Below are 72,089 nucleotides of genomic sequence, written 5' to 3'. Positions count from 1 at the left end.
GATGATAGAATCCAATCCACTTGTTATTTTATAACATAATATGGAAACAGAAGATACATAATGAGTATATAAAGGTTACAACTATTGCAAGACAACTGTTCGTAATAAAAAGCATTATCCCAACATAAGAGGATATGAAGCAAAAGTCATGTAAGTAATACTTAAAGGTTTCACAAATCTGATTTATCATGGCACTGATACAAGACTCTCACAGCAAATATGCGGATTGATCCTAAAAGTATCGTTACTTTCCAATGTATTATACAATGAATTAATCAACTGACCACTATTTAAGTTATATAGGACAAATTGGGTAGTATGTTTGTTCATTAGAAGAACAACATCATTTTCTGAAATGTACATGGGTAAATACGGTTGCTTGTTGAACATGTCATAAGAGATGCTCATGAGTTTAGTCCATGACTCAACAACTCCATACTCTATCATCATCCATGCAACCCAACTAGTTTTGTTAGACACATGACACACACCAAGGCAATTATTTAAAACATAAAGAAGATGTCCATGTACTTCGTCGTCACCATCATCTCGAGGAAGCAACATTTCCTTGTAGGTCTCCTTCTCGAGATCAAAGGAAAGAATCGCACTTTGATTAGAGCTAACATCTCTTTTCTTAACAATCCAATTTAAAGTGCCACTCACAAATTTCCCAGGAAAACGAAGGGGCCTAATGGGTGTATGGTGGAAATTCTGAATGGTTTTCCAAGAATCATCACCAAATGTATAAATTTTGGTGAAAATATGACATGGATCATTCAAATTTTGCATAACAAATAATACTTTGTACTTGTCATTTACTTGATCATATCCAAAGCCACTATGCTTACTTATCAAATTAAGCGCTCTTGGAGATTTTTTGGATTTGAACATGATTGAAGGGTTCCACAGTCTGACACTATTTTGAAATCTATCATAAAGACACAACAACCCATTGCATGAACCTATAACATTATATTCAGGCTCCTTCACGTGGCTGAAGCTAACCGGAGGTGATTGGTTTTCAAATAATGGTTTTAAAGGGTAATAAAAGAGTTTGTGGGGTTCGTTGAAAAAAGAAAAGAACAACCGTTGGTTGGTTAAGCTTGGTTTAGCTTTTGAGATTTGAAGGTGGCGCTTTATGAACTGTGGATTTGAGACTAGGGTATTCCATGATTTGCAAATGCATTTGAATTGATGGAGGGATCTTACCGGAAGTCTCAGTAGGATCTCGAGAATGAGTTCTTCCGGTAGATGACACCATAATACATCCCCATCTGGAGAGAAAAATTTAGCCCCTGAATAGATCAAAGCTACACAACTTTTATAACTCTGGACAAACGTAATGACAAAGGTGTGTAGAAAATTTAGTTCCATTGATTTTTAACCCGAACTTCTTTTTCAATCTATTTTATAATAGGTATAAATTATCAACTGTCCCCAAAAAATATGCAAATAATTGTTGAAAAAGTAAAAGGCCAACAAAAAACACTTGCGCGTCTGACACTTGTTGTTTCCTTAAAAATTAAAATATAATAATTAATATATATTAACTTCTTTTTCAATCTATTTTATAATAGGTATAAATTATCAACTGTCCCCAAAAAATATGCAAAAATTGTTGAAAAAATAAAAGGCCAACAAAAAACACTTGCGCGTCTGACACTTGTTGTTTTCTTAAAAATTAAAATATAATTAATATTTTTTATATATATATATATATATATATATATATATATATATATATATATATATATATATATATATATATTATAAAATAGAATTTGTTAATATTGTTGCATGTCAAATTTAAATGACCTAATATTTTGTAAAGCAGTAAGTACGGATGCATTTGCTAACATGAGAAGAGAACACATATCCCATATATTTTATTATTTTATAAATTTTTAACCAAATATAATTTATTTCATTAAAAATATTTGGTTGGTTTTAAATTTATATTCTTAACTAGTAACAAATCCGTGCGTACGTACGGGTTCTAGTCTGGTACGCACGTTTGTTAACATAATATATTTATTTTAAATAGAAAATTAAAAAAGAAAAAATATTTAAATCAATAATAAATTTTTTTATATAAAAATATGAGTTAAAAGGTAGTGCACTGACAGTGTAAAATAGTTTTACACTGTCATTCAATAGAGAGTCATCAATCTGCCATGTCATTAAAGTTTTTTTCAAATAAAAGAATGCTTTAATTGGATGCATGGTGGTGATTGGTTGACAGTGTAAAAATATTTTACACGGTCAGTGCATGATCCCTTTTCATTTAAATCAATAATATATTTATTACCGTATATAATTTTTGAACAATTTTTTTGATAATAAATACTATTTTTCGTATATAAAAATATTTAAATCAATAACAATTTTGTTCCTGTATATCATTTTTGGATCATAAATATCATCTTTCGTATATAAAAATATTTAGATCAATAAAAGATTTTTTCTCGTCTACAAATATTATTTATGTTTATGTATCATTTACAAAAATATCTGGATCAATAGAATATTTTCATATATAAAAATATTTATATCAATAATAGATTTTTTCCTATATACAAACATTATTGTTGTTTATGTATCATTTACAAAAAATATCTAGATCAATAGTAAATTTTTGTAGATAAAAATCTTTAGATCAATAATAATAAAAAAATAATAATAAAAAAATTCGTATTAAAATTTTTAATAAATAAAAATTGAATCATAAATTTTTTTATTTAATATTATTTTCCCCCTGTTTGGAAAATCATACATTGTTTATAAGTATATTTACTTTTTTTTCTAAGTGATAATTATTGTATTAATGACCTATAGTATAAACTATACAAAATGATATTAACATTGTATCCTAAAATTAAAATTTAATTCAAATTATTATGTTTTAATGACTTTTTTCATTATAGATACTATTATGTGATATAATATTTTTAATTCTATGTGATATATTATTTTTTTTAAAAAAATTTAAATAAACAAATACCAAACGATAGTAAACTATTCTAAGATAGTTAAATAGGTTATAGATAAATTTTTTATAAAATTTTAATATATTATAAAATAATACAATTATTTAGATAATAATGAAAGAGCTTAAAGGTAGTGCACTGTCACTGTAAATTTTTTTACACAGTCAGTATATTACAACCCTTAAAAATAAATACTTTATATTTGATTTAAGGAAAAAGTCAAACATTTATAAAAATTAACAGTTTAGATTTCACTGACAGTGTAAAACTGCCTTACACTGTCAGTGTATTTCCATTAAATCCATAATAAAATATAGATTATAGATTTAAAGATAGACTAATTATTAAAATATAAAGTCTTATTTTCTTAAGATAAAAGAGATATAAAATAAAATCAACTCTTCATATCTTTTATATCACTTCATGAGATCTTAACTCTCATTCAATCGTTGAAAAAAAATAGAATCATATTATTCAACTCACTTGTTTCAAAGGGTGTTAATTTGTTTCAAAGGGTGTTAATTTGTTTCTTTTAAAATTATATTGAATAACAATGAATATTTGAGAAATTTAGAAAAGTAAGAGCATTAAATGATCATTATGCCCATATCTACGTATGTGCCTATGTCATGCAGAAAAGCAATAAATTAATTGATAATAGTTAGAATTTTCGAATCAATCCATTTGTACGGTGAGTGTCAAAAAGTGAAGTAAGAAAAGGTTGGAAAAGCATGTACATGAAACTTAAGAAAGATATTATTGTACTAAAATTCATACACAATTATCTACTGAATTGCCTTAAGCAAATTTTGTTACATATCTTTTAATAAACATTGAACTATATTTGCATGCAACTCAGAGTGTATTATTTTTTCATATATACAAGTATTTTTTTCGTATATAATTTTTTTGTTTTGACATTACTTATAATAATAGAGATTTTTCATATATACAATTAATTGTCTCATATATATAATAAATTCACAATCAAAACTAAATTAGTATTTTATAAAAAAGGACAATCAATATTGTAACTCGGTTTTTCGCGAACTGACTCCTTGCTCTTTTTTGTTTTTTAATTTTTTTTTGCAAGAGTCGCCACCGACTTTTATTTTGTCCAAATAGGAAAGGCATAAAAGAACTGGAAAGACCTTTTGACAGATTTTGGGTTCGGGGGTTGGTTATACAAAGGGAAGGTTTTAAGCACCCTTTGTATCCATGGTTATCCATGGGCTCTTAATTGCTTAGATCACTTTTGTCTTGTTTGATTTTATTTGCTTGAAAATAGGTGTGGGTGTGTATTGGAAAATGTTTTGACTTTGTAATAATCCTTGGCGGATGTATACAAACATCATTTTTTGAATGGTTGTTTTGACAACGAGGTATGAAAAGTATTTGAACTTTTGATTTGAAAAAAACATTGTAATGATCCTTGGCGGATACTTACAAAGTTTTATCTTTTGAAATTTGTTTTGTGAAAACAGTGATTGAAAATTTGGTTGAAAACCGTTTTGAAATTGATTTGAAAATAGAAGAAGTGAAGATGGACACTAAGTCACATAGGTCTTTGAAGAGTTTCACCGGGAATAATGCCCTTCAAATACCAGATGAAAGTTTTTGGAAATAGATGAGAAGTTTTGAAAACACGTTGTTTGTAAATGAAAGGTGTTTGAGCAAGCAATTAGGAGTTACCTACTCTCAATTTATAAGATCTTTCCTATGCATTTAATACTTTTCTTAAATGATGGTATGATTAAAAAAAAGTAATAAGAGGGAAAACCATAGAGGTGCAAGTGTGCAAAGTGCTTTTTTTTTTTTTAAAGTTTTATCTTGATTATTAATGTTTTAGCTCAAAGGTAAAAATATGGTCCAAGTGGACAAAAGGAAGATGACGGAAACATAAACAATGCGTCCAAATGGACAAAGAAAAAAATAGCCGAAGCATAAATAATATGTCCAAATGGACAAAGAGAAAATAGAGGAAACATAAATAATATGTCCAAATGGAAAAAGAGAAAATAGCGGAAACATAAATAATATGTCCAAATGGACAAAGAGAAAATAGCGGAAACATAAATAATATGTCCAAATGGACAAAGAGAAAATAGCGGAAACATAAATAATATGCACAAATGGACAAAGAAAAAATAGCAGAAATATAAATATTATGTTCAAATGGACAAAGAAAAAATAGCAGAAATATAAATAATATGTCCAAATGGACAAAGAAAAAATAGTAGAAATATAAATAATATGTCCTAATGGACAAAGAGAAAATAACATAAACATAAATATGATGAATGATAAAATAAAGTATAAAGCAAGAAATATAAAGAACAATATAATAAAATGCGGAATTTAAAGTTAATTGTTAGTATGTTAGCACGCGAATCATCTTGAAGCTAGTCAAGTATATCCACGATGTTAGTGAAGATCGATGGTGAGTGAATGATGATCTCGGATTTAAAGTTAATGAAAATTTATCAGAAGCTTGATAGAATCATAGCGACTACACGATAAATTTCCAAAAGTCTTAAATCAACTGCATACAATCTCTGCCATATTTGATCTTTTATTCCAATTCAGGACAAAGAAAAAGATAAGAAATAATATCAAATAATATACAAAAATAAATATAAAACAAATTAAACTTAATTCAATTTGTTTTGTGATTTTTTTTGGAATTGATTTTAAGTTAATTAACAAACTAATTAAACAAATAATTATACAAATAATTAAACTTAACAAGAAAAATATTCTTTTTATGTCAAAAATTAGATTATAAAAATATAAACCTAAATCTAAAGGAAAAATATTTTTTGGTTTTTTAGGTATTTTTAATTAATTATGCAAAGAAAATAAATTGATTAAAAGATATTGAACAAAAGGATCTTGTGTGGTGAGTTTATGATGGATCATGGTGAGCTTGATCAATGGCAAAGGAGTATTTCAATATTTAACATCATCAAGTAAAAAAGGAAACAAGAATGAATACTTAGATAAATAAATCAAAGTATATTTGGAAAATAAAAGAAACTATTGAATTAAAATGAAATATAAATGATGCATATTTTATAGAGTTTCAAAGTGAGGAAACTTACCTTCAAATGATGCTTGGTTTGAGTGGAGGTTTCTTGGTTTTGCAATTCCAAATTCTTACTCCCTTTGAAACTTAAAACTTGGAAGAGAGAAAAGAAAAGAGAAAACAAAGACTTGGCAATGTTTTTTTTTTTGGTGTCCCCCCTCTTTTTTCTCTCCTTGAATGAAGAAAAATGAAGCTCTATTAATAGGCAAAGAGATATGATCATAAAGCCTTGCAAGTGGAAATTGTCATGATTGATTTTGTGGAAAAAGAATGGAATATTCTTTTATGCTAGGTTAAAAAACTTAACCATAGTTTAATCACTCAAGTATTATTCTCTTCAATCTTGCAATAATATCTTTAAGCATCTTGAATTGGTCTTGATTGGCAACCATAAGCATCTTTGATAATATCTTTGAATTATCTCACTTTAATTAAACTTTAAATGAATAAAATTTAATTAAAATGAAATAAAAATGTCATGAATCATGGATATGTTGTGAATATCTTTAAACATATGAGAATCAAGATTGAATCACAAAAGAATTGTCCTTTTTGAAAAAAAATCAAATTTTGGTCATTACTTGTTTCATGCATTTTTCCAAAAAAGGTCAACTTCATCAAGGCATATCTCCCTCAATTTTGATCCTATGAAAGTGTTCTTTTACTTTTTGGAAAGCCCAAGATGTCCTCTACAAGCCGCTTTGGAAGCGTTTTTGCATTTGGAGAAGTTATTTTGATGATATGGGCTTTGACAAAAAACTGCTTTTTGTTGACTTTCAAAATGACCCGTAATGTTTTGGCTTATATCTCTTAGGCGGAAGCATTTCTTGACCACGGTCCCAACATCAAAGTTGTAGAGAATTCAATTTCCTTGAGAATGAGCTTTGGTTGGAATTTTTCTGATAAATTATGAGAGAGTTATGGTCGGTCAAAGTTCAGTTGACTTTTTAGGTAAAAAACTCTAATTTTGCAATTTTGAGTTTTGTTGATTTCTGAACTTTTCTTGATGAATTATGATAAATCCTTGATCAATTTATGAATATTACTTCCAATGATTGATGTTGACCAAAAATCTTGATTTTTGACTGCAGTTGACTTTTTTTCGATGAACCGCGGTTTTGAGATCTTTCAATGAATCAAGGTCTTCTCCTCCATTAAATGACATGAATTGAATATAATGTTGATTTGAAGGCCTTTGAATCATGAGAGAATGATGAACCTCTTGTGGGCCTCAAAACCCTAATTTCTTCAGCTTTCTTTTGATCATTCTTCTGTTTTTGACACACAAGCAACAAACTTTTTTTCTTTTTATATTTTTTTGTTAGTAAATAAAAATATGCATGATGATAAATGATAATGATAATGATCACGATACTTAGAAAAATGATGGGATCTCAGAGGTCAAAAATTGGGGTGCAACAGATGCCCCTATTTAAGTTTCCTCTATCCGGAGATGTGAAGATTGGAAATGTTCGTTTCGACGTGATTGAAGAGACTTAAATATATAAAAAAACACAATTTTTGAACCTGAGATGCAATGTAATGCTTATGATTATGAATGCATATGATTTCCACGAGATGGAAACAGGACACCACAGGGGAGAAGTAAACAGACTCCGTTGGGGAAAAGGTATGCGTCATCCAGGAATAGAATCGGACTTCACAAAAGAAAGAAACAGTCAACAGAAGCTTTCAAGAGTAAAACGTGAAAGGAACTTTGGACAGGAAATCAACAAAGACGTTCAGAAAGAAAAATCTCTAGAACCCACATCAGAAATAAGTCAAGAGTAAAACATGAATGAATTTGGAAAGGAGTATAAATTGACAGAGGCATTCAAGAGTAAAACATGATTGAACATCATCACAGGCAATCAAGACTAAAACATGATTGAATAGTATCAAAAGCAATCAAGAGTAAACCATGATTGGATAACATCATAGGCAATCAAGACTAAAACATGATTGAACATCATCAAAGACAATCAAGAGTAAAACATGATTGGACAATATCAAAGGTCATCAAGAGTAAAACATGATTGAACAACATCAAGGGTAAAACATGATGGAATATAAATAAAGATCAATCAAGAGTAAAGCGTGATTGAATAATATTAAAGGTCAATGTCAAGTAAGTTGGACTTTGATCTCAAGGTAAGATGTTGAAAACAACAACACTTGTAAAAATATAAATGAGCATGAATTTGTTTCTATGCATGATGTTGAATTTTTTTCTATGCATGATGAATGCTCAATGCAATGTAGTTATTTATGACAACTGGGATTGACTCTTTTGTGAGGCAAGATTGGAGCTTTGATTCCTCAACACGGAAATTCTACCAACTCTGCTTCAGAAGATGCTTTAACAAACTTCTTGTCACACTGATAACTGTATTAAACAAATGATCCTTTGACAAGGACTGATAAACTGTGGTTGGGGATTGCTGAAGAAGATTGCCCCTGATTGAATAATTGTTGCAAGTTAACTGATCATGGCTTCAGTTGAACTATGTTGGGGATGAACTGATCATGGATTCAACTCTTGAAATGAATGTTGGGAAGACTTGCCATAGTATACATCTTGAATAGGATATTCTGATCAACAAATCTTGATTAAACATATGAACAACAGGATCTTGAAGTAACGTGCCCCTGATAGGATCACTGACCAAGTTTCTCGACTGTTTGAACTTCCTAGAAGATAAGTGCTTACTTGCAAATAAAATGTTCATTCAAGAATGGTAATTTTAATGCAATGCTCAAAACATATTTTTGAAATCAAAGTCACTTTGTAAAGAAAATGGAATCACTGGTCAAAACATAAAGGTTAAGACAATCAACGTGAAAGATAAAGCAAAGATATGGTATCAACATAAATGATTGGTAAATCTCTTGGGAGTCAGCTTACGCAACCTTGTTGTAGTATGCTTTCAAAATAAACCTTGCTTCAATTAGGGCTTTTGAAGGTTGTAACGTGGTCAGGTTCACGGTTTAAAAAACAAAAGGTATAAGGCTCAAAAATTTTGTAACCCACCCCATCTTCGTGATGATCTTCAGTCCTAAACCCAGTTAATTCAAAATATGCATTCAGGTTCTAAGAGACTTCTGGAATTTTACCTATTGTAATGATGAAAGTTCACAAGCCAAGAAAACTTAGAGATGGCAGTCACTTCTTCCTTTTGATAGTCACGTCATTTTGTGGTTCAAGAATTTATTGACTTATCTCTCCTTTTTTTCCTTCTTTTGATATCCCTAACTTTTGCCTGAACTGTTTATTTTGAACTTACAGTCAGCGGGATGCCTTAATTTTTGCCTAAGTCATTTTTTATTTTGACTTATCAGGCTTTTCGTCGATTTTCTTTTTTGATACTTTTTTTTCCTGAAAGATAGTGACTATCCTGCTTAATGATTATAATGACCCATCATTGGCTTTTGATTGGCATCTTCGATACTTCTTTGATGTATGTGGAGGAAAGCTTGTGATTGAAACACTTGTTGGAAGGAGTACTGAATGATTCTCTTGAAAGTGAATGCACATCCAAATTAACTAAGAACTACCCTACCCCAGGTCAAAATATGGGTTATTTCGTACAGAAAGAAACACTAACTTCTAGGCTCAAAGGGGTTGACAAGGGATTAACTTCCTTATTTCTCCAGTGTTTGGGAATTGAAACAATGCCTGTACATCGTCAGCAAAGTTTTATTTGAAAGCATACATTTCAACAACCTGGGTATTTCGTTGTCATCATCCTCCCTTCAATCTTTGCATAAAACACAAGTTTGATAGAGAAAGCAAAATAGTTTTTTTTTTGTTGTAAAAGAAGCATAAACATAGACATAGTAGATGAAAATGAATTCAAACATACGATGCTCATTTCATTAAAACTAACATTCAGGAATAAACAAAGTTTAAAAGCAAACAAATACAACTGAGGAAATGCAAACAGAAGGGAAACATGGCCTAGTGACTAATCAGTGACGAGGATGAGCTGTCCTGTCTTGATACACTGGCTTTAGGGAGATAATTGTCTTTGACCCGTTTTCAGCCATTCTGATTCGGCAAAGGATTAGTGACAACATTGGGACCAACATTCTTAAAAGATAACAACTTTGATCTAACCAACTCTTGAACTCTGGCCTTCGAAGGGAAACATCTTTCTAAATCATGGCCCGCTGCCCCTTGATGGAAAGGACAGTGAAGATCAGACCTAAAACCTTCTGGAAGAGGATTCCGAGGAGGAGGCATAGATCTTGTTGTGATCAACCCTTTATGAACCAATGCAGGATACAATTCAGTATAAGTCATAGGGATGGGATCAAAGTCAACCCTATTACGAATCTGATTTTGGTTAGCAACCTCAGGTCGAGGAGCTTGAACTCGCACAGGAGCAACAACAGCCACATAAGGTTGATCATCATTATGAGGTCTATGACGAGATCTTCTGTCTTCCGACACAACGTTTTCAGCCATTCTGATTCGGCAAAGGATTAGTGACAACATTGGGACCAACATTCTTAAAAGATAACAACTTTGATCTAACCAACTCTTGAACTCTGGCCTTCGAAGGGAAACATCTTTCTAAATCATGGCCCGCTGCCCCTTGATGGAAAGGACAGTGAAGATCAGACCTAAAACCTTCTGGAAGAGGATTCCGAGGAGGAGGCATAGATCTTGTTGTGATCAACCCTTTATGAACTAATGCAGGATACAATTCCGTATAAGTCATAAGGATGGGATCAAAGTCAACCCTATTACGAATCTGATTTTGGTTAGCAACCTCAGGTCGAGGAGCTTGAACTCGCACAGGAGCAACAACAGCCACATAAGGTTGATCATCATTATGAGGTCTATGACGAGATCTTCTGTCTTCCGACACAACATTCGTCTCATTTTTCTTCTGGAAGTTTCCATAAGGCTTCCTCGCCCCACTAGAGGATTCAACAACATGAGTAACTTTCCCATTCTTGATTCCTTGTTCAAGTCTCTGACCAATGGTTACTAAGTCTATGAAGTTGAAGATACACTACCGATCATCTTCTCCCAGAAGAAAGGTGAGAGAGTATCCATAAACATGCCTGTTAGTTCCTTTTCACCTAAAGGTGGCTCCACTTGAGAAGCAAGCTCTCTCCAGCGTTGAGCGTATTCCTTGAAAGACTCTTTCTCTTTCTGGGACATGCTTTGTAGTTGTCGGCGATCAGGTGCCATGTCCAAATTATACTTATATTGCTTAATGAAAGCATCAGTTAGGTCTTGGAAACATTGAATACGTCTCCTCTCGAGTCCCATATACCATTTTAGCGAAACTCCACTCAAACTATCTTGAAAACAATGGATGAGCAGTTTGTCATTTTGAGTGTAAGCAGCCATTTTGCGATGGTACATGATCAAATGACTTTTTGGACAGGTGTTTCCTTTGTATTTCTCAAATTCAGGAGTCTTGAATTTTGCAGGCATGACGACATCAGAAACCAAACACATATTCTTAGCAGCAACCCCAAAGTAATTATTGCCTTCCATGGCTCTCAATCGCTTTTCCAAAGTCTGATACTGTTCTTTGACATCTTCAATATCTCCAGCATCCCCTTGGCTTCCATTCTGGGAATTGGCAGTTTGGTATTCAAATAGAGGATTCTCATGAGCATGTTGAGCAACAGTATGCACAATGGGCTGAGATTCAGTCATGATAGGAGCACGAATAACTGGGTTTGAAGTTTGACCCATCACAGGTCGTGATGATTGACCAATACCAGGAGTCTTCTCATAGGGAGGAGTAAAATCAGGTGGCAAACCAAACTCAGGCCATGTTGAAGGTGGTTGTTGAGTGGGTTGAGGGTCAACATCAGCACTTGGGACTTCAACAATGACAGTCTTCTGAGGCGGTTCCCCTCTAGCGATCAAAACTTGCAGCATTTCAGTGAGCTTGGTCATACTTGACTTTAAATCCTCTATTTCCATTCTGACCTCTACGTTATGTTGCTCTTGATACTCCATTCTTAATCTGACGTTGGCTCTAGCTCCGTACTTGTGTAAGGGAATCAGCTTGACGGTAGACAGACAACTCTGAGGATGGAGACAGACAAGGATAAGTTTCATGGGTAACCTGGATGTATGTATGCAAATGATGCAATTGTTGTTTATATTATTTGAGTTTCAAAGAACTTAAGATATTAATTTGCAAACATTCAAGCATTGGATTAAAGCATTGATCAAGTTATCATCAAAATCAATCATCCATTTTGGTGGATTAGAGTTTTCACCCCATCAACACCCAAGATCCATTGAGTTTGATGAAACTTACGATGTTTACAAAAAAAGACCTCTGAGTTCATTGGAAATCAAAGGAAAAGATTTTTATGAATGTATGAATGCATGAATGCCACATATACAGAAATGGTAACACAAACATGGTGCACATAAGGTAGGTTCCAAAGTTCAATGTCACGAGCATGAGGTTAAAGAACCAAACATGGGATAGTACTAAGGGTTAATCACCTGCACAACATGTTCTACTGATACGTCAGAGTCCACATTCTTCTTTCGGATATTATCGGCTTGCACAATTGAACTTGTGAGCCAATAATATTCTCAAGAAAAACTCGTCTGCATGTGATTCTCCGCATGACAACTAATCCAAGTCTACACCTGAATAGTTTCTGCATCACAACCTAAAAAGGCCAAGATGGGATAATGGGTTCTACGGCCAACTCAGCTTCTACAGTTCAATGAAAGTAATAATGTTTTCGCAACTGAACTTGCTAAACATATACTACCAGCAAGGAACCTCCACTGAGCGGAAGGATTCTCATGACAACTTGTTAAGGACTGAACTCCTTGTATGCCATACATGACTATACCCTCCACCTAATTCTTATGTGTACTTAATCCGGGTTAGGATTTGTCCATAATGTATCTCAAGTGACGGAACCACACATATATCAAGAATAGCATGAAATAACAAGTATGTACAAAATAACCAAATATTAAAGTGATCTAAAACTCTAAGGTAACCCCTCTTTAAAAAGATTTTTTCAGTCCCTATCAGAGTCGTCAGTTCTGTAACTCGGTTTTTCGCGAACTGACTCCTTGCTCTTTTTTGTTTTTTAATTTTTTTTTGCAAGAGTCGCCACCGACTTTTATTTTGTCCAAATAGGAAAGGTATAAAAGAACTGGAAAGACCTTTTGACAGATTTTGGGTTTGGGGGGTTGGTTATACAAAGGGAAGGTTTTAAGCACCCTTTGTATCCATGGTTATCCATGGGCTCTTAATTGCTTAGATCACTTTTGTCTTGTTTGATTTTGTTTGCTTGAAAATAGGTGTGGGTGTGTATTGGAAAATGTTTTGACTTTGTAATAATCCTTGGCGGATGTATACAAACATCATTTTTTGAATGGTTGTTTTGACAACGAGGTATGAAAAGTATTTGAACTTTTGATTTGAAAAAAACATTGTAATGATCCTTGGCGGATGCTTACAAAGTTTTATCTTTTGAAATTTGTTTTGTGAAAACAGTGATTGAAAATTTGGTTGAAAACCGTTTTGAAATTGATTTGAAAATAGAAGAAGTGAAGATGGACACTAAGTCACATAGGTCTTTGAAGAGTTTCACCGGGAATAATGCCCTTCAAATACCAGATGAAAGTTTTTGGAAATAGATGAGAAGTTTTGAAAACACGTTGTTTGTAAATGAAAGGTGTTTGAGCAAGCAATTAGGAGTTACCTACTCTCAATTTATAAGATCTTTCCTATGCATTTAATACTTTTCTTAAATGATGGTATGATTAAAAAAAAGTAATAAGAGGGAAAACCATAGAGGTGCAAGTGTGCAAAGTGCTTTTTTTTAAAGTTTTATCTTGATTATTAATGTTTTAGCTCAAAGGTAAAAATATGGTCCAAGTGGACAAAAGGAAGATGACGGAAACATAAACAATGCATCCAAATGGACAAAGAAAAAAATAGCGGAAGCATAAATAATATGTCCAAATGGACAAAGAGAAAATAGCGGAAACATAAATAATATGTCCAAATGGACAAAGAGAAAATAGCGGAAACATAAATAATATGTCCAAATGGACAAAGAGAAAATAGCGGAAACATAAATAATATGTACAAATGGACAAAGAAAAAATAGCAGAAATATAAATATTATGTCCAAATGGACAAAGAAAAGATAGCAGAAATATAAATAAGGGTTAATAGTCATTTGCCCCCCTGCAATAGTAGCGATATTCGGTTTACCCCCCTTTTAAAAAAAAATTTTGTTTTACCCCCCTATAATATTAAAATTGTAAGTCTTTTGCCCCCTAAGAGGGAAAATTACCCCCCTGTAAAATATATTTTTTTGATTTTACTCCCTGGTTTTTACACGTTTAGGGGGGTAACCAAATATTACAGGGGGTAAAACAATTTTTTTTTTAAAAGGGGGGTAAACCGAATATCGCTACTATTGCAGGGGGGCAAATGACTATTAACCCTATAAATAATATGTCCAAATGGACAAAGAAAAAATAGCAGAAATATAAATAATATGTCCAAATGGACAAAGAGAAAATAACATAAACATAAATATGATGAATGATAAAATAAAGTATAAAGCAAGAAATATAAAGAACAATATAATAAAATGCGGAATTTAAAGTTAATTGTTAGTATGTTAGCACGCGAATCATCTTGAAGCTAGTCAAGTATATCCACGATGTTAGTGAAGATCGATGGTGAGTGAATGATGATCTCGGATTTAAAGTTAATGAAAATTTATCAGAAGCTTGATAGAATCATAGCGACTACACGATAAATTTCCAAAAGTCTTAAATCAACTGCATACAATCTCTGCCATATTTGATCTTTTATTCCAATTCAGGACAAAGAAAAAGATAAGAAATAATATCAAATAATATACAAAAATAAATATAAAACAAATTAAACTTAATTCAATTTTTTTTGTGATTTTTTTTTGAATTGATTTTAAGTTAATTAACAAACTAATTAAACAAATAATTATACAAATAATTAAACTTAACAAGAAAAATATTCTTTTTATGTCAAAAATTAGATTATAAAAATATAAACCTAAATCTAAAGGAAAAATATTTTTTGGTTTTTTAGGTATTTTTAATTAATTATGCAAAGAAAATAAATTGATTAAAAGATATTGAATAAAAGGATCTTGTGTGGTGAGTTTATGATGGATCATGGTGAGCTTGATCAATGACAAAGGAGTATTTCAATATTTAACATCATCAAGTAAAAAAGGAAACAAGGATGAATACTTAGATAAATAAATCAAAGTATATTTGGAAAATAAAAGAAACTATTGAATTAAAATGAAATATAAATGATGCATATTTTATAGAGTTTCAAAGTGAGGAAACTTACCTTCAAATGATGCTTGGTTTGAGTGGAGGTTTCTTGGTTTTGCAATTCCAAATTCTTACTCCCTTTGAAACTTAAACCTTGGAAGAGAGAAAAGAAAAGAGAAAACAAAGACTTGGCAATTTTTTTTTTTTTGTGCTTTTTTCCCTCCTTGAATGAAGAAAAATGAAGCTCTATTTATAGGCAAAGAGATATGATCATAAAGCCTTGCAAGTGGAAATTGTCATGATTGATTTTGTGGAAAAAGAATGGAATATTCTTTTATGCTAGGTTAAAAAACTTAACCATAGTTTAATCACTCAAGTATTATTCTCTTCAATCTTGCAATAATATCTTTAAGCATCTTGAATTGGTCTTGATTGGCAACCATAAGCATCTTTGATAATATCTTTGAATTATCTCACTTTAATTAAATTTTAAATGAATAAAATTTAATTAAAATGAAATAAAAATGTCATGGATCATGAATATGTTGTGAATATCTTTAAACATATGAGAATCAAGATTGAATCACAAAAGAATTGTCCTTTTTGAAAAAAAAATCAAATTTTGGTCATTACTTATTTCATGCATTTTTCCAAAAAAGGTCAACTTCATCAAGGCATATCTCCCTCAGTTTTGATCCTATGAAAGTGTTCTTTTACTTTTTGGAAAGCCCAAGATGTCCTCTACAAGCCACTTTGGAAGCGTTTTTGCATTTGGAGAAGTTATTTTGATGATATGGGCTTTGACAAAAAACTGCTTTTTGTTGACTTTCAAAATGACCCGTAATGTTTTGGTTATATCTCTTAGGCGGAAGCATTTCTTGACCTCGGTCCCAACATCAAAGTTGTAGAGAATTTAATTTCCTTGAGAATGAGCTTTGGTTGGAATTTTTTTGATAAATTATGAGAGAGTTATGGTCGGTCAAAGTTTAGTTGACTTTTTAGGTAAAAAACTCTAAATTTGCAATTTTGAGTTTTTGTTGATTTCTGAACTTTTCTTGATGAATTATGATAAATCCTTGATCAATTGATGAATATTACTTCCAATGATTGATGTTGACCAAAAATCTTGATTTTTGACTGCAGTTGACTTTTTTTCGATGAACCGCGGTTTTGAGATCTTTCAATGAATCAAGGTCTTCTCCTCCATTAAATGACATGAATTGAATATAATGTTGATTTGAAGGCCTTTGAATCATGAGAGAATGATGAACCTCTTGTGGGCCTCAAAACCCTAATTTCTTCAGCTTTCTTTTGATCATTCTCTTGTTTTTGACACACAAGCAACAAACTTTTTTCTTTTTATATTTTTTTGTTAGTAAATAAAAATATGCATGATGATAAATGATAATGATAATGATCACGATACTTAGAAAAATGATGGGATCTCAGAGGTCAAAAATTGGGGTGCAACAAATATCAACAAATTAAAATTAAACAACAATTTTAAAAAGTCTAAAGAAATATAATAATAGAGATTTTGAGTAAAGAAAATTAAATATTTTATAAATAAAACAATCAATATCAAGGGTAATATAGAAAGAAGAGATAGAAGAGATAAATAAAACAAACAATTTGTGATGTTTGATAGAAAAGAGAATAGAGTAGTATAGAAAAAAGAGATAGATGTTGAGGGAGAAAGATAATATAATGATAAGAGTGAATAGTAAAAGCGATGGGAACATTATTTAACTGCTGCCTTGGTTACCACCCGTGCTGCCTTGGTTACCACCTTTTGGTACTCTGAAGTCTGAATAGTTTGCTTTATGTCACATAGTCTTGGTTCAAATGCAACTCTGAATACGTTTTTGTAAAGATAAATTTTTTCTTATATCATTTAATAATTATTTCATAACATTATTTAAATATATAATCTCATATAAATTATAAATAATGTTATTAATAACATCATTTCATAATCTCATATCAATTATAACTAGTATTCTTGAGTAGAATTAATATTATTCTTATATCATTAATAATCATTTCATAACATCATTTCATACAACACATTCACCATTTCTCTTAAAAATTACAATAAAAAATATGATATCTCTACTAATAAAAGAGTATTATTTAATATAAGATTGAAACTCTTAAACACAAAAATAAAAAAAATTTATTAAATTTAATAATATTTAAATATTTTATCAATAACATTTCTAAAAAATATTTAAAACATCAAACACATTAAAACCCATTATACATTACAACCCATTTACATTATACATCACAACCCATTATATTTTAATATGTATCAATATATTTCATTGTAATTATATATTATATTATATATTAATAAAAAAGACCATTAAATACACAAATATTACGAATATAGGCTTAAAAAATAGTAATAAAATATATTAAGTAATAAAATATTTGAGTATCAATATATTTTTCAATATTTAGTAATAAAATATTTAAGTATCAATATTTTTTTTAATATTTGAGTATCAATATTTTTTCAATATTTAGTAATAAAATATTTGAGTACCAAATTTTTTTTTAAAAAAAAATTAGAGCCATGAATAACAAAAATTGTTATACTTAAAATATATTAAGTATATTTAATTTTATAATTTAATGTTATTAAATCATAAATGAAAACTAAAAATAACTATTCATATAGTTCATTATAAATTAACTATTATTTAAATGTAAAAAGAATAACAAAGGAAACAAATTAAATGCATATAATCTATATTTAAAAACTTACATAAAAATCAAATTAAAGGCAAATTAACTACTACTTAAATATAAAAAAACAACAACTTAAATACATATAATTTATAAGGTCCATTAAGAACACGATAACATAAATAGTATTAAAGTTTTTTAAAGAGTAATAAAATTTCATAATATTTCTTAATATTTAATTACAGGAACATAGTAACATTGCATAAAGATATTTAGTTGAAAACTTAATATCCCCTCCCTGTGTAGGGAAAGAAAAGTAATTCTGACGGGAGTATGAATTATTCATCAAAATGGCATCTCAAATGCTCTTTTTTTATGTTGAAAACCGTGTATAAAAGTGCAGCAGAAATTTTGTAGTTTTAGCAGGTGTGGACAAGTGAGGAAAATAGCCATCATTAGTGTGTCTTTTTAACTGTTGTAGAGTGTATAAAATATCACATATATATGTGTACTACTTTGGTGTACCATTAATCCCACGCCACTGTTACTGTGTACTGTCTGCATTAGGTATACTGTGCGAAGGTAAATCTACCCAAAAAAGTAGATAATGCATCCTGTCATCTGCAACACAAATTAAATAATCATAATTTTCACTGTGCAGCAAAGTGGTTCCCTATACAAATAATAATTCAACTGTGTTTCTCTCTTGACCCTTAGATTCAACAGAACCCTCTCCCCATTCAACAGATTACACACCTATCCATTACTATCCCCTTTCAAAATGTTTTCACCTTTCTCGGATAAGCACATTTACTTATTTGTTTAACACTCATCTAATTTGTTGAAGAGAATCATAGACACTTATGAAGTTGAAAAACTCACACAATTTAAAATCAAACCAGACCCACAATCATTTTTAGATCTGAATAATAAAATAAAAAATAAAAAAATAAAAACTTTATTATATGAAACATCAAAATAGAATTAGGGTGTCTTAAAAAAATAGAACTTACAAAATACTTTTTCTCAACAAATTAAAATGTCTTACTCATTCAAGTTGCTAAGCATAAAAAAAAACTATACACAGTATAATGAAAACCAAATAAAACCCTAAGATCTGAATCAGAAAAAGTTTAACCACAAATCATAGACAGGATGAAACATAAATGATGATCCATATATTATAAAGAGAATCTAAACTTAAAGCAGTTTCCACATGAATGATAAAACAAAATAAAAACACAAAATATTTTTTATTAAAACATTACATAAAGGATGCCTAAAAAAGTCCGTTTATAAAAAAAAAAACCAGTTTTCAGATTAATGATGCTACAAAGTATAAACGCATGTGATTCACAAAACCATTAACACATATCACATTCAACAAAGAACATAAGATTTTTTATTAAAAGATTACATAAAGGATGGCTGAAATAGTTCGTTTATAAACCAGTTACCAGATAAATGAAAACTTTGTTAATAAACCAACACAAACAACCATGGTTGTCAAACTCGCGGGTAGACTCGTAAACTCGTACGAGTTTACGAGTCTAGGAAGCGTAAGCGAGTAGACTCGCATATAGAATCATTTTTTGATAGACTCAAATAGACTCGGGTAGACTCGCATAAACTCGTATAGACTCGCGAGTCTATCACGAGTTTACGAGTCTATAAGTTTTTTTAATTTTGTTTTATTAAACCAATAAAGGTCCAAACTCCCCAAGAGATTTTATTTTTATTTTTTAAAAAACCTTTTTTTACAAGAATTAGACTCTCTCTCTCTCTCTCTCTCTCTTAATATGAAAAAGATCAATAATTTGGTTTATGTAATATGCAATTTGAAGTAGAAAATAAAAAAGGAAAAGTAAAGAGTGTTGTTCTTTCGTTTTAAGATATTCATTCAGATGATGAATGAATCATTGAAGATCCTGATGAAGATAATGTGCAAACTACAGTTATTGTTGAGCAAAATGATGTTACTCTTAACAATATTGTCTAAGATGGTGTTGTTGTTATTAAAGTTATGATGTGGTGGGATGACAATGTTGAGTTAGGTGGAAGTAGAACTTGAAGTAATTCAACAATGATTAATGATGAAGAAGTTGATTCATCTGGGGTAGAGTTTGATGGTGATGATAATTGTGGTGATAATTTCACTGGAATTTTTTATGATTGAAGCCATTAGCATATATGTTTTATGTTTTTTTTTGCTTTATGTAGTAGCCAATTAAGAATATATTAGTACTTTAAGTCTTTAACTACATGCTATGCTATTTTATTTGTTTTATTTTCGAGTTTTTTTGCTAAGAAGTTTTTTATAGAGTATGAAATTTAAATTTTAATGTTAATTTATGTATTATTATTTATATTTGTGTCATATATGAGGTATTTACAAGTGTAAAAATTTGGGAGTGTGTCATATATGTGTCACTTATAGGTTTTTGAAAGTCATTTTTTATTTTCCATAGACTCGTACGAGTTTACGAGTCGATTCTACGAGTCGAGTCTATGGACCCTTTACGAGTCTGAGTAGACTCGCGAGTTTGACAACTTTGCAAACAACATAAGAAATCATTAAAAACATAGTAAAAAAAAACCAGTTTCCCTTAAATGATGAAACCAAGTAGAAACACATGTGATTCACACAGTTAATGAACAATCAGTTTCCCTACACACAAAGTTTGCATTAACTTTGTTTATAGAAAATCAGTTTCCATTAAATCCAAAGTTTTGATTCACAAAATCATTAACACATATCACATATCACATACAACAAAGAAGATAAACGATGAAATGAACAAAAAATGATGACAACCAGGTTTACATGCTTACATCTTTATCAACGACGATCATCTCAAAAGGTTTACATGATAACAACCACTTTCTAAAGCTCCTTTGAATCATTGATGTTCTTCAGCAGCTCAAACGGATCTCAAAAACCAGAGAAAATATAAAAAAAATTAGAGGAAGAACAATAGAGAAGGGAAATGTTGGTGGTAGGTTGAATCCAAAGAGAGGATAAGAGAGGTTAAAGGAAGGTGGAATGGTGTAAACAATATGGTCAATGGGAACACCATATTTGTCTCCGGCTACTGTTCTGCAGAAGATGCTTTATGTCACTTCTTGGTTCAAATGCAACTAAAATGTATCCAAGTAATATTAAAATAACATTTTCAAGCATAAACCGTGTAACATATAGCAATTATGTAACTAAAACCAGCAAATTATCTGACAAATAATTACTTTAGACACAATTTACCCCCAAATGTGGGATTTGTCACAAAATTAAGCAAGGGTTAAGTTGTCTTAACCAGAACAACTTCCCTTCTTATATTATAGATTTCTAAAATTTAAATAACTTTAATTTCCATTTTTAAATAGTAATAGTGATGTGGATTGTTTTATTAAAGTATTATGATTACTAAATTAGTTTAGCTTGGACCACCGTAAGAGAATCTGTTTCTATTCATATATTAGACCAAAGTTTCCTTGAAGCTATTTTGATTGCTCTAATTACTGCTTGAATTCATCTTGAATGGAAAATATAATATTGAGATTTTCCGAGAAGGCAATGATGGAGTATCTTCTCCATGGTTGTTTTTGAAAATATCACAACAACCCGAGTTGTGAGATTCATGGTAGTAAGCACCATCACAATTACACTTTAACAAATTTAAGTGAGGTGGTTGCCTTATCACTTCCTTAATGATCTGGGCTCTAGGGTAGTGAATCTTGATGTCAAAGGCTTTGAGAAAAGTGATGTTCCCCATGGAGGAGTTGGCAGTTGCAGAGGAATTATTACCAGAGATGGTGGCTTGAGCTTTTAAACTTACAATTGTGTTGTTGTTAGAGATAAATGTGTGCATGTATCAGACCTTGTTCCTAGCAAACCAGATACCATTGAGAATCCCTATCAAAGAAGACTTGAGGATATGAGAAGATTGTGGGGACTCAGTAGAACAAATATTTTATAGCTCCTCTAATTGAGTAGGTTAATTATAGATTATAGCAATCTTGCAAAACTGCAATTGAAGAATAAATGTTCCATAGATTTTATGCTTGATTTGCACAATAAACAACAATATGCCAATGAGCACCCTCTAGATATAAGAGCATCATAAATAGCAATTTTGAATGACATCAATCTCCAAACAAACATTGACTTAGATGGTGGAATGTTCTTTCTCTAAATACTATTGACTCAAGGAATTATGTGTTGGAACTCTTGGAATGATGTCAACTTAGAGTGGGAGTTGGAATGATTTATTGATATTAAATGGGCAATAAATGAGCACAAGTGAGAACTAGTACGGAAATGAATTTGAAAGGATTCATTTTAGTCCCACATTGGAGGAAATACAAATATTAGTAGTGTATACATATTCCAACTTGGACAATTGTTGTTGGGCCCAAGGGCACCAACAATTTTGGAGGGAGGACACACCCATAAGCCATCAAGACACACACGCGTGCGCGCCGCCGTACAGCCGGCTCGGTTTGGTCCGATTGAAAAAATAGCTAGTTTGACTGGCCCGGTTCCACTCTCCCACGATTTTTTCCACTCGGTTGGATCTGTTGCATATAAATAGAGTTCTTTCGTTCATTTGCAACTTACTCTAGAATTCACATTTGAATTCTTTCTTCTCTCTCCCTATTCTGCTTCATTTAAATATTTCTTTTCTGTTTTTCCAACTGGATTTATTCTAGATACTATGACTGGTTGTTATACCATCTGAAGGTGTATTACTTCAACCGATTCATCAAAAGTGCAAGTGAGAATCGTATTTCTTGAACGAGCTATTTTATCCTAGAGGCGTCGTGGGTTTTAAGAGCTGTTTTGCATAATTTTGGCAGTACCGTGAAATATCTTAAAGAAGGCGTACCGATCCTCAAATTAGTTGATAATTTTCTTCGTGGCAATATTTTCAAAACCGAAAAAGCAACAATTTTAAGACGTTCTCTGTAACTGCCATGTCTAGTGAGGAAAATATCGGTACTACTGTGGTCGTTACTGTCCATTCAAGTTTGAGGGTTCTAATTTCAAATGTTGGCAAGCTAAGATGAAATTTTTCTTAACTTTGAAAAAGGTTACCCACGTTCTGACTGAGGATATCCCTGTTGCTCCTTCTGGATTTGTTAGTGTTTTCATGTTGGTTGCATTTGTGGTAAAACATACCTGGGTGTTTAATGTCTTGACCAATGTCATGACATGTTTATATGGTGTTATGCAGGCTGCATATGTTTAAGCTAATATAGGTTTTATCAGTGAATGTCATGACCGATGTCATGACATCCATGTCTGACAGCAGGAGCTGTTATGTTTTACTATTATGTTTTATGATTTCTCTCAATCTACAATTTAGGAAACATTTTATTGTGTGCTGGATATTTCTCTTAGAAGATTTCGTTAACAGTATATTCTGTAACAACCTGATGACGTGTAAATTAGGTTAACTTGGTTAATCTTAATTTTGTTCTTGGAAAGCCCGAGGCCCAAGAGCTGCAAATAAGAAGACTACAATCCTAATTTGGAACGCAGAGAGATTTGTTAATTATGAAGAACCGTAGTTCTGTGTCTGTGTGTTTAGTCTCTTGTACTCCAAGCAATTGTCTTTTGATGATTGTATTGGAATAGGTTGTTTTTGTACTTTGTCACTCTAAGCTTTTAAGCACGAGTGTGTGTCTCTTGATTGAAGCTTTTAAGCAGATCAATGTGTGTTTTGAAGTGTGTCTTCTCTCTTATTTGATTAATGTCTGTTTGTAATCACTGTTGTGATTGAGGGGGAGTGAGTGGAGATACTCAGGTCTAGGATTAAATTGAAATTACATTGGGTAGGTCTTAAGTGAGGAGTTGTAAACGGGGGAGTTTAACTCTGAATTAATTCTACTTATATTGGATTCTGTCCCTGGCTTGGTAGCCCCCAGAGTAGGTATTGTTGTATACCGAACTGGGTGAACAATTTGTTGTGTTCTTTACTGTTTTTATGCACTTCTGTTTTAAAATATTATTTTGTGTGATTGTGGATAACATAATATCCAGTACGACATCGCGTGTGAGTTACTAGAATTTTCAATTGGCATCAGAGCAGACACCCTGCCTGTTTACATCTGGGTGAGATATAGGGACAACAAAAGTCTGGTACTATGGAGAAGGAATTGTTAGTGTTTAGGAATAGACCACCCATTCTGGATGGCTCTAACTATGACTACTGGAAACCTCGTATGGTAGCTGTCATAAAGCCTATGGACAGCAAGGCCTGGAGAGCTGTGGAAAACGGATGGAAACATCCTAAGAAGGTAATGGAAGATGAAACCACTGTTCTAATTCCTGAAGAACAATGGAGCAAAACTGAGGAAAAGCTGGCTTTGGGCAATTCCAAGGAACTAAATGCCTTTTTCAATGGAATTGACAAGAACATATTCAGACTTATGCAACACTGTGATCTGGCTAAAGAAGTTTGGGATATTCTCAAAACAACTCATGAAGGTACATCCAAGGTGGAGATGTCTAAACTTCAAATGCTTACCACCAAGTTTGAAAATCTCAAGATGAAAGAGGATGAGACCATTCATGAGTTCTACATGAATATCCTTAAGATTGCAAATAACTCAAGAGCCTTAGGAGAAAATCTGAAGAAAAGATGGTAAGAAAGATCCTCATATCACTGCCTAAGAGATTTGTTATAAAGGTGACTGCTATAGAAGAAGCTCAAGACATCAGCAACATGAAGTTGGACGAACTCATTGGTTCTCTACAAACCTTTGAGATGAGTATTTGTGACTCTTTTGAAAAGAAGAACAAGAGCATAGCTTTTGTTTCCAACACTGAAGATAATTCAAGAGAAAGAAATGGTGGAAGTGATGAAAATTTATCAAAAGTCCAAAAGTCCAATTCAACAGGTTCGTTAAAAGGGTTGATCAGAAGTCCAGACCCAATGAGAAGAACACTTCCAATGACATCAGCAAGACCTATGATCCTAGCAGAAGATTCAAAGCTAAAGAGAAAACCAATCAAGGCAAAGGGGTTCAGTGTCATGGATGTGAAGGATATGGACACATTAGAGCTGAATGTCCTACCTATCTCAAGGAGCATAAGAAAGGGTTGTCTGTCACTTGGTCTGATAGAGATTCAGAGAGTGATACTGAAGAGAAATGTATTGCACTAACTAGTGTATGTACACCTGAATACAAATCCAGTAAAGAGGATCCTACCTTTGAAGAACTTGCAGCCTCATACAATGAGCTATGTGTCAAGAGTACTGAAGTATGTAAATTAAGGGAGAAGCAAAGGAAACTTATAGAAGAGTTGGAAGCTGAGAAGAAAGAACATCTGGAAACCATAGTACATCTCAATGGTGAAGTCAGCACGCTCAACTTCAAACTAGATCAGATTTCAAGATCGATCAGAATACTGAACAATAGAACTGACTCCTTGGAAAAGATTCTGGAACTTGGACAGGAAGTAGGCAACATGTCTGGGTTAGGATTTATGGGAAAACCTGAATCAAATTTAGGATGCAAAAGGTCAGAACCTGAAGCTCACCAGGTCAACCAGATGTCAGGACCGATGTCACGACATCATAGAAAGAGAAACTGAACCAAACAAAGAAGAAATGTCAAAGATTGAGATGCCACTACTGTGGAAGGTTTGGTCACCTAAAACTGTTTTGCTTCAAACTGTATGGTTACCCCTATCAAACAGCTCAAGACAAGCCCAAGCAGCATGATCATATCAAGAAACAACAATGGGTTGCCAAAGTTTCTGCCTTAATTGCTCACACCTCCTTGAGGGTGTCAACCAAAGGAGACTGGTATTTTGATAGTGGATGCTCAAAACACATGACTGGAATGAAGAACATGTTAGAATATATCAAGCCTCATTCCACTAGCTATATGACTTTTGATGAAGGAGCCAGAAGGGAGATCAAGGGGGTAGGAAAACTAGGACATTCTGGAGCTCCTCAACTAGACAGTGTTCTGCTGGTAAAAGGACTAGCTGCAAACTTAATCAGCATCAGTCAACTGTGCGGTCAAGGTCTAAGAGTCATATTTACTAAAGATGAATGTGTAGTCACTGATGAAGAAAATGTGGAGGTCATGAAAGGAGTCAGATCCAAAGATAACTGTTACTTGTGGGAACCCAAAACCGCAAGTCATTCATCTATATGTTCCATGGCAAAAGAAGAAAAAGAGGTAAGACTGTGGCATCAAAAACTGGGTCATCTACATCTGAGAGGAATGAAGAAGATCATAAACAAGGAAGCTGTGAGAGGAATTCCAAAGCTACAGATTGATGAAGGTAAAGTATGCGGAGAATATCAGCCTGGCAAACAAACTAAGATGTCTCATCCAAAGATTAATCAACTCACTACTTCCAAAACTCTGGAACTATTACATATGGATCTAATGGGACCAATGCAAGTAGAAAGTCTTGGAGGGAAAAGGTATGCATATGTGGTGGTTGATGATTACTCCAGATACACATGGATAAGCTTCATTAGAGAAAAATCAGATGTGTTTGGGGTGTTCAAGAACCTATGCACTAGACTGCAAAGAGAAAAGGAAAGTGCTGTAATCAGAATAAAGAGTGATCATGGAAAGAAATTTGAGAATGCCAAATTTGCTGAATTCTACTCATCTGAAGGAATCAGTCATGAATTTTCCTCACTTATTACACCTCAACAAAATGGAGTAGTAGAAAGGAAAAATAGGACTATACAAGAATCAGTCAGAGCTATGATCCATGCAAAGAAGCTGCCTATGTACTTTTGGGCTGAAGCGATGAACACAGCCTGCTATGTTCATAATAGAGTCACATAGGAAAGGAACCTCCTATACTCTTTATGAACTGTGGAGAGGAAAGAAACCAACTGTTAAGTACTTTCATGTGTTTGGAAGCAAGTGCTACATCTTGACAGATCATGAACAAAGAAGAAAAATATATTACAAAAGTGATGAAGGTATATTCTTGGGATACTCCACAAACAGAAGAGCTTATAGAGTATTCAACACCATAACACAATTCTTGATGGAATCCATCAATGTTATTGTTGATGACCAAAATGGAGAATTCGATGTCACAGAGAATGTCAGAACATTCCTTGAAATTCAAGCTGAGAGGACAGACCGACCTGAAGTCAGTAATGAGCCTCCCTCAGAACCTGAACCTGAAGCAATCAACAAAGATCCGTCTATCAGAATTCAGAAAGATCATCCCAAGGAAGTTATCATAGGTGATCTCAACAGTGGTATAATGACCAGATCAAGAGAAACCATTGCCAACTCTTGCTTTGTGTCCAAAATTGAACCAAAAAATGTGAAGGAAGCCTTGACAGATGAATTTTGGATCAGTGCCATGCAAAAAGAACTTGAACAGTTCAAAAGAAGTGAAGTATGGGAACTGGTACCTAGACCTGAAGGAACCAATATCATTGATACCGAGTGGATATACAAGAATAAGTCTGATGAATAAGGAGTCATAACTAGAAACAAAGCCAGACTGGCAGCTCAAGGATACACTCAAGTAGAGGGAGTAGACTTTGATGAGACCTTTGCTCTTGTTGCAATACATGAGTCAATCAAATTACTTCTAGGAGTAGCCTGCATCTTGAAGTTCAAGCTATATCAGATGGATGTAAAAAGTCCCTTTTTGAATGGATACTTGAATGAGGAAGTATATGTGGAATAACCTAAAGGCTTTGTTGATCCAAATGTGCCTGACCATGTCTACAAACTAAGAAAAGCTCTTTATGGTTTGAAACAAGCTCCCAGAGCTTGGTATGAGATATTGACTGAATTTCTGACCACAAATGGATATAAGAAAGGAGGAATAGACAAAACTCTCTTTATAAAGAATGAAGATGGAAGGATCATGATTGCTCAGATATATGTGGATGACATAGTGTTTGGTGGAATGTCAGATGGAATGGTAAAACACTTTGTCAGTCAAATGCAGACTGAGTTTGAAATGAGTATGGTTGGAGAATTGACATATTTCCTTAGACTACAAATTAAGAAAATGGAAGACTCCATCTTTTTGTCTCAAAGCAAATATGCCAAGAACATAGTCAAAAAGTTTGGAATGGATAATGCTAGTCACAAAAGAACTCCTGCTCAACACACCTAAAGTTATCTAAAGATGAAGGAGGCCCAAATGTTGACCAGAGTTTGTACAGGAGCATGATTGGAAGTTTGTTATATCTAACAGCCAGCAGAATAGATATTGCATTTGCAGTTGGAGTATGTGCTAGATATCAAGCAGAACCCAAGGTAAGTCATATAAACCAAGTCAAGAGAATCTTCAAATATGTAAATGGAACTTCTGACTATGGCATATTATACACTCACGGGTGTGACCCTATCCTGACTGGGTATTGTGATGTTGACTGGGTTTGAAGTGATGATGATAGAAAAAGCACATCTGGAGGGTGTTTCTTCTTAGGAAACAATCTCATATTGTGGTTTAGCAAGAAGCTGAATTGTGTCTCGTTATCAACTACTGAAGCAGAATACATAGCAGCTGGTAGTAGTTATTCTCAACTGGTTTGGATGAAACAAATGTTGAGTGAATACAATGTTACAAAGAATGTCATGACTTTGTACTGTGACAATCTCAGTGCTATCAACATCTCCAAGAATCCTATTCAGCATAGCAGAACCAAACATATTGATATCAGACGTCACTTTATTAGAGAACTTGTAGAAAACAAAGTGATTTGCTGGGAACATGTATCCATTGAACTTCAGCTAGCTGACATTTTCACAAAAGCTCTTGATGAAACACAATTTGAAAACTTGCGAAGCAAGTTAGGAGTCTGCATTTATGAGGATTCATAAATTACTTTTAAAAAAAGGAGAGAGAAGAGGATTGATTGCTTTGGCAACTTTTGTGGCCAAACAGGGGGAGTAGTAATGTCACCCCAAAACAACAAGTATGTGTTATCAACAATTCTGATGCTTTATTTTGTGTTGATCTGATTGATATGATTGTGTGTAGTATAGCAGTTTATTTCTGTTCTACTTGACAGCTGCTCATGTGGTATGGTTGTAGTGGTAGTATAACCATGTTATGTGCTTTGATGATTGTTGTGTAGAAGTAGCAGTATCTGTGGTTGGTGTATGCAGGCTATTGGTAGTAGTAGTGCATGTTTGTGTGGTATGTTGTACTGTATTAGCTCTGATTATGTATGGTTGTGTGTTTTCTACTGCACGTGTTTCTCTGATATGATGTGATAGGTTGTTTTAGCCAAAAATTTGCAAAAGAGGGAGATTGTTAGTGTTTTCATGTTGGCTGCATTTGTGGTAAAACATACCTGGGTGTTTAATTTCTTGACCAATGTCATGACATGTTTTAGATGGTGTTATGCAGGCTGCATATGTTTAAGCTAATACAGGTTTTATCAGTGAATGTCATGATCGATGTCATGAAATCCATGTCTGACAGCAGGAGCTGTTATATTTTACTATTATGTTTCCTGATTTCTCTCAATCTACAATTTAGGAAATATTTTATTGTGTGTTGGATATTTCTCTCAGAAGATTTCGTTAACAGCACATTGTGTAACAACCTGATGACGTGTAAATTAGGTTAACTTGGTTAACACTAATTTGGTTCTTGGAAAGCCCGAGGCCCAAGAGCTGCATATAAGAAGACTGCAATCCTAATTTGGAACACAGAGAGATTTGTTAATTGTGAGGAACCGTAGTTCTGCGTCTGTGTGTTTAGTCTCTTGTACTCCAAGCAATTGTCTTTTGATGATTGTATATGAATAGGTTGTTTTTGTACTTTGTCACTCTAAGCTTTTAAGCACGAGTGTGTGTCTCTTAATTGAAGCTTTTAAGTAGATCAAGGTGTGTTTTGAAGTGTGTCTTCTCTCTTATTTGATTAATGTATTTTTGTAATCACTGCTGTGATTGAGGGGGAGTGAGTGGAGATACTCAGGTCTAGGATTAGATTGGAATTACATTGGGTAGGTCTTAAGTGGGGAGTTGTAACTGAGGGAGTTTAACTCTGAATTAATTCTGCTTATATTGGATTCCCTCCCTGGCTTGGTAGCCCCCAGAGTAGGTATTGTTGTATACCGAACTGGGTGAACAATTTGCTGTGTTCTTTACTGTTTTTATGCACTTCTGTTTTAAAATATTATTTTTTGTGATTGTGGATGTCATAACATCCAGTACGACATCGCGTGTGAGTTACTAGAATTTTTAGGATCAACCGACCTAACTAATGGTAAGTCAAATGTTGAATCAGACGAAACTTCCAAAACGTCTGAATTAGACTCTGCTGCAAAAGCCCTCAAAACTCGGATCTCATGGTGGAACAAAATGGTCTATGGTTGGATAGACCTCAAAGTAGACAAAGATGGGAAAGAAATGAATGATTTAGATAACTTGTTTGTTCATTTTGCAGGTAACGCACCGGAAGAGGTGGTTAAGAAAACACTAAAAGTGGTGGAGGATTTTTGGGATAATCTTAACAAAAGAGAAGGGTTTCTTAGACTTCTAGGCAACTTTGGCTAGCCGAAGGGGACGAAAACACTCGATTCTTTCACAATTCCTTAAGAGATAGAAGAAGAAGGAACTCTTTATGCTCCATTGGCACTAGGACGGGAAGAGTGGAAGAGGCTAAAGAAGTTAAAGATTTTATCTTTAAGCACTTTGAAGATTTCTTTAAAGAAGATGTTCATAATAGACCGGAACCTCGTGGAATTGAGTTGAACTCATTATCGATTGAAGAATCTTTGGAGCTTGAAGTTCCTTTCTCTGAAGAGGAAATCAAGAATACTATTTGGTCGTGTGATGGGAGCAAAAGCCAGGGGCCGGATGGTTTCTCCTTAGATTTCTTCAAAAGGTTTTGGTTCCTTATTAAAGAAGACTTGATGAAGTTATGCAACGATTTCTACTCCAAAGGTACGCTCGTTAAAGCCATTACTTCTTCTTTCCTTACGCTTATTCCTAAAAACAAGAATCTGCAAGACTTGTTTGAGTATCGGCCTATTTGTTTGGTGGGAAGCATATATAAGATTTTAGCGAAGATCTTAGCCGAGAGAATGAGAGGTGTTTTGGACAAGTTAGTTTCGTCTAATCAAACCGCTTTTGTTCCGGGTAGAAGTATGATGGATGGAGTTTTATTGGTGAACGAATTGCTAGATTGGGCTAAGAAAAAGAAGAGGGGGTGTCTTTTACTTAAAATTGACTTCTAAAAGGTGTATGATTCTATTTCTTAGAATTATCTTATATGGATACTAGGGAGAATGGGGTTTGGGAAGAAATGGTTGAAATGGATGGACTCTTGCATTTTCACTAGCCATATGTCTGTTTTGGTAAACGGTAGTGCCACCATAGATTTTAAGGTTCAAAGAGGATTACGTCAAGGTGATCCTATTTCTCCTTTTCTTTTTCCTTCTTGCTATGGAAGGTCTAACCGCTCTCACTAGAAAATTGGTGGAGGTGGGTGATTTTAAGCCGTTCAAATATGGTGTAGAAGATCATGTGGATATTCTCCAATTTGCGGATGACACGGTTATTATTGGAGAACCCACTTGTGATCATCTTTGGAACATGAAAGTGTTGTTGCAAGGCTTTGAGCTTGTATCCGGTTTAAAAATCAACTTTCACAAAAGTAACATTTTTGGAGTCCACATTGGCGAGTGGTTATTAAACTCAGCTACTTCTTTTCTCTCTTGTAAGAAAGGAAACTTTCCTTTTAAATTCCTCGGCATTTGGAGTCCACATTCTCCTTTTTTAAAGCTCCGAGAAAAATCATCAAAGAGATTAGAGGCCTTCTTAGTAATTTTTTGTGGAATGGAAATGTTAACAAAAGATGCATTCATTGGGTGAAGGGGATGAATGTTTGCAAGCCTAAAGAAAAAAGTGGGTTAGGCATAAGAGATGTAGGAGAAATGAATAAATCTCTTCTTCTTAAATGGAAGTGGAGGATCTTGAAGGAGGATAAAGCAATTTGGAGTAATTTTTTACTTTTGAGATATCAAAGCCCAAAAATTAAGGTGCTTGCCTCTTGTAAAGAAGTTTTAAATCGGGAGGATTCTAGTTGGTGGAGGGACATTATTCTTAATGATTTTAAAGAGGAAAACCCCGTTGAAGGTTTCTCCGATTGGGTCATTTGTGACTTTAAGAAAGGTAATAGTATTCTTTTTTGGCATAGTAGTTGGTTGGGTGATCAAACTCTTTGCGCCTCTTTTCCGTATTTGTTCGATCTATCAACCAATAAACTTTGCGCGATTAGTGATGTGCTCTCTTGGAACAACGGCGTCCACTTTTGGAATTTTGAAGTTCTCTTCAGAAGCGACTTGGCCATTCACGGGAGGGGTTCGGTTTTCGAATTTCATATGAGGAGGTTAAAGGCGACTTTGAGCGACATTGTTCCGAACACTTCGGCTAGTGACGACTTCCATTGGAAACTAACTACTAATGGTTGCTTTTCGGTAGCTAGTGTATCCAATTTGGTGTCATATGCAAAGGATTTAGCTTGGCCAACTTCTTCTATCAAATTGTTAGAAGTCATTTGGAAGCTTAACATACCGAAAAAGATTAAGTTTTCGGTTGGAGATTTTTTTATCAATAGACTTCCTCTAAAAGACCTTTTGGCCAATAGAGATTTGTCTAATGCTACTTCTCTTGATTGCTTGTTTTGTACTAATCATCCGGAAACTTTGGAACATCTCTTCTTCCAATGTTTTGTATCGAAAGGGGTTTGGGAAATAATCTTCCTTTGGTTGGGAAATGATGTGGAGATTTCTTTTGAAGAATTCAAGAACTTCGGTTGCATTCAAGACAAGGTGAAATAAGCCAAGACTAGAGCTAAACTTAATTTAATTTGGTTGGCTTTAATTTGGAGCATATGGTTAATGAGGAATGCTATTATCTTTGATAATGCCCCTTTTAGCTTCGAAGCGGTAATATCCAACATAATGTTTTACTCTTGGAGATGGACGTGTAATAGTGTTTCCGATTCTAGGCTTATTTTTTATGATTGGTATAAATTACCTTTGAACTAGTTCAACTCTTCTTAGAGTTTTTTCGATGTAAGGGTTGCACCCATAGTGCGGTTTCTAATATCATTGCCTATTAAAAAAAAAAGATTTTGAGATATGCTTTAATTTTAAATACGTCAAGCTAAATATCCCTCCAAGAGTGTGAGTGCTACATTTTATATGATAATATCTATTATCTAGACAATAGAAGGAACTTAGTATTCTAGTCTCTTTGATAAAAAGTCCCATCATGCACGCTCCATCAAGTTTAACACTTTATATCATCTTCAAACCGATAGCTAGATCTCAGAAACAGTTTTCGTTCAACTTGGCATGATCTCATAAACAATTGTCTTCTTTTTTAAGGTTGAAGTAAAAACATTACCAACAATATGATGCATGTTTGTATTTCAACTCTTTTTTTTAGTTCTTTCAATTTTGACAGAAAACTATCAATGCCAAATTTATGAACTTCACATTTAAACACAGTTGCTTCTGATTTTTAAAGTCAATAGCACACTCCTCACCTTTTTTTTATATAATCCAAGTCAACTATCAAAACCATAAATACTAAATTGTTTATTATAACCCTACTATATCTTCAATACTAAAAGTATTTGAATTTCATAGCTTTGAGTAAGTCAGAAAAATGATTGTGGGGAATGACAGACACAAACTTATATTTGCAAAGATTATATTATGGTTACAGTATTTGATTTTCATAACTTTGCAACTTCTTTCCTTACATCAAAGGCTATACTCTCTTGCATGGTTACAGTAGCAATTGCAAATATTTGAATAGTTTATATTTGCAAAGATTATTAACTTCTATTGTATTTCTTGTGAAGATCCTTTTTCCAAGATATTGACAAGTATAAACAACAGCTAATGCAAATGCATCTTAATTGCTTAGTCCTTTATAATTAACATCACATAAATCAAGAATGTTAGGCCAGATGATGATATAATTCAATCCCAAAACATGTAGTATATAAAGATAACCGTTCATAATAAAAAGCAATATCCCAACATAACAAGATATGAAGCAAAAGTCATGCAAGTAATACATAAAATGTTTTACAAATGTGATTTACCATGCCACTGATACAAGACTCTCATAGCAAATATGTAGATTGAACCTTAGAGTGTTTCTACTTTCCAATGAATCAAGAAACTCACCACTATTTATGTCATATAGGAGAAATTGGGAAGTATATATGTTCATTAGAAGAACAACACCATTTTCTGAAATAAACATGGGAAAAACAAAAGAAGGTGGCATGTTGAACTTGTCAATAGGGATGGTTATGAATTTAGTCCATGAATCAAAAACTCCATATTCTTTCATCAACCACGCAACCCACTGAGTTTGGTTAGTCTCATAACACACACCAAGGCAATTATTCAAAACATATAGAGTATCTCCATATACTTTGTCACCATCATCTTGAGGCACCAATATTTCCTTGTAAGTCTCCTTCTCAAGATCGAAGGAAATAATCTGACTAACGCCTCTCTTTTCATCTATCCAGTTAAGAGTACCACTCACAAATTTCCCTAGCAAAGTTAAAGATCTAATGGGTGTAAGAGGGGTATTCGGAATGGTTTTCCAAGAATCTTCACCAAAGGTATATATTTTGGTCAAAGATTGTGTAGAATCATCTTTATTTTGTGCAACTACCATTGCCTTGTATTTGTCATTAACTTGATCGTATCCGAAGCCAATTTGCAAGATCATCCATGTACTTGGGGAAATAAGTTTTGGAGATTTTTTGGATTTGAACATGATAGAAGGGTTGCACAGTCTGACAATATTTTTATAGCTATGAAACAGACACAACAGCCCGTTGCATGAACCAATAATATCATATCGGGGTTTCACCAAGCCGTTGAATCTAACGTGAGTAAATAGGTTTTGGAATAATGACTTTAAAGGGTAATATAAGATTTTGTTAGTGTCACCCAAATGAGAAAAGAATAATCGTTGGTGGGTTAAACTTGATTCAGCGGTTGAGATTTGAAGATGGCGCTTAACAAATAGAGGATGTGAAATTAGGGTTTTCCATGATTTGCAAATGCATTTGAATTGATGGAGGGATCTTACCGTGAATCTCAGTAGGATCTCCATGATGAGTTCTTCCGGCAGTATGGAAAATAATCCATTGTCACTTTGATGATCGTGGGAATACATCCTCAAACTGGTACGAGTGCGTACGATCTTTTTCTGTTACAACAATTGTTAGTAACCTTCACTTTTGGTTTGCACCAATAGAGACATGAATATGAATTTTTTTTTTTAAATTTGGATGGGGCTTTTTGAAACTCCTATTCTCTTGGGAATAAATTACCATATTGACCTTTAAGAAAAATCAAATCTATTAAATTAAATTGATTATTTTTTTAACCGAATCAAATCAATTAAATTATTGGATCAGATATTTAATAGTTTATGTTATTAAAAACCAATTATTATTAAATCATAGATCATTATTTATTTTAATTTATGTACTTTTTCAATGATATGATACAAGAATAGAAATATACATTAATTGTCTTTTAAGTTGGATAGATTTTTTATGTGTTTTTCTTATGAGTGAGATCCTTTATATTTATTTTGTTTGGTACCGTTATCTTTTAAATGATTCCATGGAATGGTTGTCCTTTTGAATACATTTTGTTAAAGAAAGTCATGGGATTATCAAACATAGATTGGCACCCTCATCATATGAATTTGAGCAAGAATCCGAGGAGAATCTCTCATCCTCTTCTTCCCATGTGAAATAGGCTTAGGACCTTCAGAATTATTTCATTTCGTCTTATAGACTTCCTTATCTTTCTTCTCATGATGTTTAGTGAGAGTTGGACATGTAGTTATATAGTGTCCTGATTTACCACACTCGTAACACGTAACGTCATTATCCTTTTTCTTGTGTTCCTTTTTGGGCAGGTGAGTATTCTTGAAATGTATCAAGCCTTTGTCAAAATGTTTGAGCTTGTTTCTCTTGAGGTATCTATTGTAGCATTTGACGAATAAACCCATCTCCTATTTCTCACGATCTTTTTTATCAGAATTATCAATTTCTTCCTTTGGTTTACTAACTTTTGATGACAAAGCTTTCAAAGAAAGATCTTGTTTCTCTTCTTTTACTTTCTCTTTCTTTTTCGACTTTACTTCGCTATCCGCAATTCGTTTGAGTTCATTTTCATGCTCGACTAACTTTTCAAACAACTTTGTGATATCCAAAGTATCGAAATTGTTTAATTCTTATTTAGCAGTAACCTTCGGCTGTCACTCCCTGCATAGAGATCTCAATATCTTGTTATCACAATCCTTGTTGGAATAGTTTTTACCCAAGTTGCTTAATTTTTTTATTAAATGGAGGAATCTAGTTTGCATGGAATTCAGGGATTATCTAGTTCCATACAAAACAATTTAAACTCCTTTGTAAACATGTTGATTTTAGAATCCTTGACACCATTCATTCCCTCATAGAGAGTTTGTAAAGCGTCACACGTACCTTTAGCACTTGTATGATGCGATATAACATAGAATACTTATGCGCTTAAATTGAAGATAAGTATATGTTTCTCGCTTTCAAATCATATCACTACTGTACCGCGCGGAAATGAATCCCACTCCCCCACCCTCAGACGGAGGATGGGGTCAGTGGCTTTGAAACACGTTACATTTGAACTTTTAATCTATCCTTTGAAGGAAGGGGAAAAAAATCTAAATAAACCCAACTGACATGTGAGTGCAGAGCACCTAAGAGATCGAGGATCGGAAGGTTGGTTATACAGAGAGAATGTATTAGCACCATAAGTATTTGTAGTACTCTACGGGATCCTTTTGCTTATGTTTGTGCTATGAATTGTATTGCTCGTTTGTTCTTGGGAAAGTTTCTCCTTAATGTAAGGAAGAGAGTAAGAATTGTTAAAAGGGGTAAGGACCTAAATAGGTTTTTTTGGTTATCGTGCTCGCAAAGATTCTCCCAAATTTCATGCCTACATATCCCTAGAGGAAGTCAGAGCATCTTAGTTCGGGGAACTATAGGCAATTATGGTTGAGTGCTCGTCGAGGATAGACCTCGTACCTACGTATTCTCAAAAGGAATTTGAGAAATCAGAGCAGTTGTAGTTCTGGCTATATGTTGGTGTTTTTTTTGTGTCTTATTCAAAGCCCAAGATTGAAGCTGAAATTTATTTCTCGTAAGAGAAAGAGACAAATTGTCATCTTAACGGGGGAGATATCTCACCTATTTCACCACAAACATTTTTTAAAGTAAAAAGAGTGTTCTTTGCATAATAAGAGAGGGGCCTTAACTTGAGTGTACAAGTGTGCCGCTTACATCACTTAAATGAAAGAAGTTTTTTTGAACCATAATAAGATAGGGACTCCAGCTTGGATTTTGAATCAACAAGTGTGCCACTTACATCACTTAAATGGGAAATGTTTGACCATGTTTGATTTGAATATGGTGTAATAGAAGAGACATCTCTTCCATAGAGATGACTCATGTCTCATCTCTAGGGAAGATTTTGAGTTTGAATGTCCTGTACAAACCCCAAGATTGAGGCTAAATCTAGTAGAGATCCTTCTAGGTGTGAGTTATATGGGATTGATTTTTGTATGAAACCTAGAATTTGAGGCTCAACCTGATGAGGAATTATATTTATGTCTCGTACGAAGCCCGAGATTGAGGCTGACTTAGCTGAGGATAAATTTATGTGCATCTTATTCCTAAGAAATTGACCCAATGTTGGGGATTAGGAGAGAGTCCTAAATACTTAAATGTTTCTGATTGTATATGCTGAGGGTTTTGATCCTCACAAAGACTGGATAAAGGTGACTAAGACCTGCCCTATGCTTTTAGGATGTCTGAGGGTCCTTGTACTAAGTCCAAGAGGAGGTTGGGGAACTTTTAAGAAGTCTGTGGGCCCTTGCATTCTGAGCCCAAGAGAAGTCTATGGGTAAGTTATATGAGAATATGAGAATGAATCTGAACTATTAGATTATAAAATAAATGGTGGAGGTTATGTGTCATTCTTTTTTCCTCTCTCCTCCATTATTAAAATAAATGATGAAGGAGAGAGAAAAAAGAATGGCATATAATCTCCACCATTTATTTTAAAATCTAATGGTTTAGATTCATTCTCACATTCTCATATAACTTACTCATTCTCACTAGATATGCCCTATATATATATATATATATATATATATATATATATATATATATATATATATATATATATATATATATATATATATATATATATATATATATATATATATATATATATATATATATATATATATGTCAAGTGTATAACAAATATAACAAGTATAAAGTAAACTCATGTGAACAATATTTAATCAGGGATAAATTAGAAAAGACGGGGCTTACAACTCAAGGGAAAGGCCCGAGTATTATTGAGATCGAATCGCAAAATCGAAAGTTGAATACGTCTGTAAAAGAATAAAAGAAAAAGGGGTTGAGACTTACACTCTATTAGAGGGCCAAAATTGATTTGAAAATTGAATATGATTGACTTAAAATATTTGAAGAGTTTGATTTAAGAAAACCCTAATTGTCTGGTTAGTCAACGGTATTAAAAATTTTATTTAATCAAGGTATAAAAACAAATAAGTCAAGGTAAACATGTTATGTACATTAATCAAGACTTAGAACATGGTATTTTATTTACATGAATGTTTAAGATTGATTAGGTTAAGGAAAAAAACAAAGGAAAGTATTTACAAGTGTTAAAACACTTACAAAGTACTACTTTTCACCTTAATAAAAATACATCAAATAAATATTATTTTTCTGATTTTTTTGTATATTCATAAAATATATGTGATAAATGAAAAGTGTGCAAAAAATCAGCTCAAAATGAATAATTTTGCTAGGTGAAATAATTGTGTGAAGTTGTAAACCTTTTTTAAAGAAACAGTGATAAAAATAAGGGGATGTGCCTCCAAAGGTTTGAACCCACGCCCTTGGGGTCACTAGTGAAAAGGTTTACCAGCTGAGCTACACGTTGGCTTTGTTAAAACATGGGTTTATTTGATTATATTTAAAAACAAGTGTTTGAAATGTTTAAAAAATAAAACCCAAAAGGTCTGGGGTGAGGGGATTCGAACCCCAGATCTTGGACATGAGAGAGTACTTAAGGCACGATGTTAAACCACTAGGATAATGATACATTCATTGGTTATTTCGCTTCAATAAATAAAAATATTAAACTCTCTCCCCAGAATTTGAATCCTTCGCACCACCACCATGTTCATCATCATCTTCATCATTCAATTATTCAAATTCCTAACTTCCTTGTTTCTCAACCTTTTGAGATGTTGTAAACACGAAAGTTGCTCGATTTTTAACAAGGAGTTGAATGGTATTACTCAATTTTATTTATTTACAGTGTGGAGCAAGATTAATCATATGAACCTCAAGAACCCTAAAATGGATTCTTCAACATGAAATCCTGAGTGTGCACGATTTTGTTCAATTGATTGAGGGTAGATGATCCTTATAGGTGCAGAAACTTAATGGTAACTCAAGTTTTCATTTGTGATGTATGGATTATAGAGTTTGGAAAAGAGTGACTTAGATTCAAAGTAGGAAATCGAATTATCTAGTGGAGGTGTTACATAGTGAATTTGATGATCCTAATAGCTTCCTGGGACCTTATGGAAGGTGTTGCACCATTGGCATTGGTTTGAAACCTTTTAGAACTCTCTACCAAACCTCAGCTACAGTTAGCTCAAGTTGAATATGGAGATGATGATCTTGGGCTTATAGAAGTGTTGTGAGTGTTTGGATTACTTCTACATGATGTATGTGAGGTGTGAGAATGAATGGTCTGGAAGGGATTGCTCAGAATTGATAAATTCGAATTCTCACTCCATGAGCTTTGAAACTTTGAGAAAAATGAGATTTTGTGAGGAAACAAGGATTGGAGTTGTTTTTGTGTCCTTTTGAAAGAAGAAATTATCTCTATTTATAGGCTATAATCTTAGTTCAGTTTGAGAGCAAATGAAATTGGAATCCAAGAAACTTAGTGAACAAGTCATGGGAATATTCCATTCAATGCAAAGATGCTTTTCTTGCTTAGCTATGGTTAAATCCTCTAGCTCTTCATCATTCAATTTGCAAGATGATTTCTGATCAGAATGAATCATCAACTTGGAATTTGGAGATATTTCTTGGTGATTCATCAATTTCACATAAAACTAAAATTAAGTTCTCATTTGTAATGATGACTTTTTCACATGCAATTGGAATATCCATACACTTGGTGTTCTTTTGATATGATTCACTAAGATTCTCATTGATCTTTGGCTGATCATAAAGCTTGACATGTGCCAAATTTGAAGAGGAAATCGTGCAGCTGAAGAAAATGCAACAAAAGTCATGTTTGATAATTAGTTGCATGAAACCATGTTCATAAATTCATAACTTCTTGCTCAAGTAAGATAAATGAATGTTCTTTGACATTTTGGAAAGCTTGTATGACATACTTAAACCTTCATGTTTAAGGTTTGCATTGATTCAACTTGGATCATCATGAAAAATGTCCTTGAAGTTTGGTGTTTCAAGTTACCATAACGAGTCAAAAATTTCTAAGTGTTTAGAACTTTGGATAACTTGAAATCATGAAGTTTAACAATTCATATCTTTTAATCCATGCATCTTTAAACTTATTTTCAAGAACAAAGCTGTAGTTTGATGTAAGATCGTCAATTTTAACATTGAATCACAAAATTTTGGTTGCTTGAGTCACAAGTTATGACTTTGGAAAGTTAGGTGCTGAAACATGATTTTTAAGGACTAAGTGAAATTTTCAACTTTCTCATGGTAACCCCTTTTGCAAGTAATCTTGATTTCTTGATCAAATGTAACAACAAATCACATTTTATGAAATAATAGCTCATGATTCTTGATTTTGTTAAAATTTTCCAATTTTGCCCTTGTGTATCAGATGAAATTTTATCAAGAAACCCTAATTTTCAAATTTTGTTGATTTGATTCTTTTGGTCAATTTGGATCATATGAATGGACTTAAAAGGTGTATTTGAGTCCCTTGAATCATGTTTTGAAGTTTTGGATCCTTCTCAGATGAAAATTTCAACTGTAAACATTAATGAATAAAAACCCTACTTTGGTGTTCCTTATGAACTTAAGGTTTGATTATCTTGAAATGATGAGATCTTGAGATTTTATGTGGATGAGTGAGACTTATTGAACTTTATGATACACTGAGGATCATTTAAATCATTGATTGATCCTTTGCATGAATTTCTTGATGCACAAAACCCTAATTTGAAGACTTGGTGAACAGGTAACTTGTTTTGGGTATTTGCTTTGAGTTGATGATGTATACATATATATGAGATGTAAAATGATGTGGAATCTTAGGGGGGATAATTTGGGTATGACAACTTTTACAAATAACACATCTAACCTCGGTTGTGAAATGTATTTAACCTCGGCTACCGAGGCGAGATAACGAAGGGCGACATGAAAAGTTATCACTTAACACCTCAGTAATTTTAAAACCGATGTTATAAATTAAAAGTTAACTAGTTAGATCCCTAGCAAATGCTTTTTTTTTTCTAAATTTTGTTGTGTGCGCCATATACATCTCAGCTGTATTTAAAGACTGAGGTAATAAGATATTCATTTACCTCGGATTTAACTAATAACCGAGGGTTTAAATCTCTTTTTTTTTTCATGTATCAATTTCAATAGCCTATATCATTTTGTATTATTTTCACTTGTCTATATCATATCATTATAAATATATTAACCAACGAATACCAGAATTGGAATATATCATATCATTTTAAATCAAATGTAAAAATTTACATTGTTCACATCAAGGCAGAATATACACATTTACATATTTGCACATAAAAATGACAAAACATCTATACATATACAAATTTATATTATAACAATCAAGAAAAACTATTGTCGAGATTCATAACAAGATAAGAAGACATTGGCCCAACGTGATCAGATGTCATTCATATCTTCTTTTGAGTATGGTATTATGTTGTTAAACTATTAAAACAAAATTTAAACTATGATAATATAAATTAATTAATATAAATATGTGTATATATGAATCAAGTTAATACCTTATTCTCCATCCATCCAATTGTAATGCCTCCAGAGACAATATGAAGCATATATCTCATAACATGGTATCCATAAGAATGGTCGTCGAGTTGTTTTCACCACTGCAAATAATTTTCATATATTTATATTACACTAATACACACAAATAATATAATGTCAAAAAGCACAAGATACCTACTTTTGGGTTAACATAGTTTGGCTTTTTACTAAGTACATTTCGTTTGATTGCATTATATCCATTCATCTCTTTACACATGTCGGTTAAAAATAAACATGAGAAAAAATTATTCAGTTCTAAAGTTAAAATTTGAGTATTAAAAATAATACCACTTACCTATTCAAAGCGTTAACCACAATATTGGGCAGTCTAGAGTGCAACAAGCAAAACTATAGTATTTTTTGGGGCATATAATAATTAGTTGCCAATGTTTATTGCATAAACATTCAGAATAATTAATAATATGTATAAAATTGATTTCTAAATGAAAACACAAATTAATATATACTTACTCGCGGTAAAACGGGGCCAAATAACAATCTTTGATGTCCCCTTTCAACGTGTCTTGTAGGTAAATTAAGATATTATGTCCTGGCGAACCGCAAGTAAGAGCAATCCGCAATGGGTACTTGTTTAGAATATTTCTTTCAACACAAAACTCATGGATGTACCTGCAAGAGCAAATTTTTATGTTAAAGTACAAGAACGTATGAATATAAATAGAAGTAACATAAAAATTATACTTACGAGCACCAAATTTGTAATATGGAATTGTCTAAGTACATATCTCCCTTAAAAAATTCTTGTACAGAAATCGTATAAACAAGGCCGATTAAGAGGCTGTGCAAGCAGACCAGCCGCACAGGGCCTCATCTTTATTGGGGCCTCAATTTTTCAAATTTTTTTGTAATCTTCTACTAACTAATGATTATAGTAATATTATTAGAATGATATCCTTTCAATCATTAAATAGAGGCTACTAAATTTATTATGATAGGATAACGTTACTACTTTTATTTTATTTTTGTTATTAATGGATTTTTACATTATTACTTATATTTTAGGCAAATGAGCAAATGCTATTAGCACTACTTTAAATATATTTTTTATATACATAACAATTCTAAAGTCTAAAATTAACTTGATAGTTACTCTACTCACTCCTCTAAACCTAAGATATTTTTAAATTTTCATTTATTATTTTATGTATGTTAAATTTTTTTTAAATTGTTTATGATACTCATTATTTTTTATAAAATGTTTTTAATAATTTTATATATAAGAATTATAAATTTATCATCTCTATTTTGAAAATTGGTGTGAGCATTACAAAGGATAAAATAATAAAATTGTGTGACTAATAGTTAAAAAAACAATTTTAGAAAAATAATATACACTATTCTTATATTTATTATTACTAATTGAATTAACAAATTATCTTTTTTTTTAAATATTAACAACTCTTTTTAATTCTCATATGATTCATATAATGAGTATACAAAATTTTACACACCATTTGATTAATCTAAAATTGTAAAAGGATTTAAAAATTTAATGATATTTTGACCTAATTAAAATCTAATTATCATATAATTAAAAAATAATATTTATTATGTTTCTAGCACTAAAATCTAATTATCATATAATTAAAAAAAATATATTTATTATGTTTCTAGCACTTTTCACTTACTTGATCAATTTGATTAGTTAGAATAATATTTTTTTTAAATGGTTAAAAGAATAAATTAGCTTAAACTTGTATTTTTTAGGTCATTCATAAGATTATATATTTTTTATGTTATTGATGGTATTTATAAGTTTTTGTTTATATAATTTAAACAAAAAAAAATTTCTTTCAATTTTTGTGTTTTTTTATTAAGTCCTGACTTTAACATTAGAACAGGGCCTCCAATCATCTTGAGACGGCCCTGCGTATAAAGTACGAATAACTAATCTCGATCTTGACTTAATTTAATACCCAAGCATGGGTTTTCAATACTCTCAATCATCATTTCTCGTCTCTTAACGCTATCTTGTTTTGTTGGTTTAGGTTCAATACTGCCCTAGTTTTCAGAAAATATTTCTTTCACGCTTGTACCACACATAACTTTCTCAACTACATTCTTGTGCATTTCAACTGACTTGAATTTGTGTGGCACAGTAAACCCAACAAATTCAATTTCTGCATCATAAAAACAACATAAATACAATACAAAATTAAAATACGCAAACAATAATAACAACAACATACAACTAATACCTCAAGCACATCGTGGGTACACTTCTCGGACACCTTCTCAAGCTCTTGCTTATTCATACTCTCTCGCTCCTCTTACTCCTTTGGACACTCTCCTGCACCTTCCACAACAACCTCTCCATCACCCCCTCCAATATCTTCTCCCATTTCTCCCTCCACATTCTATATAGCCTTTATTTCCAATACATTATTATTATTATATATGCAAACTCATGCAAGTCTCATCATTTTTTGAATATGATAGAATATTGAGTTCCCACAGGTGTGATGACTCAATCATTGAATTCAATCCACATAAGCACAACTTCTAGAAGATTGTAGAAGCTGTGGGAATAATATTTGTTGGGATATTCCTTGAATTTAGGGAATTTTCTTTTACAAAAGACAGGGAAGGGTAATGTGTAATGCATTCAAAAAAATTGTCACAGACGATAAGGAGGGAAATTTTCTCTAGTTTAGAAGCAATTCTGCTCTGGTTTAGGTGTTCTTAAATTTCTGGTTTAGTTATGTTTTCTCTCCTATAACAAGAGTAGTAAGCTCAACCACTTGCAATAAATTATGGTTTTTATCAAAATGAGTCTAACCGAATAGAATTATGTCAAGCTTATGTCTGTTGCATACAATTAAGATCTTAGAAATTTAACTTTAAGTTTAACTAACTAAAATTTGGAAACAGTTAAGCTCTGTAAATTAGAATTATTAAGCAAAAGAATAAGTTTAACAAAGATAAAATAAATGAAGCTAAAAAATCTCTCATTATCACACTTCATGGCATGATGCACATTGCACCCCTTGCTAAAATGGAAATCAAATCAAAGTTGCTGGCAAAGTCTAATTGTGCAGCCGCGGACATCAATTAAGAAAGGTATTTAAAAAAAGGTACACACACACACACACACACACACACACATATATATATATATATATATATATATATATATATATAAGGTGAATCTTCAATCATATTCATGAATGATATGCTGTAATTGTTGTTAAACAATGTGTGAAAAGATTGCCATCCTAAATCACTCATCTTATTTAGACTGCTACATAATGGGTGATAAAACGTTAACATATATAGTAAAGCTGCAATATAACATGAGTTATTGATGAGCATACTATGATTGCGACAAATTTTGCCCATTTCTAAGTAACTCAGAAGCAATTATTTATTATAAGTCAATCATGAGTTATTTTAATGAATAAAGTGAACTCAATATTATGATATCTAATAATTTAAATAACTTGTGTATTATCCAGTATTTTAAAGTTCTAACAATAACAACAATATCACTCTAACCTTCCAAATTTTCACAAAACACAAATTCTATCACTCATAACCATCAAATCCAACCAAATACAAAATAAAAATCAAAAGGTGTAAAGCAAAAATAAGAAGCAAAATGGAGCAGAGAACCGATATTACCGACACCGACGCAAACGAAACACGCTGTTACTGCAGTCGCGGGCACGGATCGAAGAAATCTTAATCCAAAATCCCTATGTTTCTAACCTTATGATTCAAATAGAAAAAATAAGCAAGTGAAAAAACCTCAAAATAAAGAAGAATTTGTATACCTACCTTTGAAGATTCTGACGAACACTTCAACTCCGGTTTGTGAATTCTGGGCCGACGAATGGAGAAGAGTGCGCTGTTGGATTCGTTCTTTATTTCTGGTGGAGAATTGATGGCTGACGAGGAAGAATCGATGTCTGGCAAGGGAGAATCAATGACACATATGAAGAAGGTGGTGAATCGACGACACAGATGAAGAAGGTGGTGTATCGATGGCTGAAGGTGGTGAATTGATGGTGGGGTTACCGGAACATGACGACTAAGATGAAGAAGAATCAAACAGTTTTTGGGATGAAGAAGATTCTGCGCCAAAACTGTGAATGGTCAAAATTGTGCGCCCAAATGAAACGTATCCGCCAAAAAACGTGTTTTGGTTTTCTTTTATTTTATTTACTATTTTATTAATTAAATATTATATAAACAATAGCGATTTCTTCAAGACGCTAACATAGAAACATGTTTTCTTTGTTTAATTTTATTAATACATATTATAAAAACAATAGCACTTTTCGTATAAACCCTAATATAGGATAGTTTAATATTAGCGTTTCACAAAAGTGCTATCTTAGTGAATAAAACTAATAGCATTTTTCCGAAAGTGTTATCTTAATGTACAATATTAATAGCATTTTGAGAAAATCGCTATCTTACTGAAGTTTAACAATAGCGTTTTTCCCTAAAGTGCTATCAAAATCACATTGTCTGTATTTTATAATAGCGCCCGAACATAAAGTGCTATTATAAATGTGTTTTTTCCTTTTTAATAGCACTTTTTTTAAAAGTTCTATTAAATTAGCGACACAAGATATCAATTTTGGCATAGTGATTTTTGGGTATGATTATGTGATGCGGCTGAATCTTTATTTAGTGCGTGATTGTTATTATCATGTGTGGTTGTGATGTGAACCGGTTATGTTTGAAGATGAGTGATTATGTGAAATAAATTTTTAGATGATGTGTTGCATGATGTGATACAATATGGTTGTATGATTGTCTAAGTAGGGGGATTTTCCTAAGTGGTCAAATTTCCATTTGCATCATCATTTTATGGCATATGAATTGTTTGCCTTACGGGCGGATTGCCTTTGTGGCGGATTGACTTAGAAGCATATCCTTGTAAAATAAAGATTTATTTTATCATCAAAATTTTAGAGATGAAGATTTATAACGTCTTAAACAACTTATTTTAATCATTTGCATCTAATTATGGTTTTAAAATTTATCATGGATGATTGCTTTGTAAAATAAAAAAAGAATAGTCACATTTTTAAAAGTAAATGGAAATTTAAAGTAATATTTTGAACCAAAATCGGGGGCGTTACAACATGTATCAATAGAAATAGTACACACAAAATGATAAGAATGGATATTGGCGTATCAAATACTCATAAAAGAAGTTAACAAAAGCTATTACAAAGCACAACCTTTGCACGTGTACTATCTTCATAATTTTTGTGTCTGAAAAAGAATTTTAATAGTAAAAACAAGACAAAACAGAATATGAACATGAACATGAACATGAATAAAGACAAAACGGGGTTGTTTATGATAGTTTATGGTGACGAGAGAAAGGGTAGTTTATGGTAAGCTTGGCATCTTTCGTTCTTAGTTAGATAATTGATTTATAGCTATAGATAATTAATTTACATTATCATTTGTATCACAACCATTCACAAGTAATACTTTATTTGTGATTAAAGAAAAATTAAATATTTATAAAATTTTATTTGTTGAAATCCCCTCTAGACATGACCATCGTGGATGGAAATGACTCCCATGGGCTATGTTCTTGTCTTCTTTCTTTTTATCGGCTCCTCGGCGAGAGCCTTCCTCCTGTCGGGCACTCTTGGAATTTTCCTTGTGCCGTGAATTCCGAACCGTGTGGGCGTCTCTATGCCCACGGCCTTGGCGAATTCGAGGTTTTTCTAACCCAACGGTCAAATGAGTTTCTAAGATAGCCCGAGACAGGGGGCCTCGGCATTCTTCCTCTTCGGCGCTGTGGAAGGGGGACGACGAACGGTTGTAACTTCGCCTATGATGTCAACGATGAACCGCAGGCTTCGGAGAAGGTGATTGTGACTGTCTCTTTGGCCGCGAGGATGGTGAGCGTTGGCGAGAGCGGTGATCTTCCTTGCTATTTTTGGCAATACAGGAAGGATGGTATCTTCGCGGAGGAGAATGGTGACGTTTCTTGGCTGCAAAGGTATCCTGCTCATAACATGAATGTTTGCAAGGAGGGGTCTTGGCACTGTGTTTCTGCTCTAGTGCCCCAATTCGGTCGTTCTGCTGTCGGATCAAGGCGTTGGTCTGATTCAGGACGGAGAAGATGGCCGCCATGGTGGGGTCAACCTGAGCTGGCTCGGCAACCAGAAAAGTGCTATCAAGAATAGCCTCTTGATGAACTTTGTCGCTGGTATCCCCGTAGTGGAAGTTGGTATTGTTACGGGCATCCTCCAAAGAAGGAGAAGCTGCATGTCCATCACGAAGCTGAGAAACATTGTTGTTGGGAGGTACGATGAGCTCAACATCGTTCTTTCACATATGTGCAGCGTCTAGAGTGGAGAGGTCTTCGTTGTTGCCGGCCATGAAAGATGAGAGGTGATAGCTTTAGTTTCTGAGTTCTTGATAGCGCAAGAAGCGGTCAAGAAAGTGCAAGAAAGAGAAATGGGGAAGCAAGTTTTCCCTCAGACGGCGCTACTGTTCGCTATGTACAGAACAGGTGGCCAACAACGGTAGGCTTGATCTTCGGTGATGGTTGAGAAAAAGGGGGTTGTACCTGCAAGGTACTATAATGTCAAAGTAAGTAAGAGAACAACAAGGTACAATAGAAAGTATGAGATTTATGGCAAAGTTTGGATTACCTTGCCCTCTAGAGGTAGATGGCTATTTATAGCATTCTCGTTGGAGTGGAGTGCATCTCCTATCTTTGTGGGCCTATGCGTGATTTCCATCCCAGAATACAGGGGACTGTTGACTAGGTCTTGACTAGTCGTGTCCGGGATACTAGCCATCGCTGGGGACAAGGTCCCAGCGTGCTCGGCTAATCTTCAGTCGTGCTCGATCGAGGGGGAGATGTCTTTCCTATCGGCTATTGTGGGTTGAGCCAATGCTTATTGGACCGATTTATGCCAAGGAGTGGATCGGGCCAATTGGAACAATAGAGCTAATCCAGAACAATAAGTTTCCTAAACAATTAATCTCACAAAACTTATGCTAGTAAATAAGATCAAATCAAACAATGCAAACAAACTTTTAGAATCATCAATCTTTTAGATTTTTAGTTTATATAAACATTAATTGAATTTCTTATCTACATATGTTCAAATGAAATAGGCTTTTACGTAGGCTAACAAGTCAATCAGACCCTTGAAAAGGCCAGACTTAGGCCTAAAAATAAGCATATGACAGGCTACAGGTTAGACTTAGGCTTGCATATATATTTTTTTGCAGGGCAGACTCAAATTTGGCAAAGTCTAACTTAGCCCAACATATTTCCACCCCTATATACTTTTCTTTAAGTCTTATATTTTTGCATTACTACGGTAAAAAAATTGTAGAAAAAAATAGAATTCTTCATATAAGGATATTCATGTCCGACCTTCCTTTTAAAGAACGTCATTGATGACATGATATAAATAGTACTCCCTCTAGTCCCTTTTATAAGAGACACTTCATATTTATAGATTTATTGAATAATGAATGTATTTGGTATGTAATGTAGATCAGATATATTATTTATTTAATAAATCTAGAAATGTAAAGTGTCTCTTATAAAAAAGACCGAAAAAAATACTTTGTATTTTTCGATTCTTTAATATGACTTAGAACATATTTGTTTACAATATTTCAAAATATAATTAATATTAGGCTTAATTACAGTTTTGGTTCCTCTATTTTCTCGGATTCACAAAATTGATCCCCCTATTTTAAATTTAAACAGTTTTGGTCCCCTATTTTAGATTTAAACAATTTTGGTCCCCCTTCCAAACTTTTTCACATAAAATTAACGATATTTTCACTTTTTAAATGACAAATTACTTGTAAAATATGACAAATCATTGTATATAAACTTATTATTGAATTTCGTAGATAAAAATATAAATTAAAAAATAAAAAATCTCATCGATTTTCTTTGAAAAAATATGAGAGGGGGACTAAAACTGTTTAAATATAAAATTGGGGACCAAAATTGTTTGAATTTAAAATAGAGGGGCTAAATTCGTGAATCAGACAAAATAGGGGGACTAAAACTGTAATTTAATCTTAATATTATTAGCATCTAGGTTCTTGAAAATGGCTTAGAACATCTTTGTTTACAAATTTCAAAATATAATTAATACTACTAACATCTTTAGATAACATGTATTTATTTTCATCTTAATTTTATTTAATTATAATAATTATCTCAAAATACAATTTTAATATCGTAGACAAAAAATTATAAAAGAAATACACGCGTTAACGTAGTAAAAAAAAATAGATAGACAAACACGAGAGTCTGGACGCTTTTTAAAATAAAAGTCATATATTAATTTATTAATAATTTGATTCAATAAGTTAGTAGATTTATTGAATTTTAAAATTAAAAAAAAACAAATCAGTTTGGCTTAAAAGATGAGAATTTCTTTATTGACCCCTATGGAGGTGACCCAGCGAAATTCCTAACTTGCCCCTGCTTCGGAGATGCATCTCCGAAGTAAATTTTTTTACCAGATTTCAGAGATGCATCTCCGAAAAAAATCGCAAAAATTAAAATTTTAATTAATTTGGAGATGCATCTCCGAAAAAACCTCAAAATTTTTTTTTCCGGATATGCATATCCGAAAAAATTCCAAAAATTAAAAATTTTAGGATATTAATTAATTCACATATCATAAATTTGATATAATTTATAAGTTATAAATAATAATTATATATTTCTATTCTAATTCATATTTTAAAATTTAAAGATAATTTCAATTATAAAAAGTTAAAATAATTCTAATTATTAAAATGTAGTTATAAATAATTCCAAATCATGTTTCTACGGTTGATAATAATGAAATAGATCAAGTAAGAATACGGATAATAATAATAATAATAATAATAATAATAATAATAATGATAAAAAAAATATTTTTCATAATTAATTATGATAAAAAATCATTTTTCATTTAGTTAAAAAAATTAAAAGAAGATTTTGTCTTAATTTTATTTAGTAAATAAATTTTATATTTAATTTTATATAATTCAAAATTTACTTATGAAATTAGAATGTTTTTAATTTATATAAGTTAGTAAAATAATTTTTAACTTTAAAATTGTTTAAAAAATTTTGTTTATAAAATAAATTTTTATAACTATAAAATTGTTTTTGAAAATTAATTTATAAAATGATTTATCATAAGAAAAATAGAAAATAAATATCTTTATTATTATTATTAATAATAATTTTTTTTATAAAAATAAAATGTTAATTTAAATATTTATTAAGTTAATATTATTATTACATCTTGATTATAATGATATATATTTAATAATATATTTTAATTAATACAATTAATTATATTATTAATTATATTGATTCAACTTAATTTTAATTTTTTAATAATTATTGAATTTTTTCGGAAATACATATTCGAAACATTCCAAGACCTAAAATTATAATATTTCGGATATGCATTTCCGAAAACACCCCCTCTCTAAAGAAAAAAAGTGCAATTCTGAAATCAACTTTTATTTAAAAAAAGTGATTTCAAAAATGCATTTCCGAAATATAGGGGTATTTTAGGATTTTCAGCGCGTGTGACCAAAAAGACTAGGGGTCAATAAAGAAATTCTCTAAAAAAAGATTGGATATTTCTTAGGGTATGTTTGGATTGATGGAATATGATGGAGTGGAGTGGAATGGAATGGAATAAGTTTATGTTCCATCATTTGGATTGATTAAAAACGGATGGAATAGAGTGATATCAGATGGAATGCATTCCATCCCATTCCATCACTTTCCACAATTTTTTGTACCCTCCGATTTAGACGGGATGAAAAAATCACTCCATTTCATCGTGAAGTTCCCAAACAATGGAAAGACGTATTTATTCCATTCTGCTCCGCTCCGCTCCGTTCCATTCCGCTCTCTATCCCGCTCCGTTCCATTCCATTCCGCTCTGTTCTTTTTATTTTATCCAAACATAGCCTTAAAGATTAATTTGGTAATTTATTCCTAATGGAATAGGTTTTCAAAAAGCCAAGTCCTAATTAAAACCAAAACTCAAGTTATGAACAATTGTATCTTGTTGTGACCGGTAGCTTGAGAATGTATCGCCACCAACATGAAAACGATACCGTTCTTCCCGTTTTCACTCAACCTCTTTCTCCCAACGGCGGTGAATCATGTTCCCATCTTCCGGAAGAACTCATCATCGAGATCCTCCTCAGACTTCCGGTAAAATCCCTCCTTCAATTCAAATGCATTTGTAAATTCTGGAAAACCCTAATTTCAAATCCTCAATTTATTAAGCGACATCTACTAATCTCGAACGCCAAACCAAGCTTAACCCACCAACGACTGTTCTTTTCTTTCATGACTGATCCCCGCCAACTCTTATCTTACCCTTTGAAGCCATTGTTCCAAAACCTATTACCTCCTGTTAGCTCCAGCGGGACGATGAAATATTGGATTATAGGTTCATGCAATGGTTTGTTATGTTTGTATGGTCAATCTCGACATTGTTTCAAACTGCACAACCCTTCTATCATGTTCAAATCCAAAAAGTCGCCAAGTGCTGCTTCACTTGATTGGATTTCTAACCAATATGGCTTTGGTTATGATCAAGTTAATGACAAGTACAAAGTACTACTTGTTGTGCGAAATATGAATGATCCAACTCAAACTTTAACCAAAGTTTATACCTTTGGTGATGATTCATGGAAAACCATTCAGAATTTCCACCTTACACCCATTAGGCCGTCAGGGAAATTTGTGAGCGGCACTCTTAATTGGATTGTTAAAAAAAGAGGTGCAGGTTCTAATCAAAGTATGATACTTTCCTTTGATCTCGAGAAGGAGACTTACAAGGAAATATTGGTGCCTCAAGATGATGCTGACAAAGTATATGGAGATACTCTATATGTTTTGAATAATTGCCTTGGTGTGTGTTATGAGACTAACCAAACTCATTGGGTTGCGTGGTTGATGAAAGAGTATGGAGTTTTTGATTCATGGACTAAATTCATAACCATCCCTCTTGACAAGTTTAACAAACCACTATGTTTTCTTATTCCTCTGTTCATATCAGAAAATTGTGTTGTTCTTCTAGTGAACAAATATAATTCCCACTTTATCCTATTTAACTTAAATAGTGGTGAGTTGGACTATTCATGGGATTATTTTATAAAAAGTGTCTTCAATTTTCGACGCAATCTGCATATCTGTAGTGAGAGTCTTGTATCCCTATGATGGTAAGTCACATTTGTGAAACCTTTTAAGTTTTACTTACATGACTTTTAATTAAAATAGATTTATTTAACTTCGTATCTTTTTTTTTTCTTGGTATACAAAAGGCGACATAGAAACATTTATTGAGTTTTTTACCAGTAATGTTGATGGTTGAACTACAATCACTTTGCATTGATCTTCTTTTTTATTCATGCAGAAACAAAACATCAACGCAATATTATGTTTTAAAAGGGTGCAATGGGTATGAAGATGTATGCCATTATGACAAATTGAGCACTGAATCTTTTAGGAAAGCTCTGGATGTTCTGAGTTACTATACTAAAATAGGTGGCGTGAAGCATTAGAGAAGCTTCACAAAACAAAGAACATTGTGAAGGCTGGTGTTCTCTTAGTATTATTAAAAATCACGAATTCATTAGAAGCTCTGAATCTTCTTTCATAGACAAGGGCTTCTGATGACATTTGAATGTGTGCCTCAAAGACAAGTGAACTGGTTATGTCATTCTATTCTATAAAATTTTTGTTTCATTTGATTTATGATATTCCTTTCTTTCAAATATGATTAATCCTCCAACTCCAAGTTGACGTGCAATAATATTAGTAAGTTAAAATAATGAGTAATATTTAACTGGACCATAGTATAACTTTTTATTTATTTTATTTATTACTATGACAGTGTCATTATACTCTGCAGATCAGCTATGGAATTTTCATGACTGTTCTGTTGGTTAAATTAAGCCACTGAAATTGTAGAGCATAATGAAAATAGTGTAGTTAGTTATGCGATGTTCATCACAATATGGACCAAGCAATGAATTTGCATTAGCTGTTGTTTGGAGCTGTGATATCTTGGAAAGGGGTCTTCACGTAAACTCGTGTACAGGATAATACAAAAGAAGTGGATACTCTTTGCAAATATAAACTATTCTAATATTTGCAATTGCTGCGGTAACCATGTTATCATGTAAGTATAGTAGCCTTTAAGTGAGATACTTAAGTTGTAATGAATGAGGGAAATGTCTGTTTTTGTATTTCCTCCATAATTATTTTCTAGCTTACTTCAAGGACATGAAATATTGATACTTTTGTGAAACGCTCCATTAAATCTCATTTAATTCTAACCCATTACAAGAAAATGTTGCACTCCAAGACAAACCACAAAAACAGTTTCCTAATAGAAGAAAAAAATGCAGAAAATTAATTAACCGAGAAGCTCATTGGGTTTGATACCTAGTCACATTAAAGACACTAAGGATTCAAAGCTCATTGGGTTTGATGCCTAGTCACATTGAAGACACTAAGGGTTCAATGATTTTGGTTTTTAGTTTTAAAAAACTGTTTAGTAAATCAAACAACCTTCTATTGTTCTTCCCATGTTCATTACACAAAATGGTGTTGTTCTTCTAGTGAACAAAAACACTTCCTAATTTATCCTATATAACTTAAATAGTGGGGAGTTGGGTTATTCATTGATAATTACCATCATGGTTAGGTTCAATCTCCACAATCTGCATATTTACTTTTGTATGTATGCCTTTGATTGTAAATCACATTTGAAGGTTGAATTAAATTCACTGTTCTGTTGGAAATTTGCAAACATTACTATTTGTGATTTTTTTTTTTAAATAACCACATTTTTCAAAAGTAATATTCAAATAATCATTCTTTTAAAAAAAATGGTATTGTATTAGGATCAAAAGATCTAAGGGATTGGATTAAGATTTTGATTTTTGTGTATTAACCTGATCCTAATCATTTTTAAAGTTGAATAAAACCTAGGTAAACAACTAAGGGATCATATTAACATTTTCAAGATAAGGTTACTCTAGCCCTAGTTGTTTCACAAATATATACAAGTCATCCTTATCATTTTTAAAGTTGAATAAAACATAGGTAAACAATTAAGGGATCATATTAACATTTTCAAGATAAGGTTACCCTAGCCCTAGTTGTTTCACAAATATATACAAGTCATTTGATGAAGATCATTAAGAACGTTTTATTTAATGGCCTTTAAAAGGCATAAAAACATTAGTATTTGATTAAATTTAAAATTAATTAAATAAACAATATTTTTGTGATTTTAAAATATATTTCTAAAATATACAAGGTAAGTAAGGAGTGTTCAAAAAATCAAGCAACTAATAAAAATGGTGATTAAAAATAAGGTTTTGTTGTCAAAGGGGTTGAACCCACGCCTTTAAGGACACAGGTTAAAACATTAGCCATCAGGCCAGATGTTGTGTCGATCATTGGGCATATTCGAACAATTGTATAATAAAATAAGCTTTAAATCATGAAAAAACACAAAAACTGCAAAAGGGGGGATCGAACCCGCGCCCTTAACAAGGAGAGAGACTTAGAGGCAAGTGCATTACCACTGAGGTGGCCATACATCCACTAACTAAAACGCAAACAACTCAATATATTTTAAAACAAGTTTTAGTTTTCAAACAAATGAACTTCATCTTCTTCCTCAACAACATGATTTTCTAGAAATTCGATTTTAATCAATACTCAACCATTTGACAAACTGTAAACATGAAAATTACTCCATTTTTTTTACGATTCCAAATATGTATCAACCCTGAATTTATTTTAACTATGGATCAATAATTTTCATGAAAACCTTAAGAACCCTAATTTTCCAATCTCAAATTAAATGATATATACACATGATAAATGAATACCAATAGAGGGCTTTTGATCTTTACATTATGCTACAGTTAGCTCAAGTTGAATATGGAGATGATGATCTTGGGCTTATAGAAGTGTTGTGAGTGTTTGGATTACTTCTACATGATGTATGTGAGGTGTAAGAATGAATGGTCTGGAAGGGATTGCTCAGAATTGATAAATTCGAATTCTCACTCCATGAGCTTTGAAACTTTGAGAAAAATGAGATTTTGTGAGGAAACAAGGATTGGAGTTGTTTTTGTGTCCTTTTGAAAGAAGAAATTATCTCTATTTATAGGCTATAATCTTAGTTCAGTTTGAGAGCAAATGAAATTGGAATCCAAGTAACTTAGTGAACAAGTCATGGGAATATTCCATTCAATGCAAAGATGCTTTTCTTGCTTAGCTATGGTTAAATCCTCTAGCTCTTCATCATTCAATTTGCAAGATGATTTCTGATCAGAATGAATCATCAACTTGGAATTTGGAGATATTTCTTGGTGATTCATCAATTTCACATAAAACTAAAATTAAGTTCTCATTTGTAATGATGACTTTTTCACATGCAATTGGAATATCCATACACTTGGTGTTCTTTTGATATGATTCACTAAGATTCTCATTGATCTTTGGCTGATCATAAAGCTTGACATGTGCCAAATTTGAAGAGGAAATCGTGCAGCTGAAGAAAATGCAACAAAAGTCATGTTTGATAATTAGTTGCATGAAACCATGTTCATAAATTCATAACTTCTTGCTCAAGTAAGATAAATGAATGTTCTTTGACATTTTGGAAAGCTTGTATGACATACTTAAACCTTCATGTTTAAGGTTTGCATTGATTCAACTTGGATCATCATGAAAAATGTCCTTGAAGTTTGGTGTTTCAAGTTACCATAACGAGTCGAAAATTTCTAAGTGTTTAGAACTTTGGATAACTTGAAATCATGAAGTTTAACAATTCATATCTTTTAATCCATGCATCTTTAAACTTATTTTCAAGAACAAAGTTGTAGTTTGATGTAAGATCGTCAATTTTAACATTGAATCACAAAATTTGGTTGCTTGAGTCACAAGTTATGACTTTGGAAAGTTAGGTGCTGAAACATGATTTTTAAGGACTAAGTGAAATTTTCAACTTTCTCATGGTAACCCCTTTTGCAAGTAATCTTGATTTCTTGATCAAATGTAACAACAAATCACATTTTATGAAATAATAGCTCATGATTCTTGATTTTGTTAAAATTTTCCAATTTTGCCCTTGTGTATCAGATGAAATTTTATCAAGAAACCCTAATTTTCAAATTTTGTTGATTTGATTCTTTTGGTCAATTTGGATCATATGAATGGACTTAAAAGGTGTATTTGAGTCCCTTGAATCATGTTTTGAAGTTTTGGATCCTTCTCAGATGAAAATTTCAACTGTAAACATTAATGAATAAAAACCCTACTTTGGTGTTCCTTATGAACTTAAGGTTTGATTATCTTGAAATGATGAGATCTTGAGATTTTATGTTGATGAGTGAGACTTATTGAACTTTATGATACACTGAGGATCATTTAAATCATTGATTGATCCTTTGCATGAATTTCTTGATGCACAAAACCCTAATTTGAAGACTTGGTGAACAGGTAACTTGTTTTGGGTATTTGCTTTGAGTTGATGATGTATACATATATATGAGATGTAAAATGATGTGGAATCTTAGGGGGGATAATTTGGGTATGACAACTTTTACAAATAACACATCTAACCTCGGTTGTGAAATGTATTTAACCTCGGCTACCGAGGCGAGATAACGAAGGGCGACATGAAAAGTTATCACTTAACACCTCAGTAATTTTAAAACCGATGTTATAAATTAAAAGTTAACTAGTTAGATCCCTAGCAAATGCTTTTTTTTCTAAATTTTGTTGTGTGCGCCATATACATCTCAGCTGTATTTAAAGACTGAGGTAATAAGATATTCATTTACCTCGGATTTAACTAATAACCGAGGGTTTAAATCTCTTTTTTTTTTCATGTATCAATTTCAATAGCCTATATCATTTTGTATTATTTTCACTTGTCTATATCATATCATTATAAATATATTAACCAACGAATACCAGAATTGGAATATATCATATCATTTTAAATCAAATGTAAAAATTTACATTGTTCACATCAAGGCAGAATATACACATTTACATATTTGCACATAAAAATGACAAAACATCTATACATATACAAATTTATATTATAACAATCAAGAAAAACTATTGTCGAGATTCATAACAAGATAAGAAGACATTGGCCCAACGTGATCAGATGTCATTCATATCTTCTTTTGAGTATGGTATTATGTTGTTAAACTATTAAAACAAAATTTAAACTATGATAATATAAATTAATTAATATAAATATGTGTATATATGAATCAAGTTAATACCTTATTCTCCATCCATCCAATTGTAATGCCTCCAGAGACAATATGAAGCATATATCTCATAACATGGTATCCATAAGAATGGTCGTCGAGTTGTTTTCACCACTGCAAATAATTTTCATATATTTATATTACACTAATACACACAAATAATATAATGTCAAAAAGCACAAGATACCTACTTTTGGATTAACATAGTTTGGCTTTTTACTAAGTACATTTCGTTTGATTGCATTATATCCATTCATCTCTTTACACATGTCGGTTAAAAATAAACATGAGAAAAAATTATTCAGTTCTAAAGTTAAAATTTGAGTATTAAAAATAATACCACTTACCTATTCAAAGCGTTAACCACAATATTGGGCAGTCTAGAGTGCAACAAGCAAAACTATAGTATTTTTTGGGGCATATAATAATTAGTTGCCAATGTTTATTGCATAAACATTCAGAATAATTAATAATATGTATAAAATTGATTTCTAAATGAAAACACAAATTAATATATACTTACTCGCGGTAAAACGGGGCCAAATAACAATCTTTGATGTCCCCTTTCAACGTGTCTTGTAGGTAAATTAAGATATTATGTCCTGGCGAACCGCAAGTAAGAGCAATCCGCAATGGGTACTTGTTTAGAATATTTCTTTCAACACAAAACTCATGGATGTACCTGCAAGAGCAAATTTTTATGTTAAAGTACAAGAACGTATGAATATAAATAGAAGTAACATAAAAATTATACTTACGAGCACCAAATTTGTAATATGGAATTGTCTAAGTACAGATCTCCCTTAAAAAATTCTTGTACAGAAATCGTATAAACAAGGCCGATTAAGAGGCTGTGCAAGCAGACCAGCCGCACAGGGCCTCATCTTTATTGGGGCCTCAATTTTTCAAATTTTTTTGTAATCTTCTACTAACTAATGATTATAGTAATATTATTAGAATGATATCCTTTCAATCATTAAATAGAGGCTACTAAATTTATTATGATAGGATAACGTTACTACTTTTATTTTATTTTTGTTATTAATGGATTTTTACATTATTACTTATATTTTAGGCAAATGAGCAAATGCTATTAGCACTACTTTAAATATATTTTTTATATACATAACAATTCTAAAGTCTAAAATTAACTTGATAGTTACTCTACTCACTCCTCTAAACCTAAGATATTTTTAAATTTTCATTTATTATTTTATGTATGTTAAATTTTTTTTAAATTGTTTATGATACTCATTATTTTTTATAAAATGTTTTTTAATAATTTTATATATAAGAATTATAAATTTATCATCTCTATTTTGAAAATTGGTGTGAGCATTACAAAGGATAAAATAATAAAATTGTGTGACTAATAGTTAAAAAAACAATTTTAGAAAAATAATATACACTATTCTTATATTTATTATTACTAATTGAATTAACAAATTATCTTTTTTTTTAAATATTAACAACTCTTTTTAATTCTCATATGATTCATATAATGAGTATACAAAATTTTACATACCATTTGATTAATCTAAAATTGTAAAAGGATTTAAAAATTTAATGATATTTTGACCTAATTAAAATCTAATTATCATATAATTAAAAAATAATATTTATTATGTTTCTAGCACTAAAATCTAATTATCATATAATTAAAAAAAATATATTTATTATGTTTCTAGCACTTTTCACTTACTTGATCAATTTGATTAGTTAGAATAATATTTTTTTTAAATGGTTAAAAGAATAAATTAGCTTAAACTTGTATTTTTTAGGTCATTCATAAGATTATATATTTTTTATGTTATTGATGGTATTTATAAGTTTTTGTTTATATAATTTAAACAAAAAAAAATTTCTTTCAATTTTTGTGTTTTTTTATTAAGTCCTGACTTTAACATTAGAACAGGGCCTCCAATCATCTTGAGACGGCCCTGCGTATAAAGTACGAATAACTAATCTCGATCTTGACTTAATTTAATACCCAAGCATGGGTTTTCAATACTCTCAATCATCATTTCTCGTCTCTTAACGCTATCTTGTTTTGTTGGTTTAGGTTCAATACTGCCCTAGTTGTCAGAAAATATTTCTTTCACGCTTGTACCACACATAACTTTCTCAACTACATTCTTGTGCATTTCAACTGACTTGAATTTGTGTGGCACAGTAAACCCAACAAATTCAATTTCTGCATCATAAAAACAACATAAATACAATACAAAATTAAAATACGCAAACAATAATAACAACAACATACAACTAATACCTCAAGCACATCGTGGGTACACTTCTCGGACACCTTCTCAAGCTCTTGCTTATTCATACTCTCTCGCTCCTCTTACTCCTTTGGACACTCTCCTGCACCTTCCACAACAACCTCTCCATCACCCCCTCCAATATCTTCTCCCATTTCTCCCTCCACATTCTATATAGCCTTTATTTCCAATACATTATTATTATATATGCAAACTCATGCAAGTCTCATCATTTTTTGAATATGATAGAATATTGAGTTCCCACAGGTGTGATGACTCAATCATTGAATTCAATCCACATAAGCACAACTTCTAGAAGATTGTAGAAGCTGTGGGAATAATATTTGTTGGGATATTCCTTGAATTTAGGGAATTTTCTTTTACAAAAGACAGGGAAGGGTAATGTGTAATGCATTCAAAAAAATTGTCACAGACGATAAGGAGGGAAATTTTCTCTAGTTTAGAAGCAATTCTGCTCTGGTTTAGGTGTTCTTAAATTTCTGGTTTAGTTATGTTTTCTCTCCTATAACAAGAGTAGTAAGCTCAACCACTTGCAATAAATTATGGTTTTTATCAAAATGAGTCTAACCGAATAGAATTATGTCAAGCTTATGTCTGTTGCATACAATTAAGATCTTAGAAATTTAACTTTAAGTTTAACTAACTAAAATTTGGAAACAGTTAAGCTCTGTAAATTAGAATTATTAAGCAAAAGAATAAGTTTAACAAAGATAAAATAAATGAAGCTAAAAAATCTCTCATTATCACACTTCATGGCATGATGCACATTGCACCCCTTGCTAAAATGGAAATCAAATCAAAGTTGCTGGCAAAGTCTAATTGTGCAGCCGCGGACATCAATTAAGAAAGGTATTTAAAAAAAGGTACACACACACACACACACACACACACACACACACACACACATATATATATATATATATATATATATATATATATATATATATATATATATATATAAGGTGAATCTTCAATCATATTCATGAATGATATGCTGTAATTGTTGTTAAACAATGTGTGAAAAGATTGCCATCCTAAATCACTCATCTTATTTAGACTGCTACATAATGGGTGATAAAACGTTAACATATATAGTAAAGCTGCAATATAACATGAGTTATTGATGAGCATACTATGATTGCGACAAATTTTGCCCATTTCTAAGTAACTCAGAAGCAATTATTTATTATAAGTCAATCATGAGTTATTTTAATGAATAAAGTGAACTCAATATTATGATATCTAATAATTTAAATAACTTGTGTATTATCCAGTATTTTAAAGTTCTAACAATAACAACAATATCACTCTAACCTTCCAAATTTTCACAAAACACAAATTCTATCACTCATAACCATCAAATCCAACCAAATACAAAATAAAAATCAAAAGGTGTAAAGCAAAAATAAGAAGCAAAATGGAGCAGAGAACCGATATTACCGACACCGACGCAAACGAAACACGCTGTTACTGCAGTCGCAGGCACGGATCGAAGAAATCTTAATCCAAAATCCCTATGTTTCTAACCTTATGATTCAAATAGAAAAAATAAGCAAGTGAAAAAACCTCAAAATAAAGAAGAATTTGTATACCTACCTTTGAAGATTCTGACGAACACTTCAACTCCGGTTTGTGAATTCTGGGCCGACGAATGGAGAAGAGTGCGCTGTTGGATTCGTTCTTTATTTCTGGTGGAGAATTGATGGCTGACGAGGAAGAATCGATGTCTGGCAAGGGAGAATCAATGACACATATGAAGAAGGTGGTGAATCGACGACACAGATGAAGAAGGTGGTGTATCGATGGCTGAAGGTGGTGAATTGATGGTGGGGTTACCGGAACATGACGACTAAGATGAAGAAGAATCAAACAGTTTTTGGGATGAAGAAGATTCTGCGCCAAAACTGTGAATGGTCAAAATTGTGCGCCCAAATGAAACGTATCCGCCAAAAAACGTGTTTTGGTTTTCTTTTATTTTATTTACTATTTTATTAATTAAATATTATATAAACAATAGCGATTTCTTCAAGACGCTAACATAGAAACATGTTTTCTTTGTTTAATTTTATTAATACATATTATAAAAACAATAGCACTTTTCGTATAAACCCTAATATAGGATAGTTTAATATTAGCGTTTCACAAAAGTGCTATCTTAGTGAATAAAACTAATAGCATTTTTCCGAAAGTGTTATCTTAATGTACAATATTAATAGCATTTTGAGAAAATCGCTATCTTACTGAAGTTTAACAATAGCGTTTTTCCCTAAAGTGCTATCAAAATCACATTGTCTGTATTTTATAATAGCGCCCGAACATAAAGTGCTATTATAAATGTGTTTTTTCCTTTTTAATAGCACTTTTTTTAAAAGTTCTATTAAATTAGCGACACAAGATATCAATTTTGGCATAGTGATTTTTGGGTATGATTATGTGATGCGGCTGAATCTTTATTTAGTGCGTGATTGTTATTATCATGTGTGGTTGTGATGTGAACCGGTTATGTTTGAAGATGAGTGATTATGTGAAATAAATTTTTAGATGATGTGTTGCATGATGTGATACAATATGGTTGTATGATTGTCTAAGTAGGGGGATTTTCCTAAGTGGTCAAATTTCCATTTGCATCATCATTTTATGGCATATGAATTGTTTGCCTTACGGGCGGATTGCCTTTGTGGCGGATTGACTTAGAAGCATATCCTTGTAAAATAAAGATTTATTTTATCATCAAAATTTTAGAGATGAAGATTTATAACGTCTTAAACAACTTATTTTAATCATTTGCATCTAATTATGGTTTTAAAATTTATCATGGATGATTGCTTTGTAAAATAAAAAAAAAAGAATAGTCACATTTTTAAAAGTAAATGGAAATTTAAAGTAATATTTTGAACCAAAATCGGGGGCGTTACAACATGTATCAATAGAAATAGTACACACAAAATGATAAGAATGGATATTGGCGTATCAAATACTCATAAAAGAAGTTAACAAAAGCTATTACAAAGCACAACCTTTGCACGTGTACTATCTTCATAATTTTTGTGTCTGAAAAAGAATTTTAATAGTAAAAACAAGACAAAACAGAATATGAACATGAACATGAACATGAATAAAGACAAAACGGGGCTGTTTATGATAGTTTATGGTGACGAGAGAAAGGGTAGTTTATGGTAAGCTTGGCATCTTTCGTTCTTAGTTAGATAATTGATTTATAGCTATAGATAATTAATTTACATTATCATTTGTATCACAACCATTCACAAGTAATACTTTATTTGTGATTAAAGAAAAATTAAATATTTATAAAATTTTATTTGTTGAAATCCCCTCTAGATATGACCATCGTGGATGGAAATGACTCCCATGGGCTATGTTCTTGTCTTCTTTCTTTTTATCGGCTCCTCGGCGAGAGCCTTCCTCCTGTCGGGCACTCTTGGAATTTTCCTTGTGCCGTGAATTCCGAACCGTGTGGGCGTCTCTATGCCCACGGCCTTGGCGAATTCGAGGTTTTTCTAACCCAACGGTCAAATGAGTTTCTAAGATAGCCCGAGACAGGGGGCCTCGGCATTCTTCCTCTTCGGCGCTGTGGAAGGGGGACGACGAACGGTTGTAACTTCGCCTATGATGTCAACGATGAACCGCAGGCTTCGGAGAAGGTGATTGTGACTGTCTCTTTGGCCGCGAGGATGGTGAGCGTTGGCGAGAGCGGTGATCTTCCTTGCTATTTTTGGCAATAGAGGAAGGATGGTATCTTCGCGGAGGAGAATGGTGACGTTTCTTGGCTGCAAAGGTATCCTGCTCAGAACATGAATGTTTGCAAGGAGGGGTCTTGGCACTGTGTTTCTGCTCTAGTGCCCCAATTCGGTCGTTCTGCTGTCGGATCAAGGCGTTGGTCTGATTCAGGACGGAGAAGATGGCCGCCATGGTGGGGTCAACCTGAGCTGGCTCGGCAACCAGAAAAGTGCTATCAAGAATAGCCTCTTGATGAACTTTGTCGCTGGTATCCCCGTAGTGGAAGTTGGTATTGTTACGGGCATCCTCCAAAGAAGGAGAAGCTGCATGTCCATCACGAAGCTGAGAAACATTGTTGTTGGGAGGTACGATGAGCTCAACATCGTTCTTTCACATATGTGCAGCGTCTAGAGTGGAGAGGTCTTCGTTGTTGCCGGCCATGAAAGATGAGAGGTGATAGCTTTAGTTTCTGAGTTCTTGATAGCGCAAGAAGCGGTCAAGAAAGTGCAAGAAAGAGAAATGGGGAAGCAAGTTTTCCCTCAGACGGCGCTACTGTTCGCTATGTACAGAACAGGTGGCCAACAACGGTAGGCTTGATCTTCGGTGATGGTTGAGAAAAAGGGGGTTGTACCTGCAAGGTACTATAATGTCAAAGTAAGTAAGAGAACAACAAGGTACAATAGAAAGTATGAGATTTATGGCAAAGTTTGGATTACCTTGCCCTCTAGAGGTAGATGGCTATTTATAGCATTCTCGTTGGAGTGGAGTGCATCTCCTATCTTTGTGGGCCTATGCGTGATTTCCATCCCAGAATACAGGGGACTGTTGACTAGGTCTTGACTAGTCGTGTCCGGGATACTAGCCATCGCTGGGGACAAGGTCCCAGCGTGCTCGGCTAATCTTCAGTCGTGCTCGATCGAGGGGGAGATGTCTTTCCTATCGGCTATTGTGGGTTGGGCCAATGCTTATTGGACCGATTTATGCCAAGGAGTGGATCGGGCCAATTGGAACAATAGAGCTAATCCAGAACAATAAGTTTCCTAAACAATTAATCTCACAAAACTTATGCTAGTAAATAAGATCAAATCAAACAATGCAAACAAACTTTTAGAATCATCAATCTTTTAGATTTTTAGTTTATATAAACATTAATTGAATTTCTTATCTACATATGTTCAAATGAAATAGGCTTTTACGTAGGCTAACAAGTCAATCAGACCCTTGAAAAGGCCAGACTCAGGCCTAAAAATAAGCATATGACAGGCTACAGGTTAGACTTAGGCTTGCATATATATTTTTTTGCAGGGCAGACTCAAATTTGGCAAAGTCTAACTTAGCCCAACATATTTCCACCCCTATATACTTTTCTTTAAGTCTTATATTTTTGCATTACTACGGTAAAAAAATTGTAGAAAAAAATAGAATTCTTCATATAAGGATATTCATGTCCGACCTTCCTTTTAAAGAACGTCATTGATGACATGATATAAATAGTACTCCCTCTAGTCCCTTTTATAAGAGACACTTCATATTTATAGATTTATTGAATAATGAATGTATTTGGTATGTAATGTAGATCAGATATATTATTTATTTAATAAATCTAGAAATGTAAAGTGTCTCTTATAAAAAAGACCGAAAAAAATACTTTGTATTTTTCGATTCTTTAATATGACTTAGAACATATTTGTTTACAATATTTCAAAATATAATTAATATTAGGCTTAATTACAGTTTTGGTTCCTCTATTTTCTCGGATTCACAAAATTGATCCCCCTATTTTAAATTTAAACAGTTTTGGTCCCCTATTTTAGATTTAAACAATTTTGGTCCCCCTTCCAAACTTTTTCACATAAAATTAACGATATTTTCACTTTTTAAATGACAAATTACTTGTAAAATATGACAAATCATTGTATATAAACTTATTATTGAATTTCGTAGATAAAAATATAAATTAAAAAATAAAAAATCTCATCGATTTTCTTTGAAAAAATATGAGAGGGGGACTAAAACTGTTTAAATATAAAATTGGGGACCAAAATTGTTTGAATTTAAAATAGAGGGGCTAAATTCGTGAATCAGACAAAATAGGGGAACTAAAACTGTAATTTAATCTTAATATTATTAGCATCTAGGTTCTTGAAAATGGCTTAGAACATCTTTGTTTACAAATTTCAAAATATAATTAATACTACTAACATCTTTAGATAACATGTATTTATTTTCATCTTAATTTTATTTAATTATAATAATTATCTCAAAATACAATTTTAATATCGTAGACAAAAAATTATAAAAGAAATACACGCGTTAACGTAGTAAAAAAAAATAGATAGACAAACACGAGAGTCTGGACGCTTTTTAAAATAAAAGTCATATATTAATTTATTAATAATTTGATTCAATAAGTTAGTAGATTTATTGAATTTTAAAATTAAAAAAAAACAAATCAGTTTGGCTTAAAAGATAGAGAATTTCTTTATTGACCCCTATGGAGGTGACCCAGCGAAATTCCTAACTTGCCCCTGCTTCGGAGATGCATCTCCGAAGTAAATTTTTTTACCAGATTTCAGAGATGCATCTCCGAAAAAAATCGCAAAAATTGAAATTTTAATTAATTTGGAGATGCATCTCCGAAAAAACCTCAAAATTTTTTTTCCGGATATGCATATCCGAAAAAATTCCAAAAATTAAAAATTTTAGGATATTAATTAATTCACATATCATAAATTTGATATAATTTATAAGTTATAAATAATAATTATATATTTCTATTCTAATTCATATTTTAAAATTTAAAGATAATTTCAATTATAAAAAGTTAAAATAATTCTAATTATTAAAATGTAGTTATAAATAATTCCAAATCATGTTTCTACGGTTGATAATAATGAAATAGATCAAGTAAGAATACGGATAATAATAATAATAATAATAATAATAATAATAATAATAATAATGATAAAAAAAATATTTTTCATAATTAATTATGATAAAAAATAATTTTTCATTTAGTTAAAAAAATTAAAAGAAGATTTTGTCTTAATTTTATTTAGTAAATAAATTTTATATTTAATTTTATATAATTCAAAATTTACTTATGAAATTAGAATGTTTTTAATTTATATAAGTTAGTAAAATAATTTTTAACTTTAAAATTGTTTAAAAAATTTTGTTTATAAAATAAATTTTTATAACTATAAAATTGTTTTTGAAAATTAATTTATAAAATGATTTATCATAAGAAAAATAGAAAATAAATATCTTTATTATTATTATTAATAATAATTTTTTTTATAAAAATAAAATGTTAATTTAAATATTTATTAAGTTAATATTATTATTACATCTTGATTATAATGATATATATTTAATAATATATTTTAATTAATACAATTAATTATATTATTAATTATATTGATTCAACTTAATTTTAATAATAATTATTGAATTTTTTCGGAAATACATATTCGAAACATTCCAAGACCTAAAATTATAATATTTCGGATATGCATTTCCGAAAACACCCCCTCTCTAAAGAAAAAAAGTGCAATTCTGAAATCAACTTTTATTTAAAAAAAGTGATTTCAAAAATGCATTTCCGAAATATAGGGGTATTTTAGGATTTTCAGCGCGTGTGACCAAAAAGACTAGGGGTCAATAAAGAAATTCTCTAAAAAAAGATTGGATATTTCTTAGGGTATGTTTGGATTGATGGAATATGATGGAGTGGAGTGGAATGGAATGGAATAAGTTTATGTTCCATCATTTGGATTGATTAAAAACGGATGGAATAGAGTGATATCAGATGGAATGCATTCCATCCCATTCCATCACTTTCCACCATTTTTTGTACCCTCCGATTTAGACGGAATGAAAAAATCACTCCATTTCATCGTGAAGTTCCCAAACAATGGAAAGACGTATTTATTCCATTCTGCTCCGCTCCGCTCCGTTCCATTCCGCTCTCTATCTCGCTCCGTTCCATTCCATTCCGCTCTGTTCTTTTTATTTTATCCAAACATAGCCTTAAAGATTAATTTGGTAATTTATTCCTAATGGAATAGGTTTTCAAAAAGCCAAGTCCTAATTAAAACCAAAACTAAGTTATGAACAATTGTATCTTGTTGTGACCGGTAGCTTGAGAATGTATCGCCACCAACATGAAAACGATACCGTTCTTCCCGTTTTCACTCAACCTCTTTCTCCCAACGGCGGTGAATCATGTTCCCATCTTCCGGAAGAACTCATCATCGAGATCCTCCTCAGACTTCCGGTAAAATCCCTCCTTCAATTGAAATGCATTTGTAAATTATGGAAAACCCTAATTTCAAATCCCCAATTTGTAAAGCAACATCTACTAATCTCAAACGCCAAACCAAGCTTAACCCACCAACGACTGTTCTTTTCTTTCATGACTGATCCCCGCCAACTCTTATCTTACCCTTTGAAGCCATTGTTCCAAAACCTATTACCTCCTGTTAGCTCCAGCGGGACGATGAAATATTGGATTATAGGTTCATGCAATGGTTTGTTGTGTTTGTATGGTCAATCTCGACATTGTTTCAAACTGCACAACCCTTCTATCATGTTCAAATCCAAAAAGTCGCCAAGTGCTGCTTCACTTGATTGGATTTCTAACCAATATGGCTTTGGTTATGATCAAGTTAATGACAAGTACAAAGTACTACTTGTTGTGCGAAATATGAATGATCCAACTCAAACTTTAACCAAAGTTTATACCTTTGGTGATGATTCATGGAAAACCATTCAGAATTTCCACCTTACACCCATTAGGCCGTCAGGGCAATTTGTGAGTGGCACTCTTAATTGGATTGTTAAAAAAAGAGGTGCAGGTTCTAATCAAAGTATGATACTTTCCTTTGATCTCGAGAAGGAGACTTACAAGGAAATATTGGTGCCTCAAGATGATGCTGACAAAGTATATGGAGATACTCTATATGTTTTGAATAATTGCCTTGGTGTGTGTTATGAGACTAACCAAACTCATTGGGTTGCGTGGTTGATGAAAGAGTATGGAGTTTTTGATTCATGGACTAAATTCATAACCATCCCTCTTGACAAGTTTAACAAACCACTATGTTTTCTTATTCCTCTGTTCATATCAGAAAATTGTGTTGTTCTTCTAGTGAACAAATATAATTCCCACTTTATCCTATTTAACTTAAATAGTGGTGAGTTGGACTATTCATGGGATTATTTTATAAAAAGTGTCTTCAATTTTCGACGCAATCTGCATATCTGTAGTGAGAGTCTTGTATCCCTATGATGGTAAGTCACATTTGTGAAACCTTTTAAGTTTTACTTACATGACTTTTAATTAAAATAGATTTATTTTAGCTTCATATCTTTTTTTTTTCTTGGTATACAAAAGGCGACATAGAAACATTTATTGAGTTCTTTTTATCAGTAATGTTGGCGTGAAGCATTAGAGAAGCTTCACAAAACAAACAACATTGTGAAGGCTGGTGTTCTCTTAGTATTATTAAAAATCACGAATTCATTAGAAGCTCTGAATCTTCTTTCATAGACAAGGGCTTCTGATGACATTTGAATGTGTGCCTCAAAGACAAGTGAACTGGTTATGTCATTCTATTCTATAAAAATTTTGTTTCATTTGATTTATTGATTTATGATATTCCTTTCTTTCAAATATGATTAATCCTCCAACTCCAAGTTGACGTGCAATAATATTAGTAAGTTAAAATAATGAGTAATATTTAACTGGACCATAGTATAACTTTTTATTTATTTTATTTATTACTATGACAGTGTCATTATACTCTGCAGATCAGCTATGGAATTTTCATGACTGTTCTGTTGGTTAAACTAAGCCACTGAAATTGTAGAGCATAATGAAAATAGTGTAGTTAGTTATGCGATGTTCATCACAATATGGACCAAGCAATGAATTTGCATTAGCTGTTGTTTGGAGTTGTGATATCTTGGAAAGGGGTCTTCACATAAACTCGTGTACAGGATAAATACAAAAGAAGTGGATACTCTTTGCAAATATAAACTATTCTAATATTTGCAATTGCTGCGGTAACCATGTTATCATGTAAGTATAGTAGCCTTTAAGTGAGATACCTAAGTTGTACTGAATGAGGGAAATGTCTGTTTTTGTATTTCCTCCATAATTATTTTCTAGCTTACTTCAAGGACATGAAATATTGATACTTTTGTGAAACACTCCATCAAATCTCATTTAATTCTAACCCATTACAAGAAAATGTTGCACTCCAAGACAAACCACAAAAACAGTTTCCTACTAGAAGAAAAAAAATGCAGAAAACTAATTAACCGAGAAGCTCATTGGGTTTGATACCTAGACAGTCACATTAATGACACTAAGGATTCAAAGCTCACTGGGTTTGATACCTAGTCACATTGAACACACTAAGACAGCTATGTTTGGGAGTTTGGAGGGGAGGGGAAGACTTTCGAAAACGAATTTTTAAAAAAATATTTGACATTTTTAAAAAAAATGATTTTGTTTAGAATGATAAAAGAGATATTATCTTTACAAAATTTTTAATTTTCAAAATAGTATAACAACCTAAAATGATATTTGAAAAATTTATGTAAGTCTTTCAAAACCCTTCTTTAATACAATTTGAGTTCTCCCATTTTATGAGGTTTTTGGTGTTATGAATAAAATCAAACCCTTTAAAACTCTCTCACCCAAAATCCTTCTATTCTTTTCACCCAATTCTTCTTATTTTCTAAAATCCTCCCTTCTCTTCCCCTCCAAACTCTCAAATATAGCCTAAGGATTCAATGATTTTGGTTTTTAGTTTTAAAAAACTATTTAGTAAATCAAACAACCTTATGTTGTTCTTCCCATGTTCATTACACAAAATGGGGAAAAGGATCCTCTCCTATTTGTGTCTTCAGCCCTCTCTCATGCTCATGATCCAATAGATAAGAAATTGTGAAAAACAAATAATATATAAAATGGATTCTAAAGAGAGAAAGAAATTGTGAAAAACAAATAATATATAAAATGGATTCTAAAGAGAGAGAGAGAAAAAAAGAGAGAGAGAGATAGGGGGTTGAGATTGTGGCAGTATGGAAGCAGCAGATAAAAAGCAGCAGAGGATCTGCATCCCACAAAATGGTGTTGTTCTTCTAGTGAACAAATACACTTCCTAATTTATCCTATATAACTTAAATAGTGGTGAGTTGGGTTATTCATTGATAATTACCATCATGGTTAGGTTCAATCTCCACAATCTGCATATTTACTTTTGAATGCCTTTGATGGTAAATCACATTTGAAGGTTGAATTAAAGTCACTGTTCGAGGAGAAATTTGCAAACATTACTATTTGTGATTTTTTTAAATAACCACTTTTTTCAAAAATAATACTCAAATAACCAATTTTTCAAAAAATGATATTGCATTGAAATAAAAAGATCAAAGGGATTGGATTAGGGTTTTGATTTTTGTGTATTAACCTAAACCTAAT

At 32.2% G+C, this 72,089-nt stretch overlaps 3 protein-coding genes across 3 annotated transcripts; 2 read left to right on the top strand and 1 right to left on the bottom strand.

Annotated features, from left to right (window-relative positions):
* Positions 1 to 34,147: 34,147 nt before the first annotated feature.
* Positions 34,148 to 34,741, bottom strand: LOC131649927 (F-box/kelch-repeat protein At3g23880-like). Its single transcript, XM_058919666.1, has one exon. The coding sequence runs from the start codon at positions 34,739 to 34,741 to the stop codon at positions 34,148 to 34,150; it is 594 nt and encodes a 197-aa protein (XP_058775649.1).
* An 18,035-nt stretch (positions 34,742 to 52,776) lies between these two features.
* LOC131649920 (F-box protein CPR1-like) lies at positions 52,777 to 53,478 on the top strand. Its single transcript, XM_058919661.1, has one exon. The coding sequence runs from the start codon at positions 52,777 to 52,779 to the stop codon at positions 53,476 to 53,478; it is 702 nt and encodes a 233-aa protein (XP_058775644.1).
* Positions 53,479 to 68,707: 15,229 nt separating this feature from the next.
* LOC131613196 (F-box/kelch-repeat protein At3g23880-like) lies at positions 68,708 to 71,172 on the top strand. Its single transcript, XM_058884887.1, has one exon. It carries the CDS (start codon positions 68,745 to 68,747, stop codon positions 69,885 to 69,887), a length of 1,143 nt encoding a protein of 380 aa, XP_058740870.1. The 5' UTR covers positions 68,708 to 68,744; the 3' UTR covers positions 69,888 to 71,172.
* Positions 71,173 to 72,089: the final 917 nt, after the last annotated feature.

This window comes from Vicia villosa, linkage group LG1, assembly GCF_029867415.1.
Source record: "Vicia villosa cultivar HV-30 ecotype Madison, WI linkage group LG1, Vvil1.0, whole genome shotgun sequence".
Classification (NCBI taxonomy): Eukaryota; Viridiplantae; Streptophyta; class Magnoliopsida; order Fabales; family Fabaceae; genus Vicia; species Vicia villosa.
This window is presented reverse-complemented; position numbering and strand designations above follow the sequence as displayed.

Coding starts and splice junctions, on each gene's coding strand:
- LOC131649927 (XM_058919666.1), bottom strand. CDS start 34,741: ATGGTAGTTGCACAAAATAAAGATGATTCTACACAATCTTTGACCAAA.
- LOC131649920 (XM_058919661.1), top strand. CDS start 52,777: ATGTTCAAATCCAAAAAGTCGCCAAGTGCTGCTTCACTTGATTGGATT.
- LOC131613196 (XM_058884887.1), top strand. CDS start 68,745: ATGTATCGCCACCAACATGAAAACGATACCGTTCTTCCCGTTTTCACT.